Consider the following 71556-nt stretch of genomic DNA (forward strand, 5'->3'; position numbering starts at 1 on the left):
CTCTAATTAATTGATAGAAAATGAATTAATTACATGGACATACATTTTGTACAAATACACAGTTTTGATTACTTTTAGGGTTCAGAATAATCAATTTTAAGTAACTCTATACAATCTGCTATGTTTTCAATTTTTACCAGGTTATTATTTGAACTTGAATATATAGTTGTATATATCGGCCAAGGATCAATTAGGATTAAATATTTTGGGTATGCGTATGAGTAAAATTACACAAAGCATAATAACAAATATAATATAAGGGGATGTTTCAATTGATGTCATTTTCAACCATACCATTTTCTTTGGCAAAGTTGCTGGAAAAAAAAAGTGCCTACATTTAGTTTGTTGCCAAACTTTAGTAAATACACAATAAATCCTGCCAAAATTTTGGTAATATTGTCAACTTGCTAGATTTGGTATGGTTTATTTTGGCTACAATTTGAATAACCCCTAAGTTGTTTTAAGATGTTATTTTTTATTTTGATTGATTTGAAATGTCGCTAAAGGTTTTATACATAGGATTTTTTTTAACTTTTCTCTTCTGTTTTAAATTTAATTGATTGTCCATTGGATGTAAAGGGCCATTCAACCTTTACAAAATGTGTGCACTAAGAATCCAGCAGAAAAAAAATGTGTGTGAATGCGTGTGACCGTGAAGCTAGCCGCTACGGAAATCAAGTACTCTCTCCGTCTCAAAATAAGTGTAAGTTTTGCACTATTTATATCCAACGTTTGACCGTTCATCTTATTTAAATTTTTTTATGATTAGTATTTTTATGGTTATTAGATGATAAAACATGAATAATACTTTATGTGTGACTAACTTTTTTATATTTTTTAAATAAGACGGACGGTCAAACATTGGACATAGATACCCACGACTGCACTTATTTTGGGACGGAGGTAGTATTACAGTTTAGAATGTTCAACAAACTAACAGTCTAACACTCCTAAAATCCATCGTACTTTTGGGCTACGTAGTTTGCTCCGAGCGATGTACCCGGTCAGCCCATTAGGCCCATTCAGTGGACCGAGATGCTTGGAGCTTTTTTGGAGGCAACTCCGGCTCGGATGTCCGATGTTTGGAGAAAAATTGGACGCTGACGTCAGCATGACGTCAGCGCCCGATTTACGTGCAAAAACTACTTTAAACTGATTTTTCTCTTAAACTATTTATCCAAATCATGATTTGATTGCACCATTAAATTCGTTGCAATTAAATCTTCAAAACAAGACCACACATGGATATATTCCGACGAAAATTTTTTTAGCTTATTATTGAATTATTTTTAAATGTTGCACGATGTTCCACTAGGTATATCGGAATTGTTTCACTAAATAGATCGAAAATGTTTCACTCTTTTAAATCGGGTGTTTTTTCACCTTATATAAAAATAATGTTTCAGCAAATAGCGAAAGAATGTTTCAGTTCACTGCAACATTTGATTCATACATAGTGAAACATTATAAGTACACTAGGTGAAACATTTTTCGGTGGAACAAAAAATGAAACGAATTCCCTTGATATGGGGTTTCCAAAATATGTGGGTTTTTTTGTTGCAATGGAATATTTCAGTTCACTGCAACATTAGATCTGTACATAGTGAAATATTGTGAGTACACTAGGTGAAACATTTTTTTTGGAACAAAAAAATAAACCAAATTCCCTTAATAGGGGGTTTCCAAAATATGTGGGTGATTTGTTGCAACGGCGCGTTCCATAATATCAAAATCCACTGCAACATTTGATCCGTACATATTGAAATATCGCAAGTACACTAGCTGAAACATCGTAAAACTACTGGTTGAAACATCAAAAGAGATCATATGCAACATTCAAAAAAATATCAACAGAGAAGCAAAAATATTTTTTTGTCGAAATATAATCATGTGTGGTTTTGTTGTAAAGATTTAATTGTAACGAATATAACGGTGTGATTGGATCATAGATTGGATAATTAGTTTAACAGAAAAATCGTTTTAAAACTAGAGTGGCAGGAGGTGCGGGCGACGAGGCGTCCGATTTTTTTTCTGACGTTGGACGCCCGGCGCAGCATTCTCCAGCTTTTTTTCTCGGAATAAGATCACTTTGACTCCCTCAACTGACCACCGAATCTAAATCGTATCCCTCAACCGCAGTACTAGAAATCTTGACCCCCGAACTTACAAAACCGGTTCAATTTGACTCCCTCGGTGGTTTTGGAGGGTGGTTTCGCTGACATGGCGCACATGTGGCAGTGTTGACCTAGTCTTTGTACCACGTGGCATTGACATGGCGCTGATGTGGAATTAAAATAAAAAAAATATGCGGGCCCATTTGTCATTCAAAAAAAAATTTGTGGGACCCACTGGTCCCACATGTCATCCTCCCTTATCCCTTCTTCCCCCCTCCCCGTCCTTGGCCATCTCCTCCTCTACCAACTCCTGCGAGGGTTCATGGCTAGTTGAAGCGGCAACGGCAGTAGCTTCAGGCATCAAGAGGCCGGAGGAGAGAAGTTTAATGGAGGTGGAGATGGAGCACGGTGAGGAGGTGGCGGCGATGGAGGAGGAGCTGAAGGGGTGGGACATGCCGAGGAGGGAGGAGTGCCGCATCTCGGTGGCCACGGCCACTGTAGCGGCGGAGGGGGACCACATCTCCAAGAATCGCCACAGGCCGCGGCCGTCCACCGCCGCGTGGTGCACCGCCACCGCCGACGAACTCCATCAACTGCGTTGCCATGACGAGCGCAGGGAGCTCATCCCCACAGATGTCTGGGACGAGCTGCCGCGGCGCGTCCTCATCGTGCTCCTCCCCTTCGTCGACGAGCCTCTTGAAGTCGAGGTCCATCTCGGCCTCCACGAACGCCACGCTGCCACCGGCCTCCACGACGATGGACAGCGACCCCTCCTCCTCCTCCAGCGAATAGACCAGCGCACCGGCAAAGGGGTAGAACGCCGGGAGCACCGCCTTGAGGGAGTCCCTGAGCGCGCGGACGATGTCTCCGAACGGTGGTGGTGGCGGCGGCGGCAGGGATGGGAAGAGGAAGACGCGGCAGACGGGCGGCGGATAGGCGGCAGCGCGACCCAGTACGCGTCGAATGGGGAGAGCGGCACGCAGCGGCAGCCGCCGCCATGTCCATGCGTCGGGAGTGCGACGGAGGTGACGCTCCTCGTGCGCACCGACGACGGCGGTTGCGGCATCTCGGCGATGGCGAAGTCCTCCGCCGTGTTCCAAATCTCGCCAAAGCTTGTGGGGTGGTTTGACCCCCACTATACGCCGTCGCCGCTCCATCCATCGCCTGCCGTCACCGCCGCCAATCCGGACGCCGCTCTCGCATGAAGAGAAAGAGGGAGAGATAGAGAAGGGAGGAGGAAGAAGGGATAAGGGAGGATGACATGTGGACCAGTGGGTCCCACAATTTTTTTTGTGAATGACAAATGGGCCCGTATATTTTTTTATTTTTAATTCCACATCAGCGCTACGTCAATGCCACGTGGGGCAAAGACTAGGTCAACACTGCCACGTGTGCGCCACGTCAGCGACCACCCTCCAAAATCACCGAGGGAGTCAAATTGCACAGGTTTTGTAAGTTTGGAGGTCAAGATTTCTGGAATTATGGTTGAGGGATACGATTTAGATTCGGGGTCAGTTGAGGGAGTCAAAGTGATCTTATTCCTTTTTTCTCTCACTCTGTTCCCTTCCTTCTCTCTGTTTTTTCTCTCCTTCTGGACGAAGGCCCGTTGTTTCAAAGGCATGTGATTCATCTCGCTACTTTGTCGTTTGTAAATCCCATGGCCATTGTTGGCTAGATGACGTGGGGGCGGCTAGCTAGCGCGCACTCCCCTTTACCTCTATTAGTTACTCCCTCGGTCCCAAAATAAATGCAGTTTTAGCATTGTTCATGTCCAACGTTTGATCGTTCGTCTTATTTGAAAAAGGATTATGATTAGTATTTTTATTGTTACTAGATGATAAAATATGAATAGTACTTTACGTGTGACTAATTTTTTTAATATTTTTCATAAATTTTTTAAATAAGACGAATGGTCAAAACGCTAAACACAGATATCTATGGCTGCACTTATTTTGGGACAGACGTAGTACTAATGGTAGTATTAGGAAAGATTCTGAAGATTCTTTTTTGGAGATTTTTTTACTAACAGATAGAAAACTTTTAAGTTATATTTAAAAATTTTCGATTTAAAATTTAAATTTTAAACTCAAAATTTGAAACTTTCAACTCAGATTCGAAAACTTTCAACTCAAATTTGAAAACTTTAAACTTACATTCGAAAACTTTCAACTCGAGATTCAAAAACTTTCAAGTCCAGATTTCAAAAATTTGAAAACTTTCAACTTGAGATTTGAAAACTTTCAAGTCTAGATTCAAAAAATTCGAAAACTCTCAACTTAAGATTTGAAAATTTTTAACTCGAGATTTTAAAACTTTCAACTCGAGATTTGAAAACTTTCAGGTCCAAAAATTGAAAATTTTTTAATTAGATTTTAAAATTTACTAGTAAACTAATTACTAGTAAAAATAGGAAACTAATCACTAGTAAACTAATTATGATTTTTTCTCATACAAGTGCGGTAGCGAACTGAAAAAAAAGAAACGACGGTAGCAAAAACTGCGAAAAAAAAGAGAAGAGAAGCGCGCGCGTGCCATGGGCCTTGTGGGTCGGAAGTACACACCGGCAACGCGCGCGCGCCAATTAGCATTCGTGGGATTCACTTTTCACTTAGAGATATTTGTATATAGTAGATATAAATAACTCTTGCCATGTCGTCCCATGATTATATATAAAGAACTCTTTATGCCTATGGGTGGTACGCCATGCTAGTACCAAATGAAATTGGCAGACAATTTTACCAATTATAGTTTTCGTCCGTATGATTATAGAATAATGCCACATTTTTTTTAATTAAAGAGCTGCAGGATATGGGTTATCATATCAAACACATGGCTATATTCATACGGGCTCATCCCTAGGTCTAGAATATGCCAGGTAAAGCCATATTCCCATATATGCTCCCAATATTAGCCATGTGTACCAGCGGTAGGGGCGAATGTGTCAAATTCATATATCAGTTCGTTGTCAATTCTTGGACTGTTGGACATGCAGCATAAACCAGGTATTTGTTTCTGAGCTCGAGCATTTTAGTCACAAGGTCTATTCAAATCAAATCAAATAAACTCAAATAAACAAATTAAGGAACTATGATGAAGGCCGTAGCACGGTTTGCAAAAAGTTGGATCTACGGCGTACGTTGAGCCATGGGTGATTCATAGGTTGGAATTTGCCAAGAAATCACAAAAGAATATACTAGCTCCGTTTTTTATAAATATATTATAAATATGATGTCGTTGACTTATATAACAAATATTTATCATTGTTATTATAAAAAATAGTGCAAACAAACAAAATAAGGGTGTGTTTAGTTCCACGCTAAAATTGTAAGTTTAACTAAAATTGGAAGTTTGAAGAAAAAAGTTAGAAGTTTATGTGTGTAGGAAAGTTTAGATATGATGAAAAAGTTGGAAGTTTGAAGAAAAATATGGAAACTAAACCCGGCCTAAGCAAATGTTTCACTACTAAAGAATAGGCGATAGGTTCCTGTTGGGAACCGGCCTTAGGTGCCGGATTTCCCAACTGGCACCCAGATAGCGGCACCTTCGAATCCTCTCCCCCGAAAAAAAAGGGTCAGCGAAACGATGCATCGAGCGCATTCCCTCCACTTGGCCCTCAAAATCAATCCAGTCATTATCACAAAAAGAACATCATCACATCAACAACAGCAACACAAACAACAACATCATCCCCTTCAACGGATCCACCCACGGGAGCTGCTGATGTCGCCACCGGCGGATCCGTGGGAGAAGCCGCCGCCGTCGGATCCACCGCTGGAGAAGCTTGGGACGAAGGGGGAGGGGGAAGAGGACCGCCAGATCCGCTCGTCGGAAACGCTGTCGCCGCCACCTCCGCCGGATCTGCCCGCGGGAGCACCAATGCCACCGCCACGGCCTCGGGAGAAGCTTGGGCACGAAGGGGAAGGGAGAGGGGTAGAGGACTGATGGATCTGCCCGCTGAAAACACCTCCGCCACTGCCTCCACCAGATCCACCCGCGGGAGCGTCGATGCCATCGTCGCCACCACAAGAGAAGCTTGGGGGCCAAGGGGGAGGGGGAGGGAGTAGAGGACCACCAGAAATGCCACCGCAGCCGCCTCCTCCGGATCCACAAGCGGGAGCCGCCGACGCCACCGCCACCATTAGAAATGTGGGAGAGGCTTGGGGCTGGATGGAGAAGAGGAGGGGGAGGGGGTTGAGGACTGCTGGATCCAACCCGCGGGAGCTGCTGACGCCATTGCTGCTGCCTCCTCTGCTGCTAACGAGGGAGACAAGAAGGGGAGGGGGCGGGGACGAGAAAGGGGAGGAGAGGGAGTGAGAGGGTGAGAGGAGGGGGCGAGTGGATAAGGACGCCACGCCCCCTTCACCTTCCACGGTGTTTTTATGCACCCATCTCGTGCGATTAAAAAAACAAAAACTGGCTCTCTCGGTTCGGCTCGGCTCGTTTTATAGATTGTCATTTTTTTTTTTGAAAAACCAGTACCTATAACATGTTATAAGAGCCGGTTTTTTAAGTTAACCGACACCTATAATATATTAAAGGTATCAGCTTTTTTTTTTAAAAAAAAGCGACACTTATATTATATGTGTCGTTTTTTCTCTAGAACTGGTACTTATAGTCACTTAAAGGTGTCATTTTTTTGTATTTTCAGCCGGTGTAGGTGGAAAAAACATTATAAGTGTCGGTTTTAACTGTTCTGGTATCTATAGTACCGATATGTGTGTGTGTTTTTTAATAGTGTTTAAGGAACCTTCAACAATAAATTAAGTCATGATAAAATAAATAATAATTACATTGATTTTTTTGAAGATGATCAAAATGTATCTTAAAAATCAATAATGTCGTACATTAGAAAAAAAGGAAATATATAAGATCTGCAGCATGTGATGAATTATCATAGGCTGGCATGGCAATTGGCAGAGTGGTCATGCACGTTACGCGAAATGAATAAAGTTGCTGGAAGTGGGCACGAGCAAATGGGCTCGCATTATATTGGATGACAAACTGCTTTCCTGCCGGCCACCATGCATCTGTAGACCGATTTTAGTTTCAAAATTTTTCTTCAAACTTCCAACTTTTTCATCACATCAAAACTTTCCTACACATACAAACTTTTAACTTTTCCGTCAGATCGTTCTAATTTCAACCAAACTTTTTAATTTTGGCGTTAACTAAACACACCCGTAGTCTCAGGCAAGAACCATGTTAAAATACTACTATTCTTCATTTCCGAACGTGAGCTTTACTCTAATGTACGTGGATCGTCCACTGTTTGTCCGCCAGAACCCGGTTTGGTCCCGGTTTTAAAATGCGCAGAACATGCAGTTTTTCTTCAATGTCACCAAAATGATTTTATTTTTTTTCTCTTTTCCCTTGGAGAAAAAAAAATGGAGAGTCATTTCATCCCAAAAAAATAATTTTTAAAAAATTCCGACCATGGGCTGCTGCTGAATGTAGCCGGAGAGCGACGTGCGCATTTTTGCGTGTTCCCCGGACGCCCTGCCGTTGCCGCGTTATACATCACTTTCTTCTCCTTTTCTTTTATCTTTATCTTTATCTTTTTTTTCTCTATTCATTTGTGCAAGTGGCAGATGCTGCCTCTGAGTCAAAACACGTTTTCTTCCTGTGTTGGACGGAGTATGCACAAGTGTGTGTGTGCGTGCCTCGTCTCCATCAAGTTTTCAGGTCGTGCAAGAGCCAAGAGCCACAATTCGATTCTCTCTCTCTCTCTCTCTCTCTCTGAGCTGTCTGTCTTCTAACCACTGAGGCCAAGCAAAGGCTTGCAAATCATGGTACACTAGTACTACTCAGCATGTCCAAATAACATTCTAGTTTCTGAATAGAGCTTCAAAATTCATACAAGAATGCATGTTGGAAACAGCAAAAGGAGATGCATCCTGTTAATGGGGGGGGAAACAGGCGTAAGTGAATAACAATCAATCTTGTGATGTGTATATATTAGCAGTACATTTGCTTTGCTTCTACATGGCAATGCCAAAGCAAAACGATATTGAATTGGTACAAATGAGGTTTCTTGGGTTGTACTGATTACAGAATCTTCTGCTTTCTATCATAGCAATTTGATTCAGATTACTGGTCATAATCATCAGCTACTTTCTTTACATTCAATCCTAGTATATATATCAGAAGAACATCGCCTTGTCATCGGATCATCTCCTAACACAAAACACCCAATTCAAGAGTTGTGATAACCTCTATGACTGAATCATCTGATGAGAGGGGCATCTCAGAATTGAGCATTGATTCATTGGCTCGATTCCTGCCGCAAGCTCAGGTCGGGAGCGGCAACCTGAGGTCCTAACCCAAGCCATGGCTGACTCTCCTGCAGCTCCTTCTTGACCGGAGAAGCATCTGAAGGGGAACCCTGGTAGGGTGCTTTAGCCTGAAGGCTGAAATAAAGGAGCAGCAAAAGTTAGATCCAAAATCTAGAATTGTGAATTGTAGAATTTGACTATACTTTGTGCTGCCATGATAGCAAGCATAACCTACCGATCCTTTCTTTTCTCGAGGAACCGGTGAAGCGACGCCTTCCTAGCCTGAGGCAGATCTGCAGGATTTGAAGAACAGTTAGTACAATAAAATGGATTCACATGCTACAAGTATATTCCATCATTCAGAGCAAGCAATAACAGCCGAGGTTAGAGTAGTTACCAGCAGCATTTGGACGAACAGGTTTCGGGGCATTGGCCTGAGCAACAGGAAGTGCACTTGCTGGGGCTGGTACAGCAGACACCTTAGTGCTGTCGGCAACGGTTGCAGTAGCGGAAGATGGAAGAAGGACACAGTTCTGTGCTGTGGAGGAACTCTTGCTGGCCATCTGCATCAGGTCCTTGGCCTTCTCAGCTGGGAAGTCATCAAACACCAGGACCTTCCCACCGTAGAAGATGGTTAATTGGCGCTTCTCTTGCTCCCTGACAACGGAAATACAAGAAAGCTTAGACAAACACAACCATTTAACCAATTTTAAAGCTTACACAACAGAAACTATTTACTAACTGATATCGGTCAGCAAGCACCCGCCATCTACGCATATGTTCAGAAGAATAACTTGTAGTAAGTACCAACTAATATTTGGGTTTTTTGTTCATGAATCACTCGAGTCAGAACATTTTCACTTTCGGATCGTGCGAGCCCACTAAGTCTGAAACCCGTGGTTATTAGTTGCGAGACATACATCGTTGACTCGCACAAAAAACGACTCGCACAAAAAACAGAAGAAGGAACTGCAGACTTGCATAGCACCAGTTCTATATTGGATTAAATATCGAACCTTTCCATCACACCGAAATCCATCCCTAGAACTCTAAACTAAATTATATCCATTTTACACACGAATTAGATTTCAGACCATGACCCGAGAGCTGACCAGCTCAGCTCCTGGCAGCACTAAGATCTGGTCAGGACAAGGCAAGATGTTCTCCTCCTCCACACTACCTACCAACCACTACTTTGTTTGGTTGGATTGTTGCTATTGGTTTCTCCTATCATGTGACTACAGCTAAAGGAACCGTATGAACTGATAGCTGAAGCAATTCGAACAAAGATTGTGTTGAGTACCTCGCATCCGGGGTCTCCTTCACGGCAGCAGCTTCAGAGCCGAACCCGGAATTCTGGGGGAACAGCTCCATGGTCTCCTTCCCCTTGTTCGCATCGGCTTCACCTGAAAAATGATATGACATAGTTTTTCAGCCCAGATTCACAACATCAGATTAAAAAAAAATGTTGCGAATTTTACAGCTAGCTAGATGCGCAGAATTGGAATGGTTGAGACTGGTTTAAGCCGAATAAAATTCTACATGGGGGAATTCTCGCTTCCAAAGCTCGAAGAACTAGACCAGATCTCACGGAAACCTTCCTAGGGGAGGTTTTTTTCACCCAAAACCCGTAAAGATAAAGATCCAGACTTTGCAGAAGAAAAAAAAGAAAAAGAAAGGGAGGTGACCTCTGATGCCGAGGCCGAGCTCGCCGGCGGCTGCGCCGTTCTGCCTGACGTAGCGGCTGAGCAGGCTGCAGGCCATGGCGAAGCTGCTGCTCCCCCTCTCCCCGGATTTCGCGGAAGCCATCTTCTTCTTCTTCTTCTGCCCACAAGCTGAATCCTTTTCTCCGAACGGAGTCACGGACCCCCGAAATCCTCCCGCTTCGATTCGATTCGATCGAGTCTTCTCCTCTGGTCGCGGTTGCGGGTTGCTCGTCCTTGTCTGTCTCTGAGTTGTCTTCCTCCTCCGTCCGGTGGTTCAGGTTCTATATAAGGGACGCACGAGACTAACAATAACAATAATGGTGGGGATTATCTTTAAGAAGAAAAAGTTTCGATTTTTGTAATCGCAAGTTGGCGAGGGAAAAAAAAAAGTTAGTTTGGGTGTTGGTGCCTTTGTTTGAGCACGTGATTGTTGTGGAGATTGGCAAGGTGCGCAGATTCCTATTCTCTCGTTATCTTTTCCTGGTTTGTGTTTACTGTGTGCCGGTGTGGTATGCCGTGACGTTAGGTTTGATTGGATGCAACGTGGCCGACAAAGGAGTGGGGCCCTTCGTCCTAAAATGCATAACCTTCCGTACCAGAAAAAACCAATCCTACCTACGAATCTGGATAATATGTGTCCAGGTTCGTAGCTATGAATTCGTTCTTTTGGATGGAGTAGTACTTCCTTCCTCATCTCAAGATACAGTCTCCATTCCAAAATATAAGAATATAAGACTCTATTATCATCTCATAGTTAGATCATCCAAATAACTATAATGTATGCACCAATAGAATTTAGTTTGTTCGAGTTCAACGATTTGCCATCGACATTATCTCTTTTTATAATATATCAGCAACTTTATCAATTCTTCTACAATATGTCATTGGGTTGGGCCTTCTTTTCAAAAATATCCAAAATACCCTTATGAACATACAAGATTAACAATTGATTTATCTCATCTAAAGTTTTAAAAAAATATGAAAACTTTGTAGGGGCCTCCTTACACAATATGGAAGTTTGTATACAAGTTTGAAATTTTTTTATGGTATATTTAGATTTTAGAAAAAATATTTTTATGTGGTATATGATAGAGAATTTGCTTACGCAAGAGATAATATCATAAAAATATCTTATGCATTGTATGAAAGATGATTTATATTAAAACAACAATAAAAAGTATTTTATATAGCATATAATAGATAAGTTATATTTTTTAAAAAATAGAAATATAAAAACTCGAAACTTCTATATAAATTTCCATGTTGTGCAAGGAGGTCACATAAAATTTTTTATATTTTTTAAACTTCTAATGAGATAAATCAATTGTTAATCTTATATGTCTATAAGAGGAATTTGGGTACTTTTGAAAAGAAGACATATCCCAATGACGTATTGATGAACAATTGATAAAGTCGTTGGTATATAATATAAATCGACAATGTCGATCGTAAATCGTTGAACTCGAACAAACTCAATTGTATAGAATAGATTCTCTCTAGGATTAAAGATTTTGAGGATGGAGGATTTAAAAAAAAATCATAGTGCGAAAGATGTGTTAGTTAATGGCATGCATTCATGCATGCCTTATATTATGAAACATCTAAAAAAATAGTTGTGCCTTATATTATGAAATGAAGGGAATACTAGCACTTACTCTCTCCGACCCAAGATAAGTGCAACCTAGTACATATATGGTATATCCTAATACTACGAATCTGAACAATTGTCTGCACAGATTCGTAATCCTAATATATGTCATATTTGTACTAGGTTGCACTCATATTAGGACGAAAGGGCTGTCTAAATTCGTATTATTAGAATATGTCATATACTAGATTGCACTTATATTAGGATGGAGGGAGTACAATTTAGGGAGGGGGAGGGGGGGTGTTTGGTTACCAGCAACACTTTGCCATAGTTTGTTACGCCCAATGTTAGCCGGGCCGGACCATATTGGCAATTGTTTGGTTGTAGGCACAATTGTGTCAAGATTCTTTTCCAACAAATTGGACTCCACACGTCTTTGACTCAAAAAAGTGTGGCAAGATTCCCTTAGGCCTGCTAAGGTGTGGACAAGAATTTGATCGCCTCAACTTAGGCAAGTGTGGTAATATGTGTTGACAAATGGCGGCAAAGTATAGCTAGAAACCAAAGACACCCTTAGACACATCATATCCTTATATTACGAATTTAAATAGATCCAAAGGGCTATATTATTGCATAGTACTATGAATCTGGACAAAACTTTATCAAAATCTATAGTATTATATAACTATATTTTAACACGGAAGAAATGGTATATAAGTAGTACTTGTTTGCTACTCTAGAGAGAGCATATGATTTGTATACATCACCGTCTTATAGAGACATACACGACACAAAGCTATTTACATTAGTATCCTCAACGTCCCATGTGGACTCAGGCCAACTCAGATGTTTTTATGTTTAAGTCCCTAAGAATATTTCTTATTATCAAATATATTAAAAAAATTTATATTTCTGACCTATGACAACATAAAAAATATATATGTATCCTTGGCTTCCTATGGACCACGTTGTCAACCACTCTCATACTCTTTTTTCCTCTCTCTAAGCTCGTCATCCTCTCCTATCTACCACATTCCCTCCCTCCTCATCGTTGTCCCCTTCTCGTCGCCCTTTCCTCCCATGTCCTCCCTCTCCTCAGTGATAACACAAATCGAGGCGGCAAGCTGATGTTTTCATTGGTGGTGGAAGCTGCTGCTCCTAATCCCTTCTCCTTCCACCACTTTGGACAAGTCAACGAGGCTACGTCGGCAGTCAAGGGCACCCCTTCTTTCTCTACCACCGAGCTCCGGGACCGACGAGCGCCAGTCAAGGAGGATCCCGCCTTCTTTGGCTTCGGTGCTTCAAGCTCGCCATCCAAATCTCCACTTCGATCTCCCAGTCCTCATTGGTGCTTCAAGCTAGCCATCCTCATCACTGCGAACTCGCCATCACCACTTCCTCCTCCGCTCTGGTTGCTGCCCCCGTTGCCGTCTCCATCACATGCCATCGGATCTGGCCTTGAGGTTCTCAGATCTCGTCGGAGCAGTCCAAGCTTGACGCCAGCATTTCCCTCTTTATGTCAGCCACCAACTCCTTCTTTGCATCATTGTAATGGTGTCCTGGTGCCGAGTCATGTGCATGGCTGTGGGGATGGGTTCTCATTTCTCTTCGCGGTCCCTATGGTAGAGTGAGGCTACCGTGCCCTCTGCAAGGTACGCGCACCGTTACGAAGGCATGGTTTCGTCCTCGTTGTTGGCTCAACTCATATGTTCATACCCTTGCGAAGGAGTACCTTTTTTTCTATATATAAAAAAAGAATAATATTATGGGAGCTTGAGTACATTTTCTCTATGCGAATGACCTGCCTTATAAAACTTTTAAGGTATTTTAACCATATGGTTGCCTTTGTTTTTTAAAACCACTTGTAACCATAATACATCTATTGATGTTGTGCATAAGAGCATCACCAGCAGAGTGTCAAAATTCAATCCCCTAAATCTTTTTATGGGAATCTATCGATTTTTATGAAGGACAATATAATTTATAGGGTGCTCTAAATCAAGGAGAGATGGTGGCACAGATGTTTATACTAGTTTAGGCTCTCAATGCAAGGTAATACCCTAGTCCAGTTGTATGTGGATTAGATCTGTGTCCGATGTGTGTGAAAGAAAGCGTAACCCCTTATGGTTCATGTTGGCGCCCCTTATATAGTGCTGGGGGGATTTGGCGGCATGTGTGATATGGTATCCCTTATAATCCGAGTGCATACCATTCATGTACAGATATGAGATAGGCTTCCTTGACTACTACCCCTTTCCATGTATTACAAATGATCCCATGGGCCTAGGGACACTAGTAGCGCCGCTGCGAGCTGCCCCCGCCATGGTCGGCCACTGAAAGAGACCCCTGGGCACGCCATGGCCACGACGACCTCCATCCTTGCACACTGCAGCCACGGCCAGATCCGTACCGCCGTCGGCTACCTTCCGACTTGTCGCCTCCTCGTCGCGCTGGCCTAGGCTCCTATGCAGAAGAGGGGTTGTCGACTCCCCGTCACCGCGCCTCCCTGACTGCCGCCCTCCCCGACAGCCGCCGCTCTGCTGTCCTCACTGCCGCATCAGATCCAGCGCGCGGGACCTGGTTTTAAGCCCCGCCGCTGCCGTCCTAGGTCATTGCCTGGTTCTCGGTGGCTCCCTCTAGTGGCAGCAAGGCGAGGGGGAGGTTTGGGCGGCGGCGGTTAGGGTTCGGTCGCCCGAGCTGCCCACGCGGGGATGACGTGGGTGCATTCTAGACTTAGCACGAATCGATGTGGACCCGATATTATAGATTTGCCGTCTTAAAAAACACAATTGCATATTTCGGACGTTGAAACCCAAATCACTTACCATTAAACTCCCAGCTTAAACTAACACTGTTAGAAGATGAGCTTTCACGAAAATTAGGATGTGGATACCCCTACATCCCGCTGTTGCTGTGCTGTCTGCTCTGCGGCGTGGTTGCTGCTCTTGCTACTGCCCTTGCTGCCACAAGTGCTGCTGCTGCTACCGCCGCAAGTTGTGCTGTTGCTCCCTACCGCAGTGCCCTGTGTTGCTGCTGCTGCTACCACTACCACATGCTGCTGCCGCCGAAGCAGCTCCCCGCCTCTACGTCTGCCGTTACCGCCCAAGCCACCATTCCTCCTTTGCCATCGATCTCCTCCTATTTCACTGGAGTCTGGGCCCAATTTTGAATAGTTTTGCTCCCGATTTGGAGGAAGGGATGCGGGAATTTGAGGATCTAGCCATCTAGGGCTCTTGAAGACAGAAGGCAGTGATTCGTTCAAAAATTAGAAGAGAAGGTAGTGAGGGATCTACTTTAGCCAAGAGCACAACGGTCATACCATGTTCCTTGTCTTCTACATTAGTTTTATGAAATTTTTTTGACCTCTTTTTTTATAGAAACATAGTACAAACGCAGACGCTCACAACGCGTGCACACTCACCTCTGTGATGAGCACCTCCGGAAAACTGGACCGGCATGTCTTGAGATTGACGAAGTAGTACAAACGCAGACGCTCTCACAACACGCGCACACTCACCCCTGTGATAAGCACCTCCGGAAAACTGGGCCGGTATGACTTGAGATTGACGAAGTCATCATAGGTGCCTCGCTGTTGACGGGTACGTCGCCTAGCACTAAAAGAATAATTAGCCGTAAATGCGAACACCCATGCCAAATATAGGATTTGGACCCGGGTGGGCTGGTTCTACCACAAGGAACCTAACCAGTTGAGCTACGCTCACTTCAGTTTAGGGGTGAAAACGGATCGGATTCGGACGGATAATAGCTATACCATATCCTAAACCATTTTCTTTAAACGGGTGCGGAGCGGGTGCGGATGACATGCGGATGCGGATGCGAAGCGGATTATTTCGGACGTCGGATTCGGTGCGGAGTCGGTGCGGACTTGGTTCGGAAACGAACAAAAAGTTGTCGGATGTCAAGTTTGTATTCAATCCATACAACAAGAGGACGCCAATACAATTAGCCGCAATACGATGGCAAAATAACATCTAAACATGATCTCAGCTCTCTAGGAAAAACCAACCAAAACATATCAATAATATAATTTTGCTTAATATAACACATCCAACAAAATAATCCAAGATACATCCATCACTCATCAGTCACTGGTCACTGCATTGCTTAAAATTTAAGAATATAAGTCATCACTCATCAGTAGTTCAGTACGACATGCATGCAGCATATGAGCCAGCAATACAGCACAGAGCACACATCTTATATAGCACAGCACACAACACAGTTGTTCAATAGGCATACAAGCATACGGCAGATATAGCAGTGAACAATGCACATGCACACAGGTAGACAGGGACACACAGCCACACACCAACATGCCCTTCAGGTCTTCACACCTCACTTCATCACTTATTTTTCATCATCACTGCTCTGTTGCTTTTCCTATAAGTATGAGCAAACAATATACATTCATTTGGGTGAATAGCTAATTTAGTCCCTCAAGTTTCACCGAAGGCTCAATCTAGTCCTTCATGTTTCATTTTGTTCACATAGCTCCTTTAAATATTTGCTTTGGCTTGAAATCATCCTTGGGCCCACTTAATATGCCTTATAGCTATTTCTAGTCAATATTTCTATTAGAAAATGTCCCTTTTGCCCTTAATTTGTATACAACTATAAAACCAAGATAAATAAACAACATTACAAATGTACTTTCCATTATTTCAACATGTGCACATGAAACTTAAGCAATTGCTATCGTATACACTTGCCAGTACATAATTTATTTTTGTTTTATATAATTTACTATGCATTATCTATAAAAAATTCAAGCATGCAATTTTTCTCTTATATATGTGAATGATGAGGGGGTATAAGTGTCATTTATCAAGAGAATTGTTGGTTATTGATAAGTTTGAACTAAAATAAAAACTTGAAGGACTAATATGGATAGATTGAAACATCAGGGACTAACCTGAGCCTCAGATAAAACTTGGAGGACCACCTTAGCTATTCACCCCATTTATTTTGACAATAGGACTACAAAATGTATCGCAACAAAATTTATGCAATAAAATGTCATACCATATCATCAATCTCGTCAAGTGTCATATTAGCAACCAAGGTCTCCGCAACCTCGAGATCATTAAGAATAGATCCAACCCTTTTATTAGGATCTGAAAAATTTGGAAGAAAGCTATATTAGACTGTTAATAAAAAACCAACTAACCAAGAATACCTTTTACAAAAATATAAATGAGAAATGACACAAGTGATCACCTCTTCTACATCCAGCAATCCAATCCTTGGTACAGACTCGTGATTCTACCATTTCAGGTTCAAGTTTAGTACGAAATGGATCAAGAACACGTCCCTCAGCACTAAAAGCTGATTCTGAAGCAATAGTGGAAGCTTGAATGGACAAGACATCGCGGGCAAGAAGAGATAGCACTGGATATACATCTTTGTGAGCTTTCCACCATGACAAAACATCAAATTTATCTCCATTAGGAACCAACAGGGATGGTTCAGCCTTATATTTATCAAGTCACTTGCATCACTTCCACTATCCACACTTGAGACATAGACATAATTCATGAAATCAGAATCTGCTTCATCTATGGTATGAATTTCTTTTGGTTCAGCATTGATAGTAGTTGTTGGTGCAATAGCAGTCTTATAAAAAGAAGCATATTCTTGATAAAATTGATTAATAACAGCAGTAAACTTTTCCATATGAACATGATATGACTACTTACCATACAACCTCATCATCTTATACTCTACTGCCTTTGTCTTAAACCTAGGGTCAAGAAAATATGCCATAGCAAGAGCAAGATTTGACCTCTTCCAGTACTTCTCAAACTTCTTATTCATTGAGGTGGCCATTGTTTTGATGGTAACATCGTCACTTTTCATCCATGCATTAATTAAAGACTTGATTTCACAAAAGTTGTGGTAAAATAGATTTGTAGTTGGATAAGAAGTACCAGACAAAATGTTAGTGATATCATCAAACCTCTTTAAGCACTGGCCGAGTGTAGTTGCCTTATCCCAATCTTCAGCTTTTGGAATAAGAGCCTCATCATACAATTCTCTTTCAATTTCATAAAGCCTTTCAAAAGCCTTTCTATAATATATGGCATCCGACAACATATGGTAGGTTGAATTCCACCTTGTCAAAACATCAGTTGAGAGTCCCCTCGTTGTATCCAATCCACTCTCAAATGCACATTTCATAAATTCATCCTTCTGTAAAGGAGAGCACTTCACAAGAATCACAAATGATCGAATATTCAGAACAGCTTGTCCAATATGTGCCAAACCATCTCTAGCAACAAGATTAAGTATATGACATGCACATCTCACATGAAAGAATGTTCCATCAGATACGAGGGGACTCTTTCTATTCAGCACCCTAATCACATCCTTAACACAAACATCATTTGCTGCTGCATTGTCCAAAGTAAGAGAGAACATTTTTTTCTCGATGAACCACTTATGCAAGCATGAAGAAAATACATTAGCTAAATTTATCCCAGTATGCCTCCCTTTAACATGCAGGAACTTGATAATCCTTTTCTGAATACACCAATTGTCATCAACCCAATGAACCGTGATACACATGTAACCCTTGTTTTGGTTAGAGGTCCACATGTCCATTGTTGCACTAAAGCGAGCATTGACATTTTTAAAAAGCTCATATAACCTTTTCCATTCTTCTGAAAATATACCAAGTATATCCTTCCTAACAGTTATATGACTCTTCAAAGGAAAGGTAGGCCGCAGAGATTTTATGAAGTCAACAAAATACTCATGCTCAACAATACTGAAAGGATACTCATGCATGATAATTGCCAAATAAAATTTCCGTTAAGAGGCCTCTTGATCATACCTATATGTTTCAACTGATGTTGTACCGAAATCCTTATTCATTTTGAGTTGCTGCTGTCCTGGAACCACATTGTGGGTTTTTGTGTGGTTCAAGAACACTGAAGTACCATTCCTGCTATTGCGCCTAGCTGAAGTTCAGTTTTAATTGTACTGTTGATGGCTGTTAAGTACCAAATTAACGCCATCAATACCTGCATCAGACCATAAATATGAAACATCCAACATAGCGGTAGGGTTTATTTCTAACAATTTCCACGAGTGTTGGAGTATATTCATATGCAAGTGACAAACTACCTAAGTTGAGAAGAAGTATACATGAAGGAGGATGAGAATCAAACTCGTATCCGAACTTATGGAGTTTTGGACCCAAGGGGCCAAACATTCATACCAATGAATTGAGGGGCCCAAAATGAGTGTCCAGGCCGAAAACCGGAGTGAACGGAGCCGTCCCGGGTTCGGCCGAACCGCCGAACCCTCACGGAGGCCGTTCGCCTCGGCCCAAGTTCAGTTCGGTAGCAATCCACTTCCCAATGATGGTTATGGTTGTTTTCACCGGTAGAAACCATCATAACTAGACACATGGCACTAGGAGGATGAAGATGCTCATTGGATGCTTGGAGGATCTCCACTCTCCCAAGGCACTTCTCCACCTATAAATACCCCTCTCATTCTCACTTGTAAACACACACCAAGATGTAGAGCTGAATTACAAGAGGCTCTAAGTATACTTTATATTCTTTATATGTTCTATAGTATATTTAGAATGGGGAGAGAGTGAAGTAGAAGAAGTCAGAGGAATTCTGGAGTTGTCGGTAATCCTCTCATTATTCTTGTACTTTGTTAATTACTCTGTTTCAATAGAAATATCATTCTGAGTAATTAAGATTTACTTCATGAGAATTATTCTTGGTTAGTTCGTAATTAGCATACAAGATCATTGTTCACTATAGTCCATTAATATATAGTGATTGCTTTAGTGCTTGGCCAGTGCTAGAGTAGTACTACCTCCATTTCATATTATAAGACTTTCTAGCATTGCCCACATTCATATATATGTCAATGAATTTAGGCATATATATATATGTGTCTAGATTCATTGACATCTATATGAATGTGGGCAATGCTAGAAAGTCTTATAATATGAAACGGAGGAAGTAATTAATTGCGTAGACGCGATGTCTAGGTAATTAATTTCCAGTGGTTGTTGCGTATCCTACCGTACGTTTGAGGTGGGTGTAGAGGTAGTGATAACCCTCAAGAGCACTTAAGTCCTCTCTGTTCGGGTACGTAGTAGAGCAACATCTGGGAACAACGAGTTGCCAGTGCCTGAAGTATCGCGTTAGGATTAAACTTAAGCTTTCTTTAGACACTGTTTCTCACTAGGAAATCCTCTCTACCCTTTGCCCATATTTATCTTGTGTCCTTGGATAAACCAGAGAAAGAGATAATTACACATGTTTCCTTGGATTCGATACCCTTGGAATACTCCATAGGGGAAGTGCTACATCGGTATATCCGTGCGCTTGCGGATTCTGTCGACGGGAATACCCGTAGACCGGATATAAAGGGTATTGGGGTCCGTTGGTACAAGGATCGACGTAGTACGACATCAAGCAAACAAAAGATAAGGATTATACTGGTTCAGGTCCCTTGGTAGGTAATAGCGCGGGCACCTTCTTGTATTCTCGCTTTGAGGAGTATAGCCCTAATCCAGTTGGTATGGGATTATATGATGGAAACCACAGATTACAAAGGGAATAGCAGAACTCGATGATACCGAAGAGACCGTAGTCGAGTTGGTCCGACTAGATCTCCGGCGACTTGGCTCCTGCACTTTCCGGCTCCGTAGGCTGTAGTGGGTGTGTTGGCGGTGATATTCGATGCCTTAGGTCCTGCCCAGGGGGTCCCTTATATACCGCGGGTCAGGTGATCTCTAAGTAGGACTCGGAGATATCGGACCCCTCACGATATGGTAAAGACTCAGTCTTGTCCGAGTAGAACTCCTTCCATCCGTAGATACCATCCCTATCACATGTGTCACACCCTAAAAATTTCAAATATATAAATTGTTGTTTAATTGGAATTATTAGAATTGATTTTAAAAGCCTAGAAGAGAAGATCTAATTTTTAAATAATAAATTCCAATATAAAATGGGGCTAGATAAAATTTTATTAAATACTTTGCTTAATTCTATAATTCCTAGATTTTTCTGGGATTTATTTGAGCTAAGGAAGTATTTTTAATAAATGGAATTGAATTTCATGAATAATTTAAATGGAAAAAGGTTTTTAAAAGTCTCTTTTGGCTTTGGGCCGAAAGTCGGCCCAAAACCTTCTCTCTCTCCTCCTCGGCCCAAGTCGGCCCAGTCCGCAGCCGCAGCCGTCGCTCGCGCGCGCGTCCGCCCGCTGACAGGTGGGGCCCGCCTGTCAGACTCGTCGTCTTCCTCGCGCCGCCGCCGCCCGAAACCCTAGCGCCGCGCCGCCGCCGTCTCTTTCCAAATCCGGCCGATCCTTTCCGTTTCCGGTGAAATCAATAGAGGGGAAATGATCTTCTCGATCTCCTCTACCTTTTCCCTTTTGGAACTTCGGCTAAAATCGTTTGGAAAGCGGAGGATTCGATCTCGAATCGGATCGGTCTCTCTCCTCCGAACCCTAGACTTTCCTTCTCGTCGCCGGCCGCCGTGGGCCTTCGCCGCCATGTTCTTGCCCCTATAAAAGGATCCCCGGTGTCTCCGCTACCCGTCGCCACCCTCGCCTTCGCCTCTCGTCGTCCGTAGAGCCCTAGCGCCGTGAGTCCTCGCGCCGCCGTCGTCGCCGCCGCTCCAGCCGTGCGCCGCCGTCGCTCCAGTCGTCGCCGTCGCTCGGGAAGGCCGCCGTCGTGGTCGCCGTCGCGTCGCCGTCCTCGTCCGCCCCTTCGCCGTCGCTGTCGATCGCCGGAACATCGTCGCCGTCGTCAAGCCGGAGGTCGCCGCCGTTTCTTCCTCGTCGCCGACGTCGTCCGGTCATCGTCCGCCGTCGCTTTGGTCGTCGGTGAGTTCGCCGTGCCGTCCGCTACCCGTAGGTGCTCTCCGTTCGCGCCGCCACGCCATCGTTCGCCGGCGAGCTCGCGCGGTTCGGTCGCCGCCGGAGATGACGTCATCACCGACGTCATCGATGCCGTCCGCCGTGGTCCGGCCGTGGACCGGTCGATCTCGGCCGTTCGTTTTGGATGGATCGATCTCGGCCGTCCGTTCCTGTGAACCGTCGCCGTGCACCCGGTCCACCGCTAACCCTAGCCACTGACGCAATAAATCCTCTTTTCCTTTTCAAAAATAATTCATTATTGCGTCATAATTCAATTAAAATCCATATAAGTGTTTTAATCCGATTTAATCTTTAAAAATTCATAACTAATTCATCTTAGCTCGGATTTAGTTGGTTCAAGTCTCTAAATTTTTCTAAAATTGAGATCTACATGTTAAAAATATCCACATGTACTGTTCATGCTTGTTTATGTGCTGTTTTGGTGTTTTGCTCTTTTCTGTTTAGATTCCAACGTTTCCGGAGAGTCCGTTTTCGCAGGAGAAGAATTTGAAGAGTTCCAAGGCCAGCAAGGCAAGTCACACAGATCCCAAACAACCCCTTTGAGCATGTTGATCCCGTTTAAAGCTATTGTTTCTATTCAACTATTGCATTTATTTTCGAATGTCATTGGGTGGAATTAACCTATTGTTTGTTATAGCCCTTTTGTTCTTGATTACTTTATTCCTTGATACCTTGGGTTCTTATAAATTGACTAGTTGAGCTTTATATATTGGTTCAGCTAGATATTAGATGTGATTGCTTAGCCATGCTTAGAAACATTAGCATACTATTGGGATAACTTATGACTCCCTATTATTTAATGATGGCTTAATGATAACTCATGATGGTTAATCATGATTGGTTAATTAATTAATTTGCCAACTAAAACCTGTTAATGGTGGGTTGTGAGCACATGGTTTTGATGGTCGTGCTCATGACAATTAAGGACCGGTTCACGAGTTTCGGTTGTGAAACATTAACCGTGCCAACCACAAGCCAGCGTGGGCAACGGCTTTACCTTTTGTATAGCATAGTTCATTGCGGGGCACCAGACTGAGAAGTGGCGGAGATAAGCCCACGGGGGTCGCTGGGGAGTCCATGCCTTGTTTATAAGGGGGTGATTATGATCCAGGAACGGTGCGCTGTGGTGGATTGTGTTGTGCGAGGGGTACTGTCACAGCTCCTTTCTGAGGTACCGTGGTGGTATCAAGGCGCATGGTGACATGTCGTGGGGCTGTGTCTTGTGGGTACAGTGGTACACCTCTGGTCAGAGTAAAACTATTCGAATAGCCGTGCCCGCGGTTATGGGCGGGTTTAACAATGTCTTTCGTGATTAGTCTCCTACCTCTCATCATAATAAAAGATACTATGACTGGTAATAATTTGATTAGCTCCTGGTTTGGAATGGTATATTCCTGGTCTGGAGATAGAACTGTGCAGCCGGGATTGGTTGTTCAGAATGGTTGGGCCTATGCAACAGGGTATGTTGTATAGCGTTGGAATAATATTGTTTAATTATTACTCAACTGTTTTACTAAATTCTGAAATGTTTATTAAATGCTGTTTATGCAAATGAAACCCTATTATGCCATCCTTTGTTATCCTGTGCACTTGCATATTTGCTGCGTGGCTTGCTGAGTATGTCATATACTCACCTTGCAATCATTCATCAGAGGAGGAGTTCTACAGTGATGCTGATGGTGTGGAGGATTAGGTGTAGCCCTGGTCAAGCTGCCTGTGGAGTGGAATCGTCTGCGCCGTTTATCTTATTTTCCGCTGCTTAGATCTTTATTGATTGAGAGGAACTATCTACCTCTGTAATGACATTTTATTCGCTTATTAATTAGAGTAATAATTGTACTCTATTATCAATTTGTTATTGTGTGCCTCGGCTGATTCCTGGACGAGGGTTCGCGCACATGTAAGCGTTTGGAATTTTGGATAGAAATTCCGGGCGTGACAACATGATAGATTTCCTTAATGTATACGGAAACTATCCATATACGCGCGGGTATATCGTATCAGTATACAACGTACATCCAAGGATAGAGGGTATACCTTATCCGTAACCCTGACAGATTCTATCTGTGATCGTAAGAAATACCAACAAGTACCAGTTCAGATTGCAATGGCAAACTGAAGCCATACACACCAACTTTTGTGGCAAATATGCAATTTGCGTATTTATAATGGCTATTTCGAGTTAGGGGTAAAAGCAGTGACATATTTGCAATTCTATCAATAAATTAATTTGCAATTCTATCAATAAATTAATGGTCAAAATATGTTATCAAAGGCTGTAAAAAAATATAAGCCTTATAATTTAGGACGAAGGATTATTATGCATATTTAGGACGAAGGATTATTATGCATGTTATATTACTAGATAGATTCATATTTTAAAGTATTTCATTTGATGATAATTTCATATTCGTTGGAAACATTACATGAAACAAATTAATGGTCAAACTATGTTACTGTAGACCGAGTAAAAAAGTTATAAGCATTAAAATTTCAGATGGAGAAAGTACTAGTACTATTTTATCGTACAATTGCTCCGCAACACCCATCTAGTTTACACCGGTAAATTCGGTCATTTCTCTCGGTTAACCGAACTAGCCGAATAAATTGAAATATAGCCCAAAGCCCAACAAAAGCCTGTGTGCGTTCTGTAGCCCAGGCCAATAGCACTATACCTTAGGTATCTGAAGGCCTACACTACATACCGCCATACCGGCCCAGCCCAGGCCCACCTTATGTTTTGTTGCATCTCTACCGTCCCCCTTTTCCCCCTTCTTTTTTGGCTTCTCTCTTTCCGGTACGCGCCGCCGCCGCCGCCGCCACCGCCACCGCCGCCCTCCCACTCCCACTCCCACTTCCACCCCATCCAATCCGCCGCCGTCACGACCGTCGCCGCTGCAGTCGACGACGACATGGAACGGTACACCCTCTCCGCTCCGCTCCGACGAGCCTTCGCTTCCATCATCCTCATTCCCTCTTTCTCCTCGTTTTCTCTTTCTTCAGCACTGAGGAGGAGGAGGCGCCCGCCGCCAAGGACCCCAACGCGTCGCTGCCGTCGCCGACGTACAGGTCGCTCGCCGCGCCCGTCACCAAGCCCGTCGACAAGTTCGCGCTCCTTCCTGCCTTCCTCAAGGTTGCCCCTCCCCCCACCTGCATAATCCCCGCCTCTCTGTTGATTCGATTCGATGCGATTCAATCCCTGTGCGTGTGTGTTTTCATCTATTTAGTTTTGTGCTTGTTTGCGCCATCTAGGTTAGAGGCCTCGTTAAGGAGCACATCGACTCCTTCAACTACTTCATCACCAAGGGAATTAGGAACATTGTCAAGGCAAACAATCGCATCGAAGCGCGCAACAACCCCTCTATTTTTCTTAGGCAAGTTTCCTTCCCTCTCAGTTTCCACTGCAATTCCTTTTTAGTCTTCTCTTACGTAGTTGTAGCACATATGAATTTTACATTCTTCATCTTGATGTCTTTCATGCAGGTACAATAGTGTAAGGGTTGGTGTGCCCTCCGTACAAGTACAATACATCGCCGAAAAAATCACGCCACACTTTTGCCGCCTTACCGATCGCACGTAAGCCTCCCCACTGCCTCATATTCAAGATGCTAGGCATAAAAAAATGCTTCAGCTAGAGTTAGATAGAATAATGTAAAGACATGGATTTACTTGGAGAGGGGTGGTGAATACAGAACTCTTGCCTGCCATAATTGCGGCAAGCTATAGCAAGATTCCAACTATAGACGTTTATCATGAATATCAGTATATCACTGGAAATGTTTCTTTTGTGCCTCTGTAATTGAGCTTTTAACCACGGATGGTTTAGAACTGTCTGAAGGTAAGAGTTTATGTTGGAAATGGTGCTGTGGAGCCCGCTATAGTAGGAAATCCAAGGTGTATTAATATGTGTCCGTAAGTCGTAACTAGCTGAATCATCAGACAAACTAGATTGATCACCTCGGTGGTGTTGTGCTAGTCATTTGTTCGAGTGCAATCCTTGTGGCAATCACAAATTCCTGTCAGCTATAAAAGTTATAATGCTTGCTGAATATGTTCCTTTGTTCATTCAGATACTCTGCTCCTGTGTTGGCTGATATTGAATACACAGTTGGAAAGCAGTATGAGCTGAAAAGGAAGGTAACTTGTCAGACGTCTTTTTGAAGCACTCACCCTCCCCCAGCCCAACTGGAAATACTGCTATTTAGTTTGAATGAATATGACCATGGTAGCATGAAATGCTTGTTATATGCTTTAGGGCCTAAAGAACTAAGCTTCCAGTTTCAATTTTCAGCCTAATTTCATCATTGGGTACTTGCCAATTATGCTTAGAAGTCATGCATGCGTTCTGAATGGAAAGGATGAAGCTGAATTAGCAAGATATGGTTAGCCATTTTTATACTATTCATATTTTTTTGGACACAATGATCGTTTTATATTGCTGATTACTTGATGTTTTGTCATTGTGTGTGTAGGTGAGTGCCCTCTTGATCCTGGTGGTTACTTCATTGTTAAGGGAACCGAGAAGGTAACTAAATATATTGACACAATTTTCTCTAGCTCATCGTGCTGCTTTCGTTTTGACTAGTATTCCATGCCACAGCTAACGTTTGGAAGCTAAAGGAAGTGCATATTCTTTCGTCCAACTTTTCAATTACCTTCTGTGTTAATTAATGTCTTGTGGTACATGATGAATTTCAGGTCATTCTTATACAAGAACAGCTATCAAAGAATCGTATTATTATCGACACCGATAGTAAAGGAAGGTTAAACTCTTTTCTGAATAACTTATTCATGTACTGTGTCTACCTATGTTTCTAAGGTGTAACCTAGTCAATGGGAAGTCATCCAATTTGTCATTTTTTTGTCTCCGGGAATACCCTTAAGTTACTGTTGTGCACGTAGTCTGGGTAACTTAATTAAGTCATACATTTGAAAATACATAATTTCTCCATGAAAGGCAAAAGAGCGAACGAATGCTAAAAGAAGAGGGATATTAGTTGTAATTTAATAAAGTACATGTTCTAGAATGATGTGGCAGTAAAAGCTACTATTATTTGCTATTTTGCTAACAAATGATGCTGTGACTTTAAGGCAGTATAGCTTCCATGGCTTGTGATAATGTAGCCAAAAATCTTTCAATGGAGACCATAATAAATAATAAAAAACAACTTATCTTTACGAATGTAGTATGTTTTTATGATTTCTAAATTTCAGTGTTACTTGGTGTGCCCACCTTTGTCATGTGGTATACAGTATACCTTTTTTGTCCTGTATTTGCATGTTTAAACTTGTGGTTCAGTGTCTTGTTGAATGTTGAAATGTGTAAACAAGGACTTCACTCCTGTTTCATGTTATCAAATATTTAGAAACTATGCAAGTTCCGTCAATTGTTTCTTCTAGATTGATGTATTAGACGATAATCAGTTGAATGATTTGATCTGTGTTGATGTCTGGTTGTCCCAGCCATGTTTAGTCTAGTGTTGTAGGCAAGAATGCTCGAAGTTTCTTAGCTAGAAACATCCAATCATTTTCTGAGTAACTGTACAATTTGTTTGTTGAATTATCATATTTTAAGTTTGATTCAGCTTAGTAGTGCCGGGGAAACAGTTTGTTTATATTTCCGACCATCAAGATTAAACCCATATCCTTTGAATTCTGTTCTTCACTCGTTGCTGAAGTTACTACTTTCTGTGTTCTTCTGTGAATGGCATTTCAGTTCTTGTTCATTTTCTTCTATATTTTAGTCTCCTAGGAAAATGGGCTACAATTCAATACCTGTTGCTCAGAATATTATGCCGGTGACTTATATTTTCCGTTCATGTAGGGTGATTGCATCTGTTACGAGCAGCACACATGAAATAAAAAGCAAAACTGTGATTTTTATGGAGAAGGAGAAAATTTATCTACAGTTGAATCAATTCACTAAGCCGGTATGCATCTGATGCTCTGTCTCAACCTGTTAACTATTTTCTCTGGTAATGGAATAGGGCGGCTTGCAATACTTCTTGTTAAGACTTTTGCCGTCGCCCTCACTGAACCGACTTGGATCTGAACTACGATTCAGATCAAGTCTTACCGAAATTGGATTTCCTTTTCGTGCCATATGTCCTTTTTCCCCTTTCTGTCCTTTCCTCTATTTGTTCGATAGGGTCTTCATTCTATTCTAATTCTAAACCCATTGTCATCCTTTGAGCATTGAAGTGGTGTTTCCCAACAATCCATCTCGGAATCCTACTCGGAGTAGTGTTCCCCAACATACTATCGTGCTAAGGTAATCAGGTTCTCAGCTCATACTCAATGAGGGGTGGCTAGTATCCCAGAACTTTGAAGAACTGGAGTTCAGTAGTTCATTCACTTGGTTTCGCCACCAGTCAAACACCCTAAAACCCAGTAGGTTTTCTTGATCACCATCCTATGATTTCATTTCCTCTCTAAAAATATATAAAAAAGGAGTCTGCGCACTGAGATCTGCCATAAAAAGTCCAAGCCATAACAAGTGAGAAGTTATACAGCTAAATTCTAAAATAGTTACCCTAATATAGCTGGCTCTTTGGGGGTATTTGAATATTACCAATGGAACTATTTTGAGTACCAATTGAATTTTTTGAAATGAATTGAATGAAGAAGAATTGGAAGAAGAAAAGTTTTCTCAACATGCGGGTAGAATTGATTGACCAGAATCACTTATTGGTTGGTGGTTGGAATGCATTTCCTATATACCTTTCCATTTCTTGGTTGAATTCCACTGTTAATTGAAGGATTTTCCTTTGCAATTTTGGCATATTGAAGTGCGTGCATTTTTTTTCCGGTGAATTTCAACTAGAATAGCTTGATTTCCCACATGAATACGACTTTTTTTTTATTAAACTGTAATTTCCTCTCTGCATACGTGCTCTTCTAGAAGCGTATATATGCACGGTAAAGGAGGAAAAATAGCATACTCAATCAAGTACAAATTCTTTTACCTACTACAGATCTCATACTACCCCTTAAACTTTTTAAGGCGATATACCACCCCAAAAGGGTCCTTTCGTTAGTTTGAGGTGGATCTTTCTATGAACTGAAGTTAAGTTCTGTGAAGTATCGCTTGCTGTTGATTGACTTCAGAGGCAACACCATAAATTCATTCATTCACCCCAGCCTTGTGAGAGTGAGATATAGGAGACCACCCCGAATAGTAAGGTTTGCGGGCACCCTTATAGTGGCCCCCTAAGAAAATAAGAAGAAAAAGATAAAGAAATACCTACTTGACTGGTTTCTGGGTCTCAGAAACATAGGACGGATTTAACTGTAAAGAAAAGGAGAAAGATAAGTGGACTAGGCTATAAATGACTATGCCCATATTGTAATTACCCGAGTAAATATCTGAGTAAGACCAATGGGGAAAGTACACGGAGATGTACTAAAGTGAAATCCGCTTTATTGGGACAACTCGGATGGATTGGATATAGTAGCAGGCTGAATCCTTGGAGCATATAAGGATAGGCTAATAAAGTGGAACTGGGATTTTACTTCCATTTCACATATGAAGCCTACTTCTTTTTAAGGCTTGCCTAGTGGTTATCACCAAAACAAAACCAAGTGTCTATTTAATGAATTCTCTCACTTATTTGTTATTTCTCAAATGTTATATGGCAGTAACTAGTAATTAAATAAAAACTGTGGGTGGTATGATTCATAGGGGGATTTGGGATGTTTTCCCTTGATTCTAGACATGGCAGAAGCAAGTGAGATAGAGATCGGATTGCAACACATTTTGTGTAAGGAAGCAACTAAACAGGTAGATTTGAGGTGGAATCGCCTTTGTTTGTTTACTTGCCACACATCGGCTTGGCGGAATCTGAAGAACTGCTTAGGATCAAACCCAGCCATCGATACAAGTATACCAACCTGATATTGTAGACAGGGTGGTGGGTGCTATGCAATTACTCTTGGAGCATTCTTATGGCTGTGGCATGATAGCACATTTGTGCCCCTGCTATGGCTTTCCAGTTTCTACAGCCCCCCCACTTCCACCATAGTGCGTGGTATGTAACTGCAATTCATTAAAGTAATGTTTCAGGTCTTCATACGACCCATTTGCAAAAACCGTGCGAGTTGTAAAGCAACATTGCCTTGCGTGGATCCTTATTTTTGCAATTCAGGGATCTCTGAAATTTTAGCATAATGCCCAACTTTAAGTGATCTGAATCTCTTTTAATTGGGCTAGAAAATCGTTTTTGTTTAACTAGAACCTCCCCTCTTTTTTTCCTTTTGTTTCATGTGGTTTGACTTGGTCTCTAGCCTACCTCAACTTATTTGAGAGCAAAGGCTGATGTTATTGTTATTGTATGATATGGATAGCCTTTTTTTGGGTTTGTGTACATAGTTCCTTTTTCTTCTTCTTTAATGAAATGATATGCAGCTCTCCTATGTATTTGAGAAAAAAAAAACCCTTCCGGTTCATTGATTTCACACCTGACACTTGATGAATGTGCTCAAGAGTTAAGACCTTCTGGATGTTTCATGATCTACTTCTAAGCTTGGAAGTTTACAGATACCTATAATTGTGGTTATGAAAGCGATGGGGATGGAAAGTGACCAAGAGGTTGCACAAATGGTTGGAAGAGATCCAAGATATGGAGATCTCCTATATCCATCTATTCAGGTATTTCACTTAAAACTCCATCCGCCCCAAAATAAGTTCACTTTTAGGCTCTACTCCCAAAATAAATTCACTTATTTCCCTCTACCTAGCCCGATCTGCAAATCGTTGAGTTTTAATTTTCCTTCAATGCCTTTACCTACTCACCCACCAATACTACTTTTCCTATTGATAAGGGGCACTTTGGTCTTTTTCACTAAATCTTAATTTTGCGTACAATGGCCAAAGATGGACTTATTTTGGGACGACGGTAGTAGTTCTTTTCATGGCTGTACTACACTGGAAATCTGTGGCTGTATAACTCTTTCGAACTAGTAAAAATTGTTCACTTTTTCTCAAGTACTCCAGATAACAATCATACATCTTATCAACAGTTTTCATGTCATTATTTCATGTTTTCCACATGAGTTTACATCTATTTAAAATGTTCTCATCTTTTGTAGGAATGTGCCTTTGAGAGAATCTATACACAGAAGCAAGCTCTGCAGTACATGGATGACAAGGTGAAACGATAATCTGAATAGCATAATTTAATATCACCATCGAGTTGAACTGTTAATTGTGGTTTGAATTATGAATGGAAAGAGCACAGTGAGTATGTTTCAGCAGCATCCATTAATTCAATTCCATAGGATCATTAAACAGAAAGAGCACACTGAATACTCTTTTGAGGCTATGTTTCAGCAGCATCCATTAGTTCATTTCCATAAAACAACTGAAAGATATTATGGTGTGTTTTTTTTCCCATTTTGTCAATCTGGCGGCATATAGAGGAAAAAGGAATTCTAATTTTGCTGTTTAGTTGCATGTATGTATTGAATGTGGATCTTTCCTGTACTCATACGGTATGCTATTCTTTCCAGGTGATGTATCCTGGTGCAGGAAATCAGAAGGTAATAATTAACTCCAGCTCATATTTTCCTCTTGTCTCTTACATATTGTTGATAATTAAAAAATATATATGCTACAATTTAAATTCCCAGATTTTTGTTTTGAAACTGATAATTAGAGACTACATATGTCAAACTGTGCTTTTGTGCTACACATTAAGTTACTGCCTCCATTACATGTATCAAACTTTGGTTTGAAAATTATCTACATCCCCCCATGTTTCTCATTTTCAGGAAGGTCGTTCAAAATCAATCCTCCGTGATGTTTTTGTTGCACATGTTCCGGTAAGATAAATTAACTAGGTTTTTGCAGCCAAAGTCTTTTCTCACACACATGACAAGCTCTCCTGTAGGTTGAAAGCGGGAATTTCCGACCAAAGTGCATATACACAGCTGTTATGTTAAGGCGCATGATGGATGCAATCTTGAATGCCGACACTTTTGATGATAAGGTGAGTTTGCCAGTGCATTGCTTTAATTAATGTAAAATTTTCCATCTAACATAAGATAATCCATATTTTTTCCTTCATCAATGCTTTACAAGGAATAAAAATGTATGTAAATATGGACTTGGTCTATTGAATAATTAACTTGGCTTTCTTAATCACACCTTGTCTGACTTATGAACCGCTATGCTCCATTTGATGGTCTCAATGTAGACTTCATGAATCAAGTGGCAATATTCTTAATTTCAGACTTTAGATAGGTTTCTAAATTGAGTAGCAATTTAACTCATGATGGATCATATATTTACCATATGGCATTTTTTGTTGAATTTACTCCAGGATTATGTAGGAAATAAGAGGCTAGAGCTGTCTGGTCAACTAATATCCCTGCTTTTTGAGGTATTTTCTCTTATCATTTTAGTGCATGTCATTTTTTATGTTCTCACATCATTCTTTTGTGAAGGATTTGTTCAAAACGATGAACTCCAATGCTGTGGAGCTTATGAACAAAACAAGTGAAAAGATCCATTCTAGCCCATTGGATTTAAGCCTGGTAATGAGAAGCTTATGCATATTTATGGATCATTTTGTGTTTTACAATCTCATACTTGTATAGTGCACTCAATTAGTTTTTTCACTATTTTCTTTGAACATTTCTCTTTATAATCCTTAGTTGTGTGCTGGTGCAGTTTAGTACTACTGCTCTATTCCTCACGGAACGTGTAGGTTAAAGTAACTGGTTCCTTGTACTGTGGTTCTTTTTTCCAATTAGGTTTGTTTGGATACTGAAAGATGCACAGGAGAAATTGGTTACCCTGTTGTTCTTAATGTGCATACTATATTGAAATGAATTTGTTTATCTGCTTGGACTCTAAGAAGTAAGTGCTTTGTGATGCTCAGACATGGTATCTTAGCTGTAATTTTCTTCATTATTCTGCAGCATATAAAGGAAAATATCATAACCCATGGTTTGGAGAGGGCTATTTCCACAGGAAATTGGGATATTAAACGATTTAGGATGCATAGAAAAGGTGTATCACAGGTATCTACTCATTCATGTGTTTTATTTCTCCTCTTTTTTACAGATCTTAAGGGGTCCTATTTTATACTTTCCTTTTATGCAGGTTCTTTCAAGATTATCCTACATGGCATCTTTAGGCTATATGACAAGGATAACACCACAATTTGAGAAGACCCGGAAAACAAGTGGACCTCGTGCTTTGCAGCCTAGTCAGGTGGGGGAAAATGGTAACGGTGTTTGTACTTCATAAAGAGGCAGTAATTGTCAAAATTTAAAATTTGCCTATCACGTTATAGATTTCATACTTTTTCTATAACAGTGGGGTATGCTTTGTCCATGTGATACTCCTGAAGGGGAGGCTTGTGGCTTGACAAAAAATTTAGCTTTGTTGACCCACGTTACAACAGATCAAGAGGAAGGCCCACTCATGAATCTCGTATGTCTTCTCTACAATACTAGTCTTGTGTACTCATTTCTGTTGTTGTGTGAAGTGTAAACCGTGTGTGTCCCTCTGTTGTTCTAATATTATTAAACTGACATTATTTTTATTGTCCCTTATCCTTTTTCATGGGCTATCCCTTTCATGCACATGCGATTTAAGATAGCTGATGAAACTTAGTGCCTTATAATTTTGTAATCAAGAAAGTAAAAGTATGCTGGAATTATTCCCTGCAGCTGACTACATTCTACTGCAAAGCACATACTTCATTTTCATTCCTATTTAAGTCTATTTCTGTGAACTGCCTTGATACTTTCTTTGTTTACTTTCACTTTCGCTCCATCCTTTGATATATGATTGAAGTGTAACTTTTCTGCATAATCTTATATCTGTTACTTTTTTTTTTGTTTGTTGTTTACTAGTGTTATAGTCTAGGTGTGGAAGATTTATCACTTCTGTCTGGAGAAGAAATCCATGCATCGGGTTCGTTTTTGGTCATGTTCAATGGGTTAATACTGGGGAAACACAGACAACCTCAGGTCTTGTTAACTATAAATGTCATATTTGTGTTTTACTTATTTGACTTTGTTTATTTTCATTGAGATGTCGATTTTACTTTTCAGAGATTTGCTAATGCTATGAGAAAATTGCGTCGTTCGGGTATAATTGGAGAGTTCGTAAGCATTTTTGTAAACGAGAAGCAGGTATTGTTCATTTTCTTGATTATTATTACTAGCTGGAATGTTTTAGCATCATGGTTATGAAAACTGTGGCCTAGCAGCTGATAATGATGGAAAAGCCTAGGGTCCAAATTTTTTTAATTAATCAAAATTTGTGTTTATTAATTCTATTTTGTCCTCAAATGAATGGATCGCCATTTTAAGCTTAATTTCAGTACCAATTTAAGGCCAAAGAAGATTGTGGAACCTTGAGATATATAATTGCTACCAACTTGGTAAAAATATTGTCACTTAATTTGAGAAGTGGATTAAATCATCTTGCATTGGTGAATACTTCCTAACATATTCAAAATTCATTTGGCATTTTCTCTTTGATACTTGTTTCTTATCTAATCCTTTTCCCTCCAAATTGGACAAAATCTGTACCACCTCTAGATCTTGGGACAGTTTAAATTCATGAAGCTAGCAATGGTTATATGCGCAGTTTGTCGGTTTAGGATTCTCATTAGACCAGCAATGTGCTATTTGTACACACACATTTTATGGAACTGCAGACAGTACAATAAACATACCATCTTTTCTGTTTACTTTGGTACAAATATAATCCTGTTGATTGTTGTACTGTGATCAGCACCTTTTTTTGTTAAAAGAAAACTGTGTTGGACTTACTGACTTTGTCACTGTCTTTTCTAGCATTGCATTCACATTGCCTCTGATGGCGGTCGTGTCTGTCGCCCACTTATAATTGCTGATAAGGGGATACCAAGAGTCAAAGAGCATCATATGAAACAATTGAGAGTTAGCAATTTGCACGTCATAATTTCTTTTTCTATTGTCATTTGTTTATTCTTAATCTCACATCATATTATATCTTCTAGGATGGTATTCGTTCGTTTGATGATTTTCTGCGTGATGGGTTGATCGAATATCTTGACGTTAATGAAGAAAACAATGCATTGGTATATCAGGATTCTTTTATTCTTTTGTCTTTTTCTGTGGTTTATTATCTTGTTGATATTGTTTTGTGATGATTCAAACAGATTGCCCTGTATGAGCATGAGGATCAAGATGATGTTCAAAGAAGCAGTATCACACATATTGAAATAGAGCCCTTGACCATTTTAGGGGTTGTAGCTGGACTTATTCCTTATCCACATCATAACCAGTCTCCCCGTAACACTTACCAGGCAAGGATGCAGATTATTAATAACAAATATATATCTCAACAATTTTAGGATTATATTTTGTTCACAGTTTATTGTTTGCAGTGTGCAATGGGTAAGCAAGCAATGGGAAATATCGCGTATAATCAGGCAAGAAGCTGATTGACTTTTTTTTTACAAGTAAATGCTGCTAAATATTTTTTTGTTTCTTTGCAGAAAACAAATCTTAGATAAGTGAATTTTACATGAAAAGGCTGGTTGCAACTATTGCATGCATTCAGACATTTAGCAGCATCTTTGCGTACACAAGGATATTGGATAAAAATATTTTTCTTATGCATAATTTTTGACTTCATTGTGGTGTTATATTCTGGTTTTTGTTCTGACTGAGATGAAATAATATTTCTTTGAAATGTGCTGCAGTTATTCCGAGCAGATTCTCTACTCTATTTACTAGTGTATGCACAGCGTCCCCTTCTTACAACAAAAACTATTGAGTTGGTTCGTCCTCATTTCATTTCCTTCTTGTAAAAGTATGTCTGCATGCTGTATATTTACCTGCAAATATTTTCAGGTTGGATATGATAAGCTTGGGGCTGGACAGAATGCAACTGTTGCTGTCATGAGTTATAGTGGATACGATATTGAAGATGCAATTGTAATGAACAAATCATCCCTTGACCGAGGTTTTGGTCGTTGCATTGCAATGAAAAAGTAATGTTATACTCCAAATAATAATGTTCTTTTACTTTCATTGAGGTGTTTGAGGGAACATGCCTGTAGTATTGCTGTATTCATTTATGTAGTTGTATTTGGTTATCATCTTGCAGGTACACTGTGACAAAGGAGAAGTATGAAGGTGGTTATTCAGACAGGATCGTTAAGCCCCAGAGGGATAAAGATGGTGCTCTGTTAAAACAGAACATGCGGGTATAAATATTATTTATTCTAGTCACTGTTCTGAGATTTTCTTATGCCTAGTTTTCCATAGTAAGAAGGTAGAAGTCCATACGAAATAACCCATCCATCCATTTAGATTTGTCGAAAAGAGGTCGAATTGAATGAGAACTTCCCCTAGCTAGTTTCCATGCATTATTTTGCTGACCTTGCTTGCAAGAACATCCGAGTTTAGCTTGGACTTGTTTCTTGAAGTGCACTTGTGTAGTTTTTCGTCCCCAATTCCCTTATATATTTTATTTTGTGTTCATGTGTGCTCTTAGTTGTTTTTACTTTTGGTTTATGGGTGGGACGGAGGGCATTTTGATTTGTTATGGATGGGATAAAAAAGTTATCTTGGCAGTTCCAAATGAACAAGATTATCCATATATTTGATTTGTAATGGATGGGATAAAAAAGTTATCTTGGCAGTTCCTAATGAACAAGATTATCCATATAATGTATTCAATAAATTTATTATGCATTTTAGAATAACTTGTAAAGAAAACGAGGACTTCTTTTTACAGGCATTGGATGAAGACGGATTTGCTGCACCAGGTCTAATAATACGCAATCATGATATCTATGTGAACAAGCAAACTCCCAGAAATACCAAGAGAGATTCTGGTGCTCATTTAACAGACAGGTGAGTTTTGTTTCTTGTGTTCCTGTAATGGGGGACTTGAGGTTTGCCACTTTCTGGTAGCTCCAATTGAGGATTTGCCACTCATATGTCAATGACATGTGTGGCCAGCACCACATGGCTTAGGGATGGCAAATCCTTTGGCTTAAATACTTTGCTGTTAAATAATGTTTTATGTACTTCATTGCTTACTCATCCAGGGACTATAAGGACTCGCCTGCTGTCTACAAAGGTGTTGATGGCGAGACCACTGTTGTAGATCGTGTAATGCTTTGTTCAGATACAGATGAGAAATTAATCATCAAATGTATTATCCGTCACACTAGGCGTCCAGAGGTATGCCCTTTTTTTTTGTTGAATTCTGTTGATTTCATCTCCAGAGTTGAATGTAAAATTCGGAATTCTTGTTTGTGATCCAGGTTGGTGACAAATTCAGTAGCAGACATGGACAGAAAGGTGTTTGTGGTACCATTGTTCAGCAGGAAGACTTCCCCTTCTCTGAGAGAGGAATATGCCCTGATTTGATTATGAATCCCCATGGATTTCCAAGGTATTATATTTTCTTTAGTTACACTATATGTCTGTTTCATCTTTCTTGTGATTTCCTTAACCTAGGGACTACGGTATCATAATCTACATGCTAGCGGTTGCTCAAATCTGACCCTCAGTTATTATAATTTTACATTAAAACATAAAAATAGAATTACAATAATATTAAAGCATTCTTCATGAAATATCTAGTAATAAGGCTTATTGCTGAAAATATAGTGTATTTTTTACTTATATTAGGAGCAAAGTCAAACATTAGAAAAGGCCGGTGACACAATTTTGTAGACAGAGCAAAGTCAAATAAAAAGGAACTTTTGTGAATGTCACCTTAAGTTTGGTTTTGTTGTTTGCTTTAGTCGTTATAGCTGTTGAGGCCAGCTAGAAATTTTGTACAGTTACATTATTCCATTCTTAATACAAAAGCGTGCATAGCTTTTATGTGTTCCCTAAAAGAAAAGAAAGAACAAAGTAGTAGTATATGTGTTTCTGGAACCATTTAGTAGGTAAAGTTTTTGTTCATGCCTTGTTCAACTCTGTTTGGCAACTTTGGTACTATTAGTTCTAGCAGATCCATTTTGATAGTTGTAGTTCTTCAAAGCAATTCAGACACGAGGCACTTTTCATGTATCCTAGAGGACTCTGGTGTTCCTAATGCTGGAAATAGTTAACTGGAACACTATAATAACTTCTGAGTTGTGCATGTGATCATTGATACTTTCAGATGCAAGATAAACCTATCAAAAAGGTTTTTCCAACCTTATATTAACAATACTAGCTCTAGAGTAGAGGGTTATACTGGTAATGAGCAATCAGGCATGCTTAAAACCATTAGAGAATCCAAATTTGATGGTTTTTCACATTATTTAGTATGCTCCTAACCTTGTAACGTTCTTTTCTATAATGTTTATCTGGATTGACTATGTCTTTGTGAATCAGTCGAATGACAATAGGTAAAATGATTGAACTTCTTGGGGGGAAGGCTGGCGTATCTTGTGGTCAATTTCATTATGGCAGTGCATTTGGGGAACCAAGTGGTAATGCTGATAAGGTTGAAGATATAAGGTATTCTTTCATCATGGTAATGCTGGTAACTTGGTTTACAATATTTCTTTAACATTGTTTTTGTTTGCAAATCAGCCGTACTCTGGTAAAGCATGGCTTCAGCTATAATGGAAAAGATCTCTTGTACTCAGGTGAGGTTTATTTTTTATAATGCAAACTTAATTGATACATTTTAAATTTCCATTTTACTGGAAGTGTGTATAGATTATATTCCCGTTAAACTGAAAACCGTGGTGCTGAAACTAGTATTCAAATAAAACAAGTTTTAACTAATAATTACTAAGATTGAAAAGTTCGATGTTTATAAGCGCCAAATAGTGCGAACGGGCCTCTAGCTGAGTTGGTTAGGTGGCTCTAGTAGCACTACTCAGATCCTGGGTTCGACTCCCCGTGGGAGCAAATTTCAGGCTGGGGTTAAAAAAGTCCCCTCGTCTGTCCCACGCCAATGCACAGGTCTAAGGTCCGGCCCAGGTCGTTGCTCGTTCTCACACAGGCTACAGTGCCGCTGTGTAAGGGTAGGGCAGGGGTTCGGCAGGTCGATTTTTTTTTATAAGTGCCAAATATGCAAATTTAGTTCTTAGTAGCAAAAAAGAATGGTGTTGGCTTGTTATAAACAACCTTTAGCAACCAGATTACGGGCATACCCTTCATCATTGTTTTCTTAAAAAAAGTGGCCAGGCTTTATGCCTCAATGCTCCCTATTGTATGCTATTTATCCTTGAGCGTGTAGTTACTTTATAAGCATTCTGAAAGTTCAAAACTTGAATTTTTTTTTCTTTTAAGAAAAACATTCAACACTTCACAAAAAGATAACTCGGATAACATCTAGCTGGTTTATTGCCTGTTATTGTACATTGGCTAGGTGTGTGTGCATGCTTAGTGAAAACAAGTGTCACATTTCCGTGTCTTCTTCCATATTTTACAACTTCTCCCCACTCCCCACTTGTAGTTGGATGAGAATAGTGCGTGGTGAAAGTTAATTGTAAACTGGTATTTGTATATCCCTGGAGCCTACCTGTTTCAAAATTATTATTATTTCTTATTTTATGATTATGCAAATTTCATTGATACTGCATATCTCCTTGTAGATCTTGGTTCTGCAAAATTATTACTGTTACCTTTTAGGTTTTAGACTATCGTTTATGCTTTGTGCGGCTGCAGACCGTTACTTTAAGACTGTTCCTAAGAGCCTTTTCTGTCTTTCAGGAATTTTAGGCCATCCTTGTCAGGCATATGTATTCATGGGGCCAATCTACTACCAGAAGTTGAAGCACATGGTAGGCATACTGTTTTTCATGTTGTTTCTTTTTTACTTGTCTTTAAACAAAGGCTTCATGCATGAACTGTAGCTTAAGTTTATATGAACAATGTTCACGTATCTTATTGACTTTGATCTGTATTTTACTAAGTGTCCTCGAAACCACTCCCTCTGTCTACAAATATTAGGGATTTCTGGTACTTCTTGTCCCATCCAACTACCCCTTATTTAATTTTTTACCCAATCTTACCCCCATCTACCCTCCCACTCCCCAACTATCCCTCATTTATTGAGGGGCACTTTAGTCTTTTCCTCATAACCTTAATCTCTCCAAAAGAACCTAAAAGCCCTGGATGGAGGGAGTACTTCCCTTTGTCTGGTAGGCTGACATACCACGACTTGTTTTGTCTCTGTTGATTTCAGCAGGGCACGAAATGAACATGTGTTTATTATCACAGTTTATATCAATATATCACTTCCTACTGACTAGCAAAATTCTGGTGTAACTAGAAAATGGGCGCAGCCATTGGTGCGCCTAATTTATATCGCGTATAATAATGTGTCTTCTTGATAGCCCGTGTATATTTTTATATTTGAATGAATCTTTTTTGTCTGTTTTTAATTTTAAAGAATGAATCAGAGTTCAACGGATGAATGTATTTAGTATTTAAATTTAAAACGTTGAACTTGTATAAAGAAATTCAAATTGATAATGATTTTTTTAAGATAATGAATTGATTATGGATTTGAAATTATGTTTCAATTGTGAGGTGTACTACAGATGTAAGTACTTTAATTAAAAACATTTATTTTAAAAGAGGTACAATGTCCCTTCTTTTTATAAAGCTAATGCTCACTAAACATCTAAAACTCAAATGCAAGCATAATATTTATTAGCACTCCTAAAACCTAACATACAAACATGCCAGATCAATCCACTAAACACACAAAGCTCAACGTACAAGCATATCGTCATTATATCTACATTTTATTTCATTCTAAAACTAAACATACACATGCTAAATCATCATTCTCAAATTATTTTCACAATATTTCAATTCTAATCATTTAATTATTTCTGCAATATCTAAAATATACCCCGCAACAAAGCACGAGGCATCATCTAGTTTTATTTATAAAAGAGAACACTCCATGCTACTGCCAATGTCTTAAATCTTTTTGTCTACCATCTCCTGTCATAAGATCAACCAGGCCAGAATTCTCTAGATGTTGAGTTCATTGAAATCTATAGATTTAATTTATTTTTATTATTTTTCCTTGCATCACTTATGATAGGAGATCCACTACCCAAACTGATAGGGAGAGGGGGGACACGTGTCAGCATTTCATTGTGCACCACAACCACCAATCAACTGCTAAGAAACTTGCCGGTTCTCTCTTTTTTAATTTTTTTAGGGTGTTAATCCATCTATTTATCTCCAAATGTAAATGTGTCACGTGGTCCAATAATCTGGTTGGAGGACCAGCCAGCTTTAGTAATATAGATTTGGTTGTAAAATACATGATATACTAATTTGTTTAAAGGTATTATTAGCAGGCCTGAGCAATATTTGTCTGAACGATAGCCACTTCTTTTTCTAGGTTTCTTCAAGCTAATAGTGGTACCTATGAATGCCTTTTCAGGTTGCCTGAGATTGTATTTATAGTTTTTTCTACAATTCTGTAAATATATTTGTACTTATGGATTTCTGCAGGTTCTTGATAAGATGCATGCTCGAGCTAGTGGACCACGAGTATTGCTGACCCGGCAACCTACTGAAGGGCGAAGTCGTGATGGAGGTTATACATCTTCTATATATGCTGCAATTTTAAACCACTGTGAAGCCTAGTAACTTTCCTGCTGTTTTGTATTTTCATAGGCCTACGTCTTGGTGAGATGGAGCGTGACTGTTTAATCGCATACGGTGCTAGCATGCTAATCTTTGAACGTCTACTAATATCTAGTGATCCATATCAAGTACAGGTAATCTTTGAAGTAATTTGTGCTTCTCTGTAGGCTGGAGATGCCATTTAATAGAAATTTCTGTATCTATCAGTGTTTGAAATTTCGGTTCGAAATTTCCGAAATTTCGCCCCCCACCGAAATGTTCATATCTCGCCCGAAACTTTCGGTTTTTTTGCAAATTTTTGTGAATTTAGTTAAATTTTATCCAAATCCATTCAAAATCAGTCAAAATTTCAAAAAATTTCGTACGAAAAAATTCCGAAATTTCCGAAATTTCGGTTCTATCGCTCCCCCTCAGCAGAAACCCTAATTTTGAAATTTGAAACCCTGGTATCTATCCCATTACTCTAGGGTGTTTGTTCTATGCTTTAGACCATTGAAATTCCCAAGTCCAATTAGCTCAACAAAAATTAATTTCTGTGTTTGATTGGTTAGACAAGCCTAGAAGTAAACAATTTTATAGATAGAGTAGTTTTTTGTCGCAGTGTTTCAGATGTTTTAAAAATCTCTCTTTTATCAGGTTGCATTCTGCTAGTATTTGGGATCTGTTAAGGAGCTTACTTGGCCAATTGTTCTTGGCAACTATCTTGAGAACTCCAAACTTTGTGCGTCATGCCAAGTCCTTTGCTAATGACGTTAGTTCAATTGACCAAAAGTTTCATGTCTTTTTTGTCTGCCAGGTTTGCAGAAAATGTGGCTTGTTAGGCTATTACAATCATAAACTGAAGGCTTCCTACTGTTCCATGTGCAAAAATGGAGAAAATATGGCCAAGATGAGGATGCCGTATGCTTGCAAGCTTTTATTCCAGGTACTGCAGGAGGGGGAACTGGGGAAGTGAAAACGTTTCCTTTAGTCCTTCAAGTCTTAATTGAGGACTTTAGTACTTAGTCTTAATTGTTTTCTTGAGATTTGGAAGATTTGCTTTGCTCGGCTAGTTGAGGACTTGAGGCTCAAATGCTTGCCTATTTTGTGTTGATCAAATATCCTCTCGGCTATTTTTTGGGATTGCCTAATGTTTCTTTAAGTGCAGGATTAATTCTCATGTGCTTCATAGCTCGTAGTTAACTTAATTTGGTCGTTTTTTCCCCTCCTTTTCAGGAGCTGCAAGCAATGAACGTTGTTCCACGATTGAAGTTAACCGAAGGATAACTTGAAATACGATGGTCAAGCAGAGCTCAAGCACTGTTGGTATAAGCTTTTGCAGCAAGAAGGCAAGCTGTAAACATGTCGACGACAGCAATGAACGTCTGAACCTATACATCATTCAGGAGTCGGGATATGTTTGGTTTCTGTACAGAAGAGAGGTAGCTTAGATTTCTTTCTTCATATGAGGGAGACAAAAGTGCAAGGAAGAAAGAGAAGCATACCAACCAATAGCTTCACATGAGCTGTACAGTGGAAACGCTTTATTTTGTATGCTCCAATGTTAATTTGCTTCCTTTCTCCTTATCTACCATCGTTTCCTTGTATGCATCCATAGCTTTCAGGAAGTCAATATATCAAAAAAGAAAAAAATAAGCTTTGCGAAAAACTATCTTGGACTTAAATACCAGTCAGATGTCTTGATTTGTTCTTTGGCACAGTGTATTTATTTTGGTACAGTATATTGTCGATGTGTAGACCTCGTCTAGCTGAAGGCCCATTCTGACTAGGGGTGGAATCGAGCCGCTCGACTTGGCTCGTGAAATCTTGGCAAAGAATAGGCTTGCCTTGGCTTGATTAATACAACGAGCTAAAGTAGCAGTTTGGCTTGGCTCATTTCAAAGCTTGAGCCAGCTCGTGATACTAGCAGCAGTAAACACTTCAGCAATAAAGCAATCAATTTTCAACAAGTATACATCAAGTATGCATTAGGATCAAACTTCTACAGGTCACGTTGGCCTCAAATAATGCAATGCAGCAGCAAGAACAAGTACCATCAGTAGCATACGACATCGAGTTAGGGACATCGGTGGTGTAGGGAGCGTTGACCGTCGAGCGACGCTGGGGAGGGAGGCCGTGGTGCAGGGGAGGGAGATGGCGGTCGCGCCCTTGGCCTCGAGCGGTCGGCGGTCACGTTGAAAGGCAGCGGACTCGGTGTGACTTGTGAGAACGCGGTGATGCCTGAGCCTGACGGCATGGGAAGGGGAGACGAAGAGTCAAAGACGACGTGGGAGTGGGATGGCAACTGTGGGGTTAGGGTTTTTGATGGACCAGGCACGAGCTAGCTTGGGCTCGGCTCGATTCAGAAACGAGCTATGGAGGCAGCTCGGGCTCAGCTCGTTTAAGTTTCGAGCCGAGCCGTGCTTCGCGAGCTCGAGCCAAGCTCATGAGCCCGAGCTTTCTGTCCACCCCTAATTCTGATAATTTTAAGAGGGTTTGGGATGTGGAGTTTATCCTCAAACTCTCTCATTTCTAATATCTGGCTTGAGCTACTAATTGGGAGGTATTTACTCCTTAATTATTAATTAGATGAACCATCCATCATCATTTGGAATATAATGTTTTAATAGATACAACTTAATGTTCCAACCATGATATAATAATGCTTCAAATCTAAGTATATGTAAATACATGTATGTACCATTTTTCTTTCTGATGTTTCATTTGTTGGGACTCTGTTTCGTGTAGTTTTTATTGGTGTTGCCGTAAATAATATTTCATGTGACAACTTTGAAAATTTTCATAAAATAAGTTGAAGCACTGGAGTAAGTTATAAAACAATTATATCAGTGGTGAAACAAAGCTAATTTTTTTTAGACGTACTTTTCTTTACGGATTTGCTATATATTTCAATTGCGATAGATTTTTTATTACTACTTTCAATTTTTTTGGGAAATATCTTTCACTTTTTCATCCATAGGATCTTGCATCAAGATTCATATTCTTGTATATCCAACTTACCGTTACATTTAGGTAAATGCACTCAGTTACAGTGCACTTACACTTAGTTACAATGCATCAAAATTAGATTTTACAATAACTTTTTTTTCTATAGATTTATGATTTTTGACATGTTTGTCTCTCCTTTTATTAATTTCATTTAAAACGGGCTATAACTATTGGTTGAAAAATTCTACTAGATTCGAAACTATAAATATGTTGAAAGATTAATAAAAAGCATATTTTTATTAAAATATAATCATATGAGATCTTGTTGTAAAGATTTAATCGCAACAGATATATGAATAGATCATAGATTGTATTAGTAATTTAGTAGAAATAACCTTTAAAGTTTGATAAAAGATAGTAGCTATGTGCTACAATATATGAGAGGAGGAAAGAGAGAGAACAATAATAAGAACTCTTGCATGGCAACGATGGGGGTATTGAGCGTAACATGCAATGGGTGGGGGCGCCCGAATTGAATAAATCGGTGTTCAATTTATAGTCTTTGTTTGATAGTTCCAGCCTTCTAGGAGCCAGGTTGCTAGCAAGTCTTGCCGCTAGTTCTTGGGGCGGTCTACTTATCCCCTTCAAAGTATGTACCCTTGTTTTTCATGCCACCCAAACATATCAATACATATCGTTAAAATTTTAAAATAAATTTAAGAAGATATATCAATACATATCACTTCACAAACATGAAAAAAAAACTCAAATTTAATTTACATAAGTAAAATAAAAATAATAAATTTGATTTTGAATAAAACACATAATTCACATATTGATATATCTTACTAATTTTTTTATACTTTTTAGATGACATGCACAACAAGAGAACATATCTTACCACAGACGAAAATCCATCTCTCTATCCCATAAAAGCTACTCCCTCTGTCCAAAAATTATAAGTAATTTTGGACTTTGATATAGTTTTCGAGATGTTATTTTGATCAACAGTGTCTATAAAAATAAGATGTTTTAAATAAAAGAAGTTGCATATCATGATAGTTTGTTTAATAATAAATCTAGTAACATCAATTTGACATGATTGATCTTTTTTTTGCTATTAATAGTTAAAGATAAAAATGATTAACTTGACACTATGCTAAGAAAGTTTATATTTTGGGACGGAGAGATTAGTAGCGATTAAGGTACGATACGATATGAATTCTTATTCAATTAAGGAGAGAATTAACCGATACTATGGCCGTGTTTAGTTTGAAATTTTTTCTTCAAACTTTCAACTTTTCCATCACATCAAAACTTTCCTACACACACAAACTTTCAACTTTTCCATCACATCGTTCCAATTTCAATCAAACTTCCAATATTGGTGTGAACTAAACACAGCCTATATGCAATGACTTTCTCGAAGGCTTAAAGTGACATGGCCACCTCATTGCGCCAGCGGCCGGTGAAACCACTAGCCATGCTCTTAGCGCTTTGAGCAAGGCTAATAATACAGGCAATTGCTTATTGTATAGATCTTTCTAGTGGTTAGCTCCTTTACTATATATAAATATATGGTACACTTGTTTGTCTCACAGATTTTCTTGGTTCTTGTGGCTAAGCCGGCTGTAAGCTTATAGCCCGCTTCTCATCTCTCTCCTCTCCTCTCTCATCCATCTCAACATTCATTCTTTTTATATCCCTCTATTATACTTGCTCTAAACTGCATTATTCACCTTATCCCCATCTACCACTTGTGAATCGGATAAGGTCGTTCCAATTAATTAGGAGTTGTACGTAGCATCTCACATGCATGCGACGCCGTACTATGGAATGTGCAACACATGCGTCAATACTCTCGTTGTCCTCCTCCTCTGGTCTCGCCTCCGCGTCTGATCGTCTTAAAACCGGCCAGCCTGCAACGCTCGTGGATGCCACCTCAATTTAGGGGAACAAACTATACCAACTAACGACAAGCGGTCAGTAAATCCATACAAATTCAAGCTATGTCCGTTGGAAATCATAATTTAGAGGCACAAACATACTGTCTGTCAGCAATTCCACCACCTGGCCTACTTGCCTGACAGATCATGTGTTGGCAATACGGTTCATGAATCAGATCGTACAGTCAGAAATTCGACCAAAATGAATATGTGTAGAAAATCATTGAACTGTGTTTTTTTTAACAATTTCCGAAAATGGAAAAGAATAAACAACATATAGATGAGGAGCCAGAGAATTCTGCACTTCATTGTTCATTCTATATCGACGGGAAAAGTGTTTCTTACAAAACTCTTCCCAACAGTAATGCGTGCTATGTTGTAAGAGTAATATAGATCTTTCTTTTTTTACTCACATCTAATTAAACTAAACGGTTATTAAGAGCTATGTTTATTAGAGTTTTTAAACATATGCAGAGCGCTCCAATGACAGTGCAGTTGTAATTGTAATAAGCTATATAAGTTGGCCAAATTATTAATGCAAAATAGATTCTGTAGCTAGCGCCGGAAGTTCCCAATTTTAATTTTATATAGCACATAAAGGTTTAATAACATCCAAAGTTACGTCCCACGTTCCCGTCACCCTCCTCTTCTTTCCGTTAAATGTGACCATAATGCTCATGTCTTCTCCAATCTCCCATCTTACAAACTGAGAAAGCATGCATGAAGGGAAACTATTTTAATCCCCTCGTGCTTTGTATGTCACCCAAGTGGTTATAAAAAAATTTTAAAAAAAATGAGAATGATGGCTGCACCAGAGCTAGATGCAGCCGCCTTTCAACTTCAGCAGTGCACAAGTGAAAAATCACGTACGCAGATGCACACACCAGTTTTGAATAGGCCACATCTTCATCGGCCTTTGCGACGGCGCCGATGAGGACACCTCCGTGTGTTCCTGGTCTTCCATCTTCAAGCTCCTCACGGCTTTGCGCGCAGCTGCTTGTTAGTGCACTCCGGCTAGCTCATTCGCCACCTATGTGCCATGCGGCGTCATCGATCTCGGCTTCCCAATGTCCCGTTTCCTCTTAATTTGGACATGCGATATCCTCGATACCGCACGTCTATCCTCGTTACCACCACACCTGTTAGCAAATTAAGGAACGTACGCATGCATAGATCTGTGGCCCCGCGATGAATAGTTTTAGCAAGCTAGCAAGCTCGCTCATTAACTGATTCTATTATTATGACCTTATCCATCTGCCATTTGTACCGGATCGGATGAGGACGTTGGTCTTCCCAATTAATCTCATCAAGACTTGATGGTTGGTAGCTAGTAATGGTAGCCCACATGCATGGGAGAGACCACCGGAGAACTATGGCATATGTGCACGCATGCATGAGTACGTATAGGGGTGGCAATTTTCCCGTTGGCGCCTGGAATCCGGCGGGGATCCGCCCCTATGGAGGCAGGGGCGGGGATCAGTGGCGGAGCTAGGATTTCAGCAAAGGATATTTAAAGTTGAAAAAAAATCTTATAGAACTCAAAAAATTGGACTGGCAAAATTTAAAGTATAAATAATAGCATAACAACATAGTGGCAATGACATGTTTAAAGGTACAAACAGTAGCACAAAAGTAAAGATGTCTAAATTATAAATGGTTTGAATTAATTACATGACAAATGAAATAAATTGTGCAAATCCTTTGGATCTAATTTTGTGAAATCCTTTGGATAAAATTGTGCAAGCTTAACCAAGTTTTCCTTGTCATAAGCAGCAAATGAATCAATAGGATTGAAGGATGCCATGCAAAGAAGCAACTTTGTGTTAATTTACCTCATCAAATCTATCATTAAACTCTCGAAGTTGTCTATCAATGATGCTTATAAACATAAAACATGTCAACATGGAAGCGAGGGAAATTCTTGACCTTTTTGAATAATCTTTTAGATCTTCCAACTGGCTTGTAGAAGCCATCCATATCAACAACTTTCATGCCATGTCAACTGGCTTGAAGTGACATATCTTTCAGAAAAGATTCCCATTCATCTTCATCATCCTCACGCAATAGCTGCAATTGCATCTTTGTATCATAAATTAGTTCAATTGCATTACCAATATCTTGATCCCTCAGCTGCTCAGCTTCAGTAGTCGCTGTCGAGGCCTCAGGTGTGAGGCGAGGACCGGACGACGCCTCGGCCGCTCGGCGGCGCGGCGGCGGCAGCGGACAGCCTCGGCGGCGCGGCGGCGGCAGCGGACGGCCTCGGCGGCTCGGCTTCGGTGATGGCGACGCTGCGTCGAATTAGGGACATGGAGTCAGGGAGATGAGGCCGGTGGTGACGCGCTAAGCTGCCAAGCGCTGAGCCCTCGATGCGCCATCGGCCGTCGCGACGTCGCCCGTCGTTGGGGAGTGTAGGCTTGGATTGGGAGGAGTGGGAACTAGACTGGGGACACCGGGACAGGGAGCCAGCAGCCAGGGAGATGAGGCCGGTGGTGACGCGCCGTCGCCGAACTTCCGAGCGCCGAGCCCTCAATGCGCCGTCGCCCGTCGGCGGGGAGTGGAGGCGTGAATTGGGATTTGGTAGGAGTGGTGACTTGGGACTAGGGTTTAGTCTCTTTTTGGGCCAGTGGCAGTGGGCTTATTCGCTGGGCCAAGGTGGGGAGGAATTTATAGGCTGCTGCTAATAAGTGGGCTTTTTATCATTTGGGCTATACATGATGCACTTTCCTCTAACTTTTTATGTATATATGCATAACATACCTACATATAATTTTTTTTTTGGTAAAATTCTATGGGTATTCAGGTGAATACCCATGAATCACTTGGGATCCGTCCCTAGCAGGGATCGGAATTAACCTGCGGGTGACCCGAAGGGGTCCCGGATGTGAGTTACTTTTTCTAAAAGTAGCTCATTGCAATAATATAGACCCAACAAACCTATTCAAAATTGACATATATAAAAGCTCAACACCCTAGTTCCCCTCAACCATAATCCCTTCCTTTCTTCAACCAACCCACACAACCGAAGGCTATTGAAATTTTATCATAATATTATTCAGTGTATTGCAATATTTTTATGAAGTATTAGCTCCATTCGGGTGATGCGGGGCCCCGGTCACCCGTTGGGTCCCCTGTGGGGGTGGGGACGGGTAATGTTTTTCACCTGACTTTCTTTGCTGGGTTGGGGCCAGGGATACCGCATGAGGGCGGGGGCGGGGGCATTCCGACCCACCCCGGCCCCGCCCCGCCCTGTTGCCACCCCATAATAGTCTTCGTCGTCGTCGAGCTGAGAAATTTTGACAAATCGACCCTTTAAGAAAACTTATTTTAAGATTGATCCATGCTAAAAACTAATTGCAAAAATGAGTCATCGGCTCAGCACCATCAAGATTGGTGCTGATATATAATGCCTCAACGTCCGTAATGTTTGGCGCCCCTCATCTTCCTCCACGACACCTCCCGCTCCGCACGCTCTCTCGCTCGCTGCCGTCGTTGACGCATACCGACCCCACCGCAAGCACATCCTCCAAATCTCCCTGCGCCCGTCGCAATCGAATCGTCATCGTCGGCGGATGTGTTCTACGGGAGGTTGCTCGAGGCCATCCGCGCGAGTGCATGGGAGGTGGTCATCGTCGTGGCTGCCGCCTTCGCCACCGCTGCTCACTTCCCCCAGCTGCCTTCGACCACCCCGCCCGTTGCTCCCAGCCGCAAGATAGAGAGAGGGGATAGGGAGCTCCTCTGCCCCGCCGCTGTCCAACGCCGCCCTTGGAGACCGCCGGCAAGGATCCATCACCTCCTCCTTGCTCTTTTTTGTGAGAGAGAGGATGGGGATTGAGGAAGAGAGGGATAGAGTAGAGAATGAGGATGATAGAGTAGGGAGAGAGAGGGGTGAGAGAGGGAGAGTATGACATGCAGGCCCCACTGATATTTTAATAAAAAAATTGCTGACTGGACTGCCACGTAGGACCAAAACCACTCCTGATGTGACCATCAAGTATATGCATACAACCAAGCATGAGAAATATAAAACATTGCCAAAGAATACATCGGATGAATGGAGGATCTACAAGATATTAAAATCCAATGAGTTTTGGAATCCAGTTCGGCCTCCGGAGACAGCACTGACTTTAAACGGATCTAGCGCCTTCATGCCAACTCCAATTTAGGTGATCTTGGACTTATGGAAAGCTTATCTCGCTACCTTTCAAACGCATATGGTCTCATGTCCAAATTCATCTCGAGTCAACGGGAATCGCCAAAACAAGACAGCGTTGTTGCTGAAACCGAACTCAGGCCTTGGGCCTTGTAATAAACTAGGCCCATCTCGGAAGTGTCTCCCTCCACCTCTATGAATTAGCACTTAACTCTAGCTTTATTTTCCTCTATAAATAGCTTTGTACATCCTAAAAAACATTGGGTTTTATTTAGTTGAATTTTGCCAAGTGCCATTCACCTTGTCTCTAGTCCTCGTTCGATTAGTCGGCGACTATATATTCAGAGCCCCCAATAGTTGGTGTGTTGATTTGCCGGGTCGATTAGATCTACCACTTCAATCGCAACTATTCCTTTGTGCTTAATCACCTATTCGCAATATTTAGATTGCATCTTATCTTGTTCTTGCAGTGTTCTCTCGTTTGCATTGCAGGGATCATCAACCGCGCGTCACGGTTGGTACGACATCGTTTGTGGTGTAGCGATTGCACGGCGTCCTGGACTTGTTCTGGTTGGTAGCCACGTCACTCGATCAAAGCGAGAGTTATCCCCTCATCAGAAGATCGGGCCACGAGAGAGAGCGTCATCAACTCCGGATTAAGTTAGGGGGTTTATTTGTTTTATATACTTTAGGGTGTAAAATGTCTAGCTTTTGAGTTCAGGGGGTAATTCGATCGATCGCAATAGTTTAGGGGTGTAATTCGTACTTTTCCCTTTAAAATATCAAATATATCTATTTGTCAATTTTGTAATAAATAAAACATAATTAATCATATGCTAATAACTTTCTCGTTTTACGTCAACTTAATCTTCATCTTCATCAGTTTCAAACACCATCAATTATCTCAGGTCCTGTTCAAATCTTCTTAAGATGAAGATTAAAAGCGGGCACGCAAAACGAGAAAGTTATTAGCACTGTATTGTATGCTTTGTCCGGTCTTACACATTCGATTCCTAATGCTTTGCCTCTCCCAGCATTACATTAAGGCCCCGTTTTTTTCTGTTTTTATCTCGGTTTTCGTTAGCATGCTTTTCAAACTACAAAACGGCAACTTGTGTGAAAATTTTTCGTATGAATATTGCTTTAAATATCAAATATATCCATTTTTTAAGTTTTTAATAATTAAAACTCAATTAATCACGCGCCCATCTAGCATCCGCAGCCTTAAGGCCATAGTTGGATATGAATTGCCAAAAAAAGAAATTGCTGGATTACCGTCGTCGACGGATAATAGGGAAGAAAACTTTTAATTTTTTGATCATCAGATGTATACATCAAGATTCCTGTTATCAGTAGATAGGAAAAAAAAAACCATGTGATTTTAACACATGCGCTCGGAGAGGATTGAACCCGTGACCCTTTGCATAAGGCATGGATGCGCCGTTTTTACTGGTGAGGTTTTCTAACAATCACCTGCCACTTACATAATAGTTATATGGTAAATGCACAGTAATTACAATGCAATTATACTATTATTATATTATATTTACATCTAAAAGTTCTTCTTTTTTTTTAAAAAAAAGAGTAAATTACATCAGCGGTACACGAACTTGTCAGGTGGGTGCAATCTAGTATATGAGCTTATGCAATGCTCGTTTTGATACATGAACTTATCTTGCCTGTGCGAACTAAAGTCAAAAGGACATTACATGACTAATTTTGTTGATTTAGGTGCTGATTAGAATACTACTACCTACGTCCTAGAATATAAGCATTTTTAGAGTTGGACACGGTTATTAAGGAAGTAGGTAAAAGTGAATGATGGAGGGTTGTGATTGGTTGAGTAGTGGAGGTAGGTGGGAAAAGTGAATGGTGGAGGGTTGTGATTGGTTGGAAAGAGAATGTTGGTGAAGAAGTTATATTTTGGAACAAATGTTGAGGGCTAAAAGTTGTTATATTTTGGGACGGAGTGAGTACGTAAACATATATATGAGAAGGTTGCTACTTAAACATATATATGAGAAGGTTACTACTTGGTTATACACTTGTTCAATAAAAAGATAGAAAGAGATACAGTGATTGTAGAGAAAAATATAAAATACCGAGCAATGGAACATGGGTTAGAAAACATACGAAATTCAAGATAAAGTATAGAACAAATTTATAAATATGGCATGTTTTATGTATACTCACTATACGTATGTACACTATATTCTAATCAACATCAGCTAGGTAAAATTAGCCTTGCCAAGCCATTTGGACCTAATTCGCACGGATTAGATAAGTTCGTGTATTAAAACGAGCATTTTACAAGTTCATGTGCTAAATTGTACCCACCTAACAAGTTTGTGTACCACCAATACAATTTACTTTTAAAAAAACTTTCAATGTTATATAGGTACTGTACTCTCAAAGAGTGTAAGATACTGTTGGGAGAAAACTTTTGATTTTTGACCGTCGGATATATATATATATATATATATATACATATATATATATATATATATACATATATATATATATACATATATATATATATATATATATATATATACATATATATATATATATATATATATATATATATATATATATATATATATATATACGCGCATCAAAAATTGTGGTACCAGCAGAGATGAAAAGAGATCGTGTGATTTTATGAGTTATAACTTATAAATGGATATGAGACTTAGTTGAACCTTCAGTAGCCAGCAGATCGAGTCGATATCGATTCATCGCAAAACAAAGCTAGAGAGAGCGACGATCAATGGCGGGAGAGAGCCGCGGCAGCATCGCCTTCTTCGCCACCTACCGCCCGCCGGTGCCGCTCGACGTCTTCTCCTGCCCGGTTGCGCCGCCGCCGTCCTCCCCGCGAGACGAGCTCCACCTCACCGATGGCGTCTCCTACAACCACAGCTGCCGCCCCATCCCGGCCGCCGCGCTCAGGGCGCTCCTCCAGCGCCCCAAGCTGGCCTCCGAGGCCACCACCGCCGACGTCGACGCCGGCCGCATCACCGGCCTGGTGTTCGTCTCCGAGAGGGACAGCGGGCTGGAGACGCTGCACGTAGCCCTGCGCTTCGATGGCGGCAAGCAGGTGAAGGTGTTCGGCCTGGCCGACATCTTCGGCGCCGGCGGCGACTTCAGCGGCGTCCGCATGGAGGACAGCGGCTGCTTCGGCGGCGGCTACAGGGAGCGCGGCCGCGCCGTGGACCACACGCTGGTGTACGTGTCCACCAGGGAGCCGGTGGCGGCTCGCCGGAGCCCATGGACGGTGGTGTACGGCACCAACCTGAGGACCGGCGAGACGGCCCGCCTCACCCCGAGGGGGACCTTCGACCTGAGCCCCGCCGTGTCGCCGTCGGGGAAGAGGGTGGCGGTGGCGTCGTGGCAGGGCAAGCCCGGCCTGTGGGACGGCGAGATCGAGGACCTGAGGACGGACATCTACGTGATGAACGTGCACAAGCCGCCGCTGGGGCGGACGGGCCCGGTGGTCAAGAACGCCGGGTGGCCGACGTGGGGCAGCGACGACGTCATCTTCTTCCACCGCCGGGTCGGCACCACCTGGGGCGTGTTCCGCTTCTCCATGAGCACCGGGGAGGAGGAGCGCGTGACGCCCGAGGAGTTCGACGCCGTGACGCCGGCGGCCATCAGCGAGACGAAGGTCGCGGTGGCCACCATCCGCAGGAAGTCCCAGTTCAGCGACGTCCGCGTGGAGGAGCAGTACCGGCACATCGAGATCTTCGACGTGGCCTCGCCGGAGCAGCCGGTGAAGATCACGCAGAAGACTAGGCCCAAGACCGACCACTTCAACCCCTTCGTCCTCGACGGCGGCAGCCGCATCGGGTACCACCGGTGCAAGAGCGAGCAGCTTCACCAGAATAACGGTGGAGGCGGCAGCAGTGTAGCCAACAACTTCCACAAGCTGCAGTCGCCGCACAAGGACGTGGGGTTGTTCAGGGTGTCCGGCGTGTGCCCGACCATCTCCAAGGACGGCTCCAAGCTCGCGTTCGTGGACAACGAGTTCAAGGCGGTGTGGCTCGCCGACAGCCATGGCCTGCGCGTGGTGTACGAGAAGAAGGGGCCCAACAGCGTGTTCTCCACGGCGTGGAACCAGAACACGGCGCTCGACACGCTCTACGTCTGCGTCGGCCCCTCCTTCAGCGCCGACAAGCCGCTCCAGATCTACGCCATCCACGACGTGTCCGCGCTCGGCGGCCGCCAGCAGCGCCGCCTCACCGCCGGCGCCTCCAACAACGCCTTCCCCTCGAGCAGCCCCGACGGTGGCAGGCTCGTGTTCCGCTCCACCCGCGACGGCGGCGGCGGCGGCAGGCGGCACAAGAACCTGTACGTCATGGAGGACGCCGCCGTCGGCGAGTTCGGCACCGGCAAGGTGACGCGCCTCACCAGCGGCGCGTGGACGGACACCCACTGCAGCTGGTCGCCGCGTGAGGGGAGCGACTGGATCGTCTTCTCCTCCACCCGCGACAAGCCCGCCGCCGCGCCAGCCGACGACAACGGCCTCGACCCGGGCTACTTCGCCGTGTTCCTCGTCCGCGCCTCCGACCCCACGGTGGTGGTCAGGGTGGTGAGGAGCGCCGACAGCGTCGCCGGCCACGTCAACCACCCGGTGTTCAGCCCCGACGGCCGCAGCATCGCCGTCACTGCCGACCTCGCCGCGGTGTCCGCCGACCCGATCTCGCTGCCGCTGTTCCTGCACTCCGTCCGCCCCTACGGCGACATCTTCACCGTGGACATCGACCCCGACGACATCAGCAAGAACAGGGACGTCAGGGCGTTCCACCGCGTGACGCACAGCCGCTACGAGAACTCCACGCCGGCGTGGACCACGTTCGCCACCGACGACCCCAACGCGCAGTGGAGCACGCTGGTGACCACCAAGGAGGCGGCGGCTTACCGTCCGGCCTGCCCCTACGCCCACCCCGACGGCGGCGACAGCTGGCACATGACCGGCCACCTCCTCCTCCCCAAGAGATGCTGCTAGCTAGCTAATTAAGCAATGCCTAATTATCCAGCCATAATTAATGAGAAATTTGAAATTTCCTGTACTTTTTAGTTTCTTTCCATTCCAACCGATCCGAGTGAGCTCTCTGCTAGGAGTGCTGTTGGATACATGAAATAGTAATAAGGCCCTGTTTGGGAGGGCCGCAGATATTATCTGCTTAATTCTCAGTTGCAACTGAGATTATTTCCAAAGACATTTTTCTTGAGAAGTCCATGTCTGGGAATACATGTGTTTGCCTCTTATCGTCCGGTTATTGTCTTATCCAGGGTTTCAAATTTCGGAATGCCCCAAAATTTCGGAGGGGAGCGAAAGAACCACAATTTCCGAAATTTCCGGAAATTTAGGATTTTTTTCGTACGAAATTTTTTAAAATTTTGACTGATTTTGAATGGATTTGAATAAAATTTGACCAAATTAACAAAAAGTTGCAAAAAACCGAAACTTTTGGACGAAATATGAGCATTTCGGTGGTGGGCGAAATTTCCGAAATTCGTTCCGAAATTTCAAACAATGGTCTTATCAGCCACAGCCAAAATTTATACTTTGGATTTCTAAGGTTTTTTTTCATGATAGTTTATTTTCAGATTAGCTTTTAAACCGTTAAAAACATAAAAATATAAAAGTTTCGCTTATAATTTTGTTTTAGTTCATTATTCCACGGCTTCTTAGCCATAGATCAAACAAGCAAAGACACGGACTCTTTTGATCAACTGCAAGTTTGTTTTGAATCCATGGGATTGAAATATCTAAATTATGTTATTCAAATGATGGATTCTCTTTTGACAAGCTCTGCAAATGATGGATTTTTGCAATTTTCCGAATGAGTAAATTATAGTGCAAGTTTGTTCTGCTTTGTCTAATTGAAGTCACTAAGAGCAGGTGATAAGATTGTATGGATCGTGTTTGAGGGCCGCCAAATAGCACATATTTTATTTATCCCAAAATAAACAAATCTATTACGAGATATAATACATTTCGGTAATACGAATCTATATCTTGCAGTTGCAAGTATAACTGCACCTGACCCCAATTAAGGTATCGTATGTGGTTCTGCTTGCTAGATCTGCTGCTATGCTCACACCTTTTCTAGAGTATTTTATGGGAGTGGAGGAGATGAGGAAAGGGGGACAGGAGGTGATTGGGGGGGGGGGGGATCTTATCGTGTGCGGCTGCGCTAGGAGCGAAGTTGGCGCGCATCACCCCACACGTAGCCTGCCTCTCCAAAGCGCTTAGCGTTAAGCCGCTAATAATGATTTAGCGCAAGCATTTTTATAATAAAATAATTAATAAACAATCGAGTTAAAAGTTGAAAAATTCAGACATCAAAATTTCAAACATGAATTGAAGGTTTTCATAATTTGACTTGAAAGTTTGAAATTTTAAGACGGTAGTTTTGGATTCTGAGTTGAAAATTTTTGAATTTTGAGATGAAAATTTTTAAATTTTGAGTTGAAAGTTTTGAAAGTTTTAAAAATTGAGTTGAAAATTTTATTCAAATCATTTTTTCAAATTTGAGTTGATACACCCTAAAACAAATGAGTTGACACAGATGAGACATGCATATACTTTCAGGGGAGAAAAAAGAACATGTATTCTTCTCCGCTTCCGTATCACTCTCTTTACGAACCTGTTTTCTTTGCCGTACACCCTCGTGTGGGCTTCGTGGGCCTAACTAGGTGCCGGGTACGAAGGTAGCGCATATGCGCTAATTAGCTTTCTCGCACGAAATCACTATTTCATGCAGCTGTGCCTTGGCACGCACACCGGCCACACAGCCCACGCGGGCCCTCACAATTGTGCACGTCTCGCCAATGCTTTAGAACTTACAAATCATATTTTATTCCTTTGATTCAATTATTTATATATTTATTATTTTATTGTAAAAACACTAAATGTTAGAATAGTGGTAGTATTAGAACAAGCACTAAAAGTGCCACGTAGCATTGAGTGACGAGGTGGAGGAGAAAAGTGTGTGGAGAGAGAGGATGAGTCACCCCTTATGTATAGGTCGGGCAGCCTCTATACAAAATCTAAGGGTCCGTTTGAATTGCAGGAATGCAAAAATGAAGGAATAGAAAAAGCGTAGGATTCTAATAAAAATGTAAGTGCAAAAAAAAGATTGCAAAATACAAGAAAAACACAGGAATGACAGTTTGATTGGACCGCAGGAAAAACGTATGAATCGGATGTGAGAGATAGAGATGAGAGAGATAGACTCAAAAGGAAGTTTCCAAAAGGTTGAAGCTCTCACTAATTTCCTCCAAATCTCTATAGGATTGTCCATTTGATAGAAATTTCAAAGGATAACACAAGATTCAATCCTTTCTTTCAAAAACCTTTATTGGAAATTTCTCTATAGGATTAAAATCCTCTAAAATTCCTCCATGTTTTTTCTCCAAATCAAAGGGACCCTAAAAATGTGCAAAGAGAGTGGGATAGTGTGAGAGTGAACTAATAAAAGAAGATTGTTGATATTTGTGTATTAGTAATAACTAATATATTGTATATGTTACCTCTTAATTAATGAGTGGATGATATATATACTACTCCTTCCGTTTTGAAATATTTGATGCTATTGACTTTTTAACACATGTTTGACCGTTCGTCTTATTTAAAAAAATTTATTTAAGTAATTATTAATTCTTTTCCTATCATTTGATTCATTGCTAATTATATTTTTATGTAGGCATATAATTTTACATATTTCATAAAAGTTTTTAATAAGACGAACGGTCAACTATATGCTAAAAAATTAACGGTGTCAAATATTTCGAAATGGAGGGAGCATATAAAACTTGCTGTTATAGATAAGCGCTGGGAGTAGCGGCCGGAGGGCACAGCCAGCGCGAGGGTCACGTGTGCTACTTCGTGTCTGCGTCCTAGCACAGCACGCAGTAGGACACCTCGGGACCTGAATTAGGTAGAAGTCAATAATCTTTTGACCAGCCGCCTTCAACAAGTTTCTTATTGTAAGATATTTATCGATGATAGTTTTTTAATTAAACAACAATGAATGTTATTCATAACAATTATAAATAAACCAGTAGTAGTGAAGTGTTTGGATTGGTGTTTATTTGCTAAATAGTACTACCTCCGTTTTTTAATAGATGACGCCGTTGATTTTTTCTCACATATTTGACCATTCGTCTTATTCAAAAATTTTATGCAAATGTATATGATATAAATCACACTTAAAGTACTATGAGTGATAAAACAACTCATAATAAAATAAATTATAATTACGTAAATTTTTTGAATAAAACGAATAGTTAAACATGTGAGAAAAAGTCAACGGCGTCACCTATTAAAAAACGGAGGGAGTATAAAAGGCCAGCATTCCGGACAATTTTCTCACATATGTTTGTTTTATCTCTTTTTCCCCTAATGTGAGTCATATTTTAAGTTTGAGAATGATTTAATAATAATTCAATTCTACATCACAAAATATAGAAATTCAGATTAACTGCAAATTGGAGTTCATGACGAATTAGTTTCTAAATAACATAAATATGGAAACACAGAATAACACAAATCCAATATATAAAAAGTATTTTCAAGCACTATATAAAAAAAACGTATGAAATATTTGGAATAAAGTCATTTGCGCGGTACCAATGCAGTTCAATCAATAACAGAGGTTATATATTAATTGGTATATATAGGTCGGCCCATGTGACTGCATGTGTGGATATAGCTGGCAATTGCTGTAACAATTCAATGTTGATTAATTCACGTTAATTCGTAGGGCCGTGCTACGTGACGCACTACAGTGTCGATCATAACTAGAGTTGCCAGACTGCTGTTGGATTTTTATGAAATTCCCTGACAATCGGTCTGCCGCCGGCAATATATAGAGTACTCTCTCCTGCTCCTATTTGGAAGGGGCTGACCGTTGGCAATTGCATAGATATCCCAAGATGTACGTTATTTGTGGTTATTAAGGTGAGTTAACCATCCTGCCAAATCAGATCTTACAAATAATACTACATATTGGCCTTGTACATATATGTATTTAAAATTTATTATATTTTGAAACGGAGGTAGTAGTTTAATTATTGATATAAAAATCTGTTAGGAAAAACTTTATCTGACAGGATGCACCAAGTCACCAACCATATTGGCCTATCTATTAAATTATTATATCATGTAACTCCTCAATTTACGTAGAATTTTCAAATATAGTATGCGAAAAATGATAAAATGTGCACACCTCATCTCCAACACTGAGAAGTTTTACGGTTATAGACACCAAGCTCAAAAAATTGTTAGAGTTAGAGTGTTGTGCTAATAAGGTCTATACACTAAATTATGGTGTTTGGTTGGAGAGACTAAAGTGGGGCTAAACTTTAGTCCCTCTCACAAAAACATAAGTCCCTACCATAGGGACTTATGCTTTTGTGAGAGGGATTAAATTTAGTCCCTAGTTTCCAAACACCCCCATAGTATCTGACTAAACACCATAGCTATCCTATCATGAATTAATAGTATATAATTATGTGACTAGGTGCGTTATAATCTCTTCATCGATCGGCGTCACCCTGTGACCACCTATAAATACTTATTTCAGTACTCATCTTTGTTCAGTCAACCCTATAAAAAATTTACTATCTATCAAGAATGTCTGTGGAAGAAGTAGGGGCTAGGAAAAATCGTTAGTGTAAAAATTCTGTCGGGAAACTATTACTCGACGGGATGGAACAGGTGTTGTGTTGTTTCTCTCAAGCTTCGAAGGTAAAGTTCATGTTGTGTTGTTTCTCTCCAAGTTTTGAAGGTAAAGTTTATCATTAATTCCGATTGACTAGACAGTTCTATATCTTGAAATCAAATTTATTTTAGTGGTAAGGAGAGAAGGCAGAATTTCCAATTTAAAAACGTTTAAATTTGTATTGATTTGATTACATTTTAGTCAAATTTTCTGAGAAAAATGTTTTTTTTTCTGAAAGAGTACCCTATTAGGGATCAAATTTATGGAAAAAAATAAATAATTTTTTACTTTAGGTCACATTTTTATTACTGTTGTTTCATTTTAGACCATCATTTAACCAATGGTTTCACTTTGTACCGATCGAATCTTAGCTTTATTGAACTTTGAATGTACCATTCCGACTCTTGTCTTAAGCATATGAACGATCTTGACTATGTCGGGTCCTACTCATCACTGAACTCCCGCTTTTGTATGTAGCGCATTTCTCTAACACATGAAAGTTGAACGCAGATCGATAAAAGAATTGAGGGTAATCCAAAATACTATATGGAGGTTAAAAATACCTTGTTCGAGCTTCGAAGTAAAATTATTGGTTAAAGCACGGTCAAAAGTGAAATTCACCCAAAAATGTAACCCAAAGTGAAACTACTGAGCTCTCCCAATTCCAAGTTTGCAACTTCTCGCTGGGAGAAGGGACGCGCGCCCAAACGTTACAAGCATCATTCTACACAAAGTATCCAACCTAGTGCACCCTTGCAGAAGGATGCTGTATGGGAGGCCGTCTATAGCCGGGCTGCACCAATTTTTCCCCCCATATTCCTAAAGTTTAGGAAATTGCATTCTGAACTATTTTGGAAAACCTTTATTTGTGTACATGAGATTTGCTCTGGTCCAACAATAAGTACCTTAGGTACTAGTACCTTACGGTACCAAATCGTTTCCAATCGTGCATCTAACAATGTATATCTTGTCCAGCTAGATCCAACGATTGAAAATTATTTAGTACTACAAGGTACCCGTTCCTTAAGATATTTTTTTTGGCTAGATCGGAGCAAATTTGTTGTGTATATATAGGAGCAGGGGGTAGCTGCTATGATGACAAAGCAAGCGAGCTAGAGCTATGGCGTTCAACGACGACGAGCAAAGCGCTCCGGTGGCGAACAACAATGGCGGGACGACGACCAGGCCGCCGGGGATTACCGGCGTGCCGGTGGGGCAAGTGCAGCTGACCAAGTACCACAACGCCGAGGCGCCCCTCGACCCCAACGACCAGGAGGTGCTCCTCGAGCTCAAGGGCACCTCCTCCGCCACCTCCCGCGCCGCCCTGGACCTCATCGCCGTCCTCGACGTCAGCACCAGCATGGCCGGCGACAAGCTCGACAGGATGAAGGCCGCCCTGCTCTTCGTCATCCGCAAGCTCGCCGACGTGGACCGCCTCTCCATCGTCACCTTCTCCAACGACGCCGCCCGCCTCTGCCCGCTCCGCTTCGTCGCCGGCGACGCCGCGCGGGCCGACCTTGGGGCCCTCGTCGACGGCCTCGCCGCCGACGGCAACACCAACATCAGGGCGGGCCTCGAGATCGGCCTCGCCGTCGCCGCCGGCCGCCGCCTCACCGCCGGCCGCGCGGTGAACGTCATGCTCATGTCCGACGGGCAGCAGAACCGGGGCGACGCGATGCGGCTGGACCCCGGCGGCGTGCCCGTCCACACCTTCGGCCTCGGCGCCGACCACGACCCTGCCGTGCTCCAGGCGATCGCCGGGAAGAGCCGGGAGGGGATGTTCCACTACGTCGCCGACGGCGTCAACCTCACCGCGCCCTTCTCGCAGCTCCTCGGCGGCCTCCTCACCATCATCGCGCAGGACCTGGAGCTGACGGTGACGCGGGTCGATGGCGAGGCCGCCATCAAGAAGGTGGACGCCGGCACGTACCCGCAGGCGGCCGCCGCCGACGGGTCGTCCGTGACCGTCCAGTTCGGGACGCTGTACAGCGCGGAGGTGCGCAGGGTGCTCGTCTACCTCGCGCTGGAGGACAGCACCGCCTTCCCGCCGTACGACGCGGAGGTGGTGGAGGCCCAGTTCAGGTACAGCCTCCAGGGCGCGACGGTGGCGTCCAACCCTGACCCGGTGAGCATCCGCCGCAGCGGGAGCGCGCCGGAGCCGAGCGAGGAGGCGCCGGCGAGGAAGCCGGAGGTGGAGACGGAGATGGCGCGGCGGCGGCACGCGGAGTCGATCCGGGAGGCGCGGAGCATGGCGGACGGGAAGGAGCTGGAGCGCGCGAGGACGAGGCTGGTGGAGGCGCAGAACGCGCTGGAGGACGTACTGGACCAGGCGAACCCGATGGTGGACATGCTCCGGGAGGAGCTCCTGCAGCTGCTGCGGCTGATGGAGACGCAGGAGGCGTACGAGCGGGCGGGGCGGGCGTACGCCGTGTCGTCGCTGGCGTCCCACGACCGGCAGCGGTTCGCCGCCCGCGGCGACGCGGAGGGCGTGCGGCTCTTCGCGACGCCGCGGATGGACGCGTACCTGGAGCAGGCGAGGCGGTTCGACGAGGACCCCGGCGTTGCGGCGCTGCCGTCGGCGGAGGAGGACGTGAGGCAGGAGGTCGCCGCCAACCCGCTGGCGCCCGTCGCCGGGCAGATCGCGTTCTACGTCAGGTCGGCCATCCAGGCGCTGCAGGCCATCGACAAGATCTTCGCCAGCGTCGCCGCCGCCACCTCCACCTCCACCTCCACCTCCACCTAGCTAGCTTAGCTTGCTCGTCTTCATCTCGGATAATAAACGCTAGCTACGTACGCGGCCATGCCATGCGCACGAGCATGCATTATTGCATCTGATTGCAAATGTGTGTAGCTCATACTCGCGGTCTTAGGTTCTTAGCTACGTTAGTTGCGTCCTCTTCATCCTAATATTAATTTTCCAGTTGTATCGGTTAATTCTCTAGTTAATTGAATAAGAATTCATATAGTATTGTACCTTAATCGCTACTACTCCCTTCGTCGCTTAATATAAGAAATTTTGACATTTTGCTGGTATTGTTTGACCACTCGTTTTATTTAAAAATTATGTGCAAATATAAAAAACGAAAAGTTGTGCTTAAAGTATTTTGGATAATAAAGAAAGTCAAAAAAATAATAATTCCAAAATTTTTTTGAATAAGACGAATGATCAAACAGTATAAGCAAAATGTTAAAATCCCTTATATTAGGAACGGAGGGAGTAGCTTTTATGGGATAGGGAGATGGATTTTTGTCCATAGTAAGATATGCTCTCATGTCATCTAAAAAGTATAAAAAATTTAGTAAGATATATCAATATGTGAATTACGCGTTCTATTCAAAATAAAAATTATTATTTTTTCTTTTACTTATATAAATTGAATTTCAGTTTTTTTTTCATCTTTGTGAAGTGATATGTATCGATATATCTTGTTAAATTTGTTTTACAAATTTAATGATATTTTTGGATGGCATGCAAAAATAAGGACGTACTTTGTAGGAATAAGTAGACCTCCCAGAAAATCGAACACCGATTTATTCAATTCGGGCACCTGCTCGCCCCTTTCATATTACACTCAATACCCCCATCTTTGCACGCGCATGCAAGAGCTCTTATTGTTCTCTCCCTTTCCCCCTCTCATGTATTGTAGCACATAGCTACTATGTCACACTCTGAAAAATCGCTTAATGTAATAATTCATTCTTTAATACGTTTCTTAGAATAATTTAAAAGCCTACAACGTAAACCCTAATAAAAGCTAGGAAAAATTGCGACATAAAACTGAGCTAGATAAAATTTTATTAAATATTTTGATTGTTTATCTATTTTCTGGATTTTCCTGGGAATTATTTGAGAAAGTGAAGTATTTTTCATGAATGAACATCATTTACTGAATTATTTTAATTGGAAAAGTTTTTTAAAATCCTCCGCTAAGCCGTTGGTCCGTTTCCGGCCCAACCCTTCCTCCCCTTGCGCGCGGCCGAGTGGCCCAAGCTGGCCCAGCTGAGCTGCCCGCCTCCTCTCTCCTCCCTCTCGCCGACATGTCGGGCCCTTCTTCAACCTCCAACCGCCGGCCGAGTCCAAGCTGCTGTGCCTCCCCGCCGTTTTTGCCGCCTCCGGTCATCCCCGAGTCCGATTGATTAAGGGGTTTTTATCCCCTCAACGTCCTCTATCTTTGCCCCCAAAAATCGGAGCTGATTATTTCGTATTTCAACTGAATCAAACTCGTTTTCGAGTTTATCTCTCCACCTAACCCTAGGATTTTCTAACTTCAATTCTTCTCGTTTGGGGATCGATCTCCTTTCCCCGTGCCTATATAAAGCATCCCCTAGCCGCCCTCTACCTTTTCCCTCAAGTCCCAAGCTCCGCGTTGCCTGTAGCGTCGCCGTCGCGTTGCCCTAGCGCTGCCGCCACCGCTGTCGGCTCAGCCGCCTTGCGCCGCCGCTTGCCGTCGCCACCGCCGGTTTCGCCGTGCGCAGCCGCAAACCACCCACCCTTTCGCCACCGTCGAAGCCCGCCGGAGCGCCGCCGCCGACGTTGAGCCGAGCTGAAGCCCACCAGAGCTCGCTGCCGGTCATTGTCCATCGTCGTTCCGTGTACCGGTGAGTTCGTCTCGTCGTCCTCTTCGCGTTGATGCCTCGGAAGGCTGAGCCGAGCCAAGCCTTCTAGTGCTGGCGACCTCATGGTCCAGTGTGTGTCGGCGATGATGTCATGCCGTTGTCATAAAGCCCTTTTTCCTTCTCCAAAATAAATGTCGATCGGCTATCGTTGATGGATTTAACTCTTTGCTGTTTCCTGTCTTGTTGGTTGCAGGATCAAACCATCTAAATATGCTCCAAGCCTGTCTTGTTGGGGGCCACGCCGATGCAACTTAAGTCGGATCGGCATAGGCAAGTAAAAACTTGGAGATTGTTCGGTGTACTCGATCGGCTGTAGATATCAGCGATACGTAATCCATTAGATGGGGCATGCTTAGAACGAGCGACTGGGATAGATCGGTGGTGGCACCGAAACAGTATAAATCGCTCCATATCTAAACATGCTCTAAAGAAGAGATTATGCGTGCTCATAGCATAGCCGATGGAGCGAACCCAACCTGTATCGGCTAATACTCCGATACCGCCTTATACCAAGATACCAGCGCAAATGAAATATATGAAGCTTGACCCAATCTAGAGACTAGGGAGCTTGATCTACTTCAAAAGGATGAGATCTTGATATAAGGGGCAGATCTAGACGATTTAGAATCAAGGAGGAAGATAAACTCTTTGAGCGGATATCAACATAGCCGATATGTTGCAGCCGATATCAACGTAGCCGATTTGAGCGGCAGCCGATGCTGTTCGTAGTTGGCTTTTATTTTCCCTTCCCGAACATGATTTTTTCCAAAATCGGCTTCGTTTCCAGCTTTGAATCCAACTCATGGAGCTACCAAATTTGGTCGTCAACAAAATCGTAATAGTTTTCTGTATTAGATGAAAAACTGATTAAACTTAGAAAAATCATAACTAAATCATTGTAACTCAGGTTCTTCGAGTGCTTCAAGTTTCTAAATTCATCTAAAATCAAGATCTACATATTAAAAATATCCACATGTACTGTTTATGCTTGTTTTTGTACTGTTTTGTTGATTTTGTTAAATTGCTTTAGTTTCCGACGTTCCGGAGGAGAGCGTTTTCGTTGAGGAAGGTTCAGAAGTATTTGAAGAAGTTCAAGGCAAATCACATAGATCCCAAACAACCATTTGAGCATGTTGAACCCGTTTAAAGTTATTGTTTTATTTCAACTAATGCATTATTTTTTGAATGTCATCGAGTGGTGAGCCTTTCCCAATTAATTATGGCCGAAGATGACTTTATTTTCCTATGGGTTATAATTTGATTAGCTTGAACCTTATATATTGGTTTGGTTCAGCTATATGCTTATAATAGATGCTTAGAAACAATAGCTCATTAATGGGAGTAATTATGTTTCACTATCACTTAATGTTATATTCTTAATGGTAGCCCACAATGGTTAATCGTGATTGGTTATTTATTAATTTGCCAATTAAAAAACTTGATTAATGGTGGGTTGTGAGCACGTGGTTTTGATGGTCGTGCTCATGACAATTAAGGACCGGTTCATGAGCTACTGTTGTGAAACATTTATCGTGCCAACCACAAGCCAGCGTTGGCAACGGCTTTACCTTTTGTACATTATAGCTCATTATGGAGTGCCTGACTGTGAAGAGGTGAAAAGTCCGTGGGGGTCGTTGGGGAGTCCATGCCTAAGGTTGTTGAGGGGGTGATTATGATCCAGGAATGGTGCGCTGTGGTGAGTTATGTTGTGCGAGATGTATTGTCACAGTTCCTTTCCGAGATACCGTGGTGGTATTGAGGCGCATGGTGACATGTTGTAGAGCTATGTCTTGTGAGTACAGTGGTACATCTCTGATCAGAGTTAAACTATTCGAATAGCCGTGCCCGCGGTCATGGACGGGTTGAACAATATTTTTCGTGATTAGTTTCACAGTACTCATTAATGATAATAATGTGATAATTAATTTGTCTCCTGGTTTGGAATGGATAATTCCTGGTTTGGAGGTTTGATCTGTACTACCGGGGTTGGTTGTTCAGGTTTGGTTGGGACTATGCAACAACGGGTGTGTTGTATAGTGTGTATTTAATATTGTTTAACTTATACAACTGTTTTACTATTCTCTCAAATGTTTATTAAATGCTGTTTATGCAAATGAACTATATTATGCCATCCTTTGTTATCCTGTACACTTGCATATTTACTGTGTGGCTTGTTGAGTATGTCATATGCTCATCTTGCAATATTCATTCATCAGAGGAGGAGTATTTTAGTAAAGGTGATGCTCAGGAGGATTAGGCTGTGTTATGGTCAAGATGCTTGTGGAGTGGAGTCGCCATAGCTTCTTAGTCTTTTATTTTTCCGCTGCGTACAATTTTATTCTTTTGAGAGGAACTATCTACCTATGTAATAATTTAATGTTTTGCGAATATTAATTAGATGTTTGATAGCACTCTATTATCAATTTGTTATTGTGTGCCTCGGCTGGTTCCTGGATGAGGGCGTTACACACATGTAAGCGTTTGGAATTTTGGATAGAAATTCCGGACGTGGCATACTATCTTTTATCAAGACTCATAAAATCACACGATCTCTTTTCCTCTACTGATACCACAAATTTTGATGCATATATATCCACGGTCAAAAATCGAAAGTTTTCTCCCAACAGTATCTTACACTCTATGAGAGTACCTATATAACATTGAATTTTTTTAGAAAAAAATTATATATATAAGTATAATATAAATATAGTATAATTGCATTGTAATTACTATACATTTACAATATAACTATTACGCAAGTGGTAGGTGATTGTTAGAAAACCACCAGTACAAACGACGCATTCATGCCTTATGCTGATAGCATGAATCTTGATGTCTATATCCGATGACCAAAAAATTAAAAGTTTTCTTCCCTGTTATCTGTCGACGGTAATCTAGCAATTTCTTTTTTTGGCAATTCATATCCAACTATGGGCCTTAAGGCTGCGGATGCTGATGGACAGTACTGTATTCCCACTTACTGGATGCTTTGTCCGGTCTTGCACATTCGATTCCTACGCTTTGCCTCTCCCAGCATCATATTAAGATGATTGATGGTGTTTGAAACTAATATGAGGATGAAGATTAAGTTGACGTAAAACGAGAAAGTTATTAACACATGATTAATTAAGTTTTAATTATTACAAACTTTACAAATGAATATATTTGATATTTTAAAAACAACTTCTATATAGAAAGTTTTTACACGAAACGTACCATAATTTGAAAAGCGTGCTAACGAGAGTCGAGATAAAATCTGAAACTAGTTCTTTTCAGCGAAAATTATTTTGCTTCACTAAAATACGAATTCTAAAAAAAAAATTCGTCAACCATATTATTTAGAGCACTTATTCTATGCTATCTATGAAGTTTATTTCTCAAAATATTAATGTTTTGCATTGATAAAAAATAATCTGCCTCAATAATCCAAAAAAAAAAATCAAATATGGTCTGAGCTATAATAATCATAATGGTTTAGATTAGAAAATTATTTATCAGTTACAGCTTATTAATTATTTTTTAATATATCGGTATTACTGACACATGATATTCCTGGTCAGGTGGTTGCTGACAAACAATATGCTCCCTAAATTATGATCTCCAACGGATAGCTTTAATTTGTTGGTATTTCCTGATTGCTTGTCCTATTAATTGATACTCTTTTCTCCTAGTGGCGTCCGTTGGTAAATAAGGCCCAATGAGAGTACTGGCTGATTTAACTAGCAACTGTACTTACGGAGTTACGGTGACCAGCTGTGCGCCACACGTGAAGCACGAGTGTATGACGTACGGAGTTTACTCCCTTCGTCTCAAAATAAATCAATCTAGGATATAACATCTTGTCTAGGACAACGAATCTGGAAAAGCCTTTTTCAGATCCGTTGTCCTAAAATATCTGATCCATTCTAGATTGAGTTATTTTAAGGCGGAGGGAGCAGTAAACAGTTCATCACTACCTTGTTCATCACTACCTTGCAGGCTGGCCGGGTTTAAGATGAGAGGAAGCTCGACGACGACGAAGACTATTGACGTACTCATGCATGCGTGCGCATTCCATAGTTCTCCGGTCTCTCCCATATATGCATGTGAGCTACCATTACTAGTTACCATCCATCAAGTCTTGATGAGAGACCGACCTCCTCATCCGATCCAGTACAAATAGGAGATGGATACGGTCATAATAATAGAATCAGTTAATGAGCGAGCTAGCTAGCTTGCTAAACTATTCATCACGGGGCCACAGAGCCATGCGTACGTAGGGTAGGGGGTGTTTGGATCCATTTTTACTATGACTACACACTTTAGTTCATAGCTGTTTGGATATAGGGACTAAAGATTATTAATTGCACTGTACAATGACCATGTTACCTCTAAAATCATGCAAAGAGAGATGCACCGTGTCCATGCGTGGGGGCAGCAGGTGGAAAGGAGCTACTTTAGGCTGCGTTCTAAAGTCCAAGTTCCCAACCTCACTCTCTCGTTTACCGCGCACACGCTTTTCAAATTGCTAAACAGTGCGTGTTTTGCAAAAATTTTCTATAGAAAATTGCTTTAAAAATCATATTAATTCATTTTAAAGTTTTTAAGCTAATAATTAATTAATCACGTATTAATCCATGCTCCGTTTTTCGTATCGTAACCCTCACCTAAGAACACAGCCTTAGTCCCAATAAGCTTCTCCCATAGGGACTAATGGACTAATACACTTTAAGTCCTTTTTAGTCCCTCCTGTTTGGGACTTTAAGAACTAAAAGGGACTAAATTGAAAGGACTAAAAGTTTTAGTACCTCCAACCAAACAGGCCCTTAATTTGCTAACAGGTGTGGTGGTAACGAGGATAGACATACGGTATCGAGGATATCGCATGTCCCAATTAAGAGGAAACGGGACGTTGGGAAGCTGATCGATGACGCCGCATGGCACATATATAGGAGGCGAATGAGCCGGAGTGCACTAACAAGCAGCTGCAAAGCTGTGAGGAGCTTGAAGATGGAAGACCAGGAACACACGGAGGTGTCCTCATCGGCGCCGTCACAAAGGCCGATGAAGCTGTGGCCTATTCAAAACGGGTGCGATGCATCTCAGTTTGTAAGATGGGAGATTGGAGAAAGACATGGGCATTATGGTCACATTTAGCGGAAAGATGAGTAAGGCGATGGACGTAACTTTGAATGTTATTACACCTTTATGTGCTATATAAAATTAAAATTGGGAACTTCCGGCGCTACAGAATACATTTTGCGTTAATAATTTGGCCAACTTATAGCTTGCAATTACAACTGCACTGTCATTGGAGCTATGCATGTGTTTAAAAACTCTAAAGCCATCCTGGCCCCAACCATCTATATCATCTAGTATCCATAGCATTAAATATATTGCCACATAAGAAAAAATCTGATGTGACAAGAGAGTTAATGAGGAGAGATGTAAAAAGATGAAGAAATCATTTTTCATAGTGTCGATAAAAGGTTTCATAGTGTCTCTACATAATTCATTTTTCATGCAAAAAAATCATCACACAAGAACCAATATTGAAAACAAGAGAATAAGTAGATAAAAGGAGAGAGAATAGAGATAATTGGATGAGAATTTAATTTGAACACACCATCCATTGGATATATAGTTTATTTACATAGTGCCTATATAACATGGCAAATATGTAAACTACTAAATAGTTTCTGGGTTGGGGATGGTCTAATAAACAAAGCTCTTAATAACCGTTTAGTTTAATTTAGATGTGAGCAAAAAAAGAAAGATCTATATTACTCACAACATAGCACATTACTGTTGGGAAGAGTTTTGTAAGAAACACTTTTCCCGTCGATATAGAATGAAGTGGAGAATTCTCTGGCTCCTCACCTATATGTTGTTTATTCTTTTCCATTATTTGGAAATTGCTAAAAAACACAGTTCAGTGATTTTCTACATATTCATTTTGGTCGAATTTCTGACTGTACGATCTGATTCATGAAATGTATTACCAACACATGATCTGTCAGGCCAGTAGGCCAGGTGGTGGAATTGCTGACAGACCGTATGTTTCATATTTGTGCCCCTAAATTATGATTTCCAACGATTTGTATGTATTTACTGACTGCTTGTCCTTGGTATAGTTGGTAAAACTCTTTTCTCTTAGAGGTGCGAGTTGGTAAATAAGCTATGTCTAATGAGATGATACAACCTCCGTCCCAAAATAAATACAATTATGAATTTAAATTTATCTCAAAATAAGTACAATTTTATAACATTAATTATTGAATCAATCATACATCTTATTCAGATTTCTCTACATAATATATATTACTCTCAAACTACTCTCTCGCTTCACCTCTCATTTAATAGTGGGCAGATAGGTAATTTTCCCTCTCACTCTTAAAAGTACTATTTATGTTGGGCCATATGGAGTACTACCTCCGTCCTATAATACTCGTCTTTCTAGCATTAAAAAGTTGTTTCAGAATAATTATCGCTTTGAAGTACTGCTTGTCACATCAACCACTTTCAATTCAAATTTTTTTCTATTCTACCCCAGACTACTATCCCACATCCAAATATACATTATTTTTATTAACGATATTATAGTCTTTCTCTTCTAACCTATAATGACAAATAATCTGGAATGGAGGTGTAGTTACAGCCATACAGTGGTAGAGGGTGGACCGGCTGTACGGCACATGCCAACTCGTGATGCACGAGCGCGTGCAAGGCGTACGGGGAATTGAGGTGGCATCAACGCACGGGCGTTGCAGGCTGGCCGGTTTTAAGACGATCAGACTACGAGACGACGACCAAAGAGGAGGAGGACAACGACTATTGACGCATGCGTTGCACACATTCCATAGTATGACGTCCCATGCATGTGAGATGCTACGTACAACTTCTAATTAATTGGAGAACGACCTTATCCGATCCACAAGTGGCTGATGGGGGATAAGGTGAATAATGCAGTTAATTCAGTATTCATCGCGCCGGGTCATAGAACCATGC

At 41.4% G+C, this 71556-nt stretch overlaps 4 protein-coding genes across 4 annotated transcripts; 3 read left to right on the top strand and 1 right to left on the bottom strand.

Annotated features, from left to right (window-relative positions):
- Nucleotides 1-8033: 8033 nt before the first annotated feature.
- LOC127768811 (protein TIFY 10a) lies at nt 8034-10377 on the bottom strand. The gene is made up of 5 exons (XM_052294462.1): nt 10075-10377; nt 9690-9792; nt 8784-9043; nt 8622-8679; nt 8034-8521 (listed from the first exon to the last, which is right to left on the bottom strand). Exons 1-5 carry the CDS (start codon nt 10193-10195, stop codon nt 8377-8379), a joined length of 687 nt encoding a protein of 228 aa, XP_052150422.1. The 5' UTR covers nt 10196-10377; the 3' UTR covers nt 8034-8376.
- Nucleotides 10378-24415: 14038 nt separating this feature from the next.
- LOC127767147 (DNA-directed RNA polymerase III subunit 2) lies at nt 24416-43118 on the top strand. Its single transcript, XM_052292387.1, has 38 exons — nt 24416-24536; nt 24620-24749; nt 24869-24990; nt 25100-25192; nt 25687-25753; nt 25908-25998; nt 26089-26141; nt 26315-26379; nt 27441-27546; nt 30153-30263; nt 30704-30763; nt 31124-31153; nt 31385-31435; nt 31504-31602; nt 31936-31995; nt 32060-32149; nt 32537-32638; nt 32721-32831; nt 32937-33053; nt 33479-33595; nt 33680-33760; nt 34430-34534; nt 34615-34695; nt 34777-34923; nt 35005-35049; nt 35323-35400; nt 35474-35613; nt 35730-35829; nt 36363-36481; nt 36679-36814; nt 36898-37028; nt 37964-38089; nt 38165-38220; nt 39296-39366; nt 41063-41147; nt 41228-41331; nt 41994-42122; nt 42413-43118. Exons 1-38 carry the CDS (start codon nt 24529-24531, stop codon nt 42461-42463), a joined length of 3468 nt encoding a protein of 1155 aa, XP_052148347.1. The 5' UTR covers nt 24416-24528; the 3' UTR covers nt 42464-43118.
- Nucleotides 43119-52930: 9812 nt separating this feature from the next.
- On the top strand, nt 52931-55477 carry LOC127766042 (uncharacterized). Its single transcript, XM_052291050.1, has one exon. It carries the CDS (start codon nt 52992-52994, stop codon nt 55224-55226), a length of 2235 nt encoding a protein of 744 aa, XP_052147010.1. The 5' UTR covers nt 52931-52991; the 3' UTR covers nt 55227-55477.
- A 5473-nt stretch (nt 55478-60950) lies between these two features.
- On the top strand, nt 60951-63084 carry LOC127767740 (E3 ubiquitin-protein ligase WAVH1-like). Its single transcript, XM_052293177.1, has one exon. The coding sequence runs from the start codon at nt 61073-61075 to the stop codon at nt 62693-62695; it is 1623 nt and encodes a 540-aa protein (XP_052149137.1). The 5' UTR covers nt 60951-61072; the 3' UTR covers nt 62696-63084.
- Nucleotides 63085-71556: the final 8472 nt, after the last annotated feature.

The sequence above is a fragment of the Oryza glaberrima genome, chromosome 3, assembly GCF_000147395.1.
Source record: "Oryza glaberrima chromosome 3, OglaRS2, whole genome shotgun sequence".
Lineage (NCBI taxonomy): Eukaryota > Viridiplantae > Streptophyta > Magnoliopsida > Poales > Poaceae > Oryza > Oryza glaberrima.

Excerpts from the sequence above, each read along its gene's own strand:
- LOC127766042 (XM_052291050.1), top strand. The coding sequence starts at position 52,992 with ATGGCGGGAGAGAGCCGCGGCAGCATCGCCTTCTTCGCCACCTACCGC.
- LOC127768811 (XM_052294462.1), bottom strand. The coding sequence starts at position 10,195 with ATGGCTTCCGCGAAATCCGGGGAGAGGGGGAGCAGCAGCTTCGCCATG. Across the intron at positions 9,793-10,074 it reads GCTCGGCCTCGGCATCAGAG|GTGAAGCCGATGCGAACAAG; the intron begins GTCACCTCCCTT and ends ATCATTTTTCAG. Across the intron at positions 8,680-8,783 it reads TGTTCGTCCAAATGCTGCTG|ATCTGCCTCAGGCTAGGAAG; the intron begins GTAACTACTCTA and ends CAAATCCTGCAG.
- LOC127767147 (XM_052292387.1), top strand. Across the intron at positions 24,991-25,099 it reads AACCCCTCTATTTTTCTTAG|GTACAATAGTGTAAGGGTTG; the intron begins GCAAGTTTCCTT and ends TCTTTCATGCAG. Across the intron at positions 38,090-38,164 it reads GATAAGGTTGAAGATATAAG|CCGTACTCTGGTAAAGCATG; the intron begins GTATTCTTTCAT and ends TTTGCAAATCAG.
- LOC127767740 (XM_052293177.1), top strand. The coding sequence starts at position 61,073 with ATGGCGTTCAACGACGACGAGCAAAGCGCTCCGGTGGCGAACAACAAT.